Raw genomic sequence first — 72089 nt, 5'->3', positions numbered from 1 at the left:
ATGGAGCCCCCATCTCGATTTTTTTCCATTGCTGTGACATATGTCACAGGTGATGTTTATGTTCACGCACATGATCCAGTGGGAATTCTTAGTTTGGCAGCTGTAACCATACTCCTTTCTGTCCTATTCAAAAAGAAATGAATGGGCTGGGGTGTAGCTTAAGGAAAGAGCATTTCCTTAACATAGGTGAGATCTTGGGTGCTATGCTCAACACCAAGAAGCAAAACAAAAGGGAGATGAAAATGAATGAGAGAAATGTTGTAAATAGTATTATACCTCAATGCTAACTTTTTGAGCTCAGTGGAAAATGAAAGATTGAGTATGTCTGTTCTGGATAAAGGAGGGGCATGACAATGTACTATAGGAATTCGCTGTTTCTGAGTGAGTTTGTTTCTGAGTTCCCTGGTGGTATTGCTCATTAGTTTCCTTTATGCTATAGTCACCTATGCTGTATCATTTATGGCTCTGATTTACTTGTGTTATGCAACCCAGGCAAGTCTTGTACTGAAGAAGCTCAGTAGACTAGAAGTCAATTTATATTATATAGCATTTAGCTGAGTGCTGTGGGACATTTTAAAGATTATTGGATAGTTCATGAGATTGATATCCATGTCAACCTGTGTCCATACAACACCCTATATACAGAGGTACACGAATATTTTTCTCAGTTGTACTAGTAAGATAGAACACATTTTGGTCAGTAGTAAAACTACATTTGACCAGAAATTTCTGGAATTCTGGTGTTCTGGTCCCAGAGTCAGTGCTTTTGGGAAACCATCAGACATTCATATCTGCTTCCCTCACTTGGTAAAGAGTTCTATGGACAAACTGGAAGCTGTGGGAGCATCTTGTTTTCCTCATTCTGAGGTCATTTGATATAGAATTATCAGACAAAACTATGCTAATTCAAAGCAGCTACTAGAAGTTTCTCTAGAAAAAATAGAAGAACTCAGGTTCTAGAAATTTTTGTCATTACCAATATCTTCATGAAGTTAAAGAACATAAAAGTGCAGTGATTGAGGATTATGGTGAAGCAGGGATGGATGATTCTAGGTTGTTCCATTCCAGATAAGAGATTTGTCATGCTTTATGTCAGTGGCCCCCAAGCCTCATGAATTATAGACTTGACCAAATCTAGCATTGGACTTGACCAATTATGGACGTGACCAAATCTAGTAATTGGTTTATTGTCTAGTGCTCAGATTGGCAGTGTGAATGCTACACCCGCCTAGGGGTGGAATCAGGTTATGATGTAAGGGCGAGAAAAAGATATGTCTCTCTCTCTTGCCAGTTGGCACCTTGCTATTTGCAGCCAGCCATGAAGGGCTGCCTGGCCATTCCTCACTGTCTTGGAGCTAACTGAGTATGGACTAAAACCTCCAAGAACTATAAAAAATAAATCATTTCTTTCTTAACTTTGGGTGTCAGGTATTTTGTCTCAACAATGAGTAAAAAGTAACTAACATAGAATTTGGTACTGAGAGTTGGGTGCTGTGACTCTACCTGACCATGTGGTTCAAGAGCCTTTGAAAATGGCTTGCAAGTGAATTTGGAAAGGTTTGGAGATATCACCTGAATGCATAGAGCTGAAACAGCGTAGGCTGTTCTGTAGGGGAGGTTCTGGTCAGAGCTCAGGAAACCAGAAGTTGGATAAAAAGCTTGCCAGTAAAGACCAGATTCAGAAGGTTTCTGCTAGGCAGAAAGATCTCATTGGTTGTTGGACCACACATGATGTGTGTTATGGCTTGGCAGAAAGTTTATGTGCATTTTGCTCATGTCCAGAGACTTTGCCTGAGATGGAGATTAAAGGTGATGGACTGATTAATCTGGCAAAAGAAATTCCAAGGCAGTGGCATGGTTATTGTTGGAGGTCTTTAGCCAGATTTATGTTGCAAATCAAGAGCAAAGAGCCCAGCAGGACGATTTACAATGTTGTAAGTTTGGCCAGAAAGCTGTGGACTGTGAAGATAGAACTGAGACTTTGATTGCTGAGAAAAAAAAAATAAAAACAATGGCCTTGGGGCATCTCAGGAAGCATCAGGTCTCTGTCCTTTGCAACCTCAAAACTGAAAAAGTGAAAGACTGCTCAGAGAAGAAAACTGCAGAGCACCATGCTCTAGAATGACAACAGAGGCCACACGAGGTTCCAAAATGGTGGCAACATAAAAAATTTGGTTCTAACAATCAGGTTCAGAGAGCTCAGTGATCAGAGCACTCAACCCCTACAAACAAGAAAAAAAAGCCTGGCTACTACTGCAGCTGGCCATGGACCTTGGTAGCATCCACATGGCACTGGTTTTAGGTGCAAAGAAAATGCACAAATTCTGAAGTCAAGGAAGTTTCCACCCCAATTGCAAGAGGCCTAGGAGGCCAAGCAGTGTGACCCTAAGAGGGAAATATATAACAATGTAAGGGTAAAACCAAAGGTGCAGTGGAGACCCCAAAAGTTTAGAAAAGCCAGAACAGAGATCATTCAAGAAAAGCTGCAAAAACTAAGCAGAGGGGACTTAAGAGAGAAGCTGAGGGACCTTAAATCCCTAAGTGCCATGGGGGTGGAATCACCCAAGCCTTTTAGAGCTTACAACCAGATTGCTTAAAATGCTGAGCATAAAACTCTAAGACTTAATGTTCATCCTGCTGGATGTTGGATTTGCTTTGTTTCCAGTGCTTTGTATTCCCCTGCTTATAACTTTTAAAATGATAATGTTTATCTTGTGACTTTGCACTTCAAAAATGTTTACCCTTGTTTCATTTATACAGAGGGTTAGAGTTAGAGTTAAGACTTTGCCATAGATTTCAGAGGAGACTTGAGACTTAAACTTTTCAACAATACTAAACCTGTTAAAACTTAAATGTCTTTTATATGAAAGATGTGCATGAGTCTTTGGAAGCCAGGGGTAAAATGTCATGGTTTATGTCAGTAGCCCTCAAGCCTTGCAAATTATAGGCTCAACCAAATCTAGCGTTTATAATTGGTTCATTGTCTAGCACTCAGATTGATGGTGTGCCACACCCAACTAGAGGTGGAGCCAGCATACATGTAACAATGGGAAAGAAGGTGTGTCTCTCTCTTACCAGTTCACCCTTGCTGTTTGCAGCCAGCATAAGGGGCTACCTGGCCTTGCCGCACTGCCTTAGAGCCAACTAAATATAGACTAAAATCTCCAAAAACTATAAAAAATAAACTTTTCTTTCCCTAATTTTGTGTGTGAGGTATTTTGTCTTAACAATGAATAAAAAGCAACTAAGACAAGATTAGAATCCTGAAACTATTTGATTTAATTTATACTCCCTTGGCTTGTGGATACTAAGCTTTGATTAATACTTCCTTGGCTTGCAGGTACTATGTTTTGAGAAAATCTCATTTCCTTGTTTGGGTTCCTAAAAGTTTCATCCTTTTAGTATTTAAAAATGATAAATAGGCAGCCCCATTTTCTCTGTAAACTCACTTCCAGCTTAGAGAATCCTATAATGCAAGCAATATGCAAAAATAATTACAATGGAAACATGTCTGAATGAAATTCTCCCTTTAAGAGGTAACATAATGTAAGGTAGTTGTCAAAAGCATGGTATTTGGAGCTAGATTACCTAGGTTCAAATTCCTCCTCTAATGTTTACAAGCTGTGACCTTGGGAAAGTGTTAAATGTCTGTACTTAACTTTCTTCATCTGTAAGAAAAGACAGCGTTGCTTTCCTCTTCTGTAAAGGAGGGCAGAAGTTGTACATTCTGGTGTAGGATAAGGTGCCTGGAATGCTGTTACAATCACCTGGTATGAATCATTAAACTCACCTTTATGTAAGCCCTGTTCCAATCACCCAATTCCAATCAACCAGTTACAATGATTTTCTCCCTGAATAATTGGATTGGCTTCTGTTCATGCAAAGCTTGACTTTGTATCACTATTATTTAATTATATAAAGTGAGGTCTGGTTTTCCCCATGTGTCCACTTAGAGAAGGTCAAGTCTCATGGACACAGGGCCTTTTGAGTTATACAATCCATACATAATGTTCCCCGTGATGACCAAATTCTAAGTCTTAACGTCAGCTAGTTTTCTGATGGTTCAAAATTAATTTCTTTTAGGAAAAAACATTCTATGGACCTGGGTTCCCTTCCTTGAGGCAGGGTGAATCTGAAGGACACTCTGGCATGAGATCTGGTACCAGGAAGAGACTGGAATCTGGTTCAGAGCAACCACAAAACAATGTAATCAAGGGGTGAGTGAAAAGTGGAGCTAAACAAGGAAACCAGAAGTCAGCTTGGTGGAAACAGTACTAGCCCACAGGTCAGAGGGGCAGGAAACAGGGCTAGGGCCATGACCTGAAACAATCAGGAGCAGGTGGGGAAGGGAAGTGGCCAGCAGAGGGGCCGAGCAAATATTTCAGGATGCAGATGGGAGCAGAGAGGAAGCCAAAGGCCTTTCCAATAGGTAACCAACCATCAGGTAGAGAATGATTCTTTTAGCTTAAAGAGTTTCTCAAAGAACTTCCTAAGCTCTTACAAGCTTAGGCGTTTGTTTGTTTGCTTGCTTTGTTGGTTTTGGTTCTGATTTTGGTTTTTTTGTTTTTATTGTCTTTTTGAGACAGGGTCCTACTATGTAATTCAGGCTGGTGTTTTGCTCACTTTGTAGCCTAGGCAGGTCTCAAACTTGCAATGATCCTCCTGCCTCAATCTCCCGAGTGCTGGGATTACAGGAGTGTGCCAGTACTTGTACCAGTTTGTTATCCAGTGAGCAGACTTGGGACATTACACTCAAATACCTTCCCTTCTCTAGGCCTCAACAGCTCACCTGAAGATTTCACTGGGATAAGACTCCTTTAAAATGAAGTTGTGCTTTTAAGTTGTAAGAACATCAGTGGGGAGCATCAAATGGCCAAATGGTCAGTTTGCCACACAGCAGAAGGTCTCAGCTGTACAGAGACGGAAGTGGACAGGTTGGGCTCATGCCTAGTTCTTCATCAAGCCTTCTCTCTTTGCCCTCATGTGGTCAGCTTCTGCCTGTCTTCTACCACTGTGACTACTAATTGTGATAGCTACACCCATATATTGAACCCTAATATTTGTTAATATCCACATATCTAAGATGATTTAATCCTTGCAGCAATTCCAAGGGCAGCTGTTATTACTATTCCCATGTTGTAGATGAAGAAACTGGGCTTAACAAATTAAGTAACTTGCCCAAGGTCGCTTAATAAGGTCAGTCCAGCAGACTTGGGATAAAACCCAAATCTGTTTGACATCAAAGCCCAGCTTTACAGCACCCTGCTAAGGTCCTAATAAAAATGAATCACAGTTACCAATGAGTCAGCTATGCTCAATGCATGTAAATTTAGGCAAGATGTTATCTACCATCAGGATTTACACACTAACGTGCTTTATCTTCCCATGTGGAATGGAAGCCTGGGCTCCAAGTGCAAAGGCTAGGAAAGGGAGACTGAGTGGGTAAAATTGCCTTTAAGACTGAGTGTGCTCTGGTCTTCTTATTCCTTTCGCATGACCCAGTATGTGATTTAGAAAGGTCACTCAGCTTAGCCTGCCTCCTCTAGAGATATCAGAGAAGGACCTGCCCTGCCTGCCTGGGACCCTTGCCAAACCTATTTTCAGACCCTGCACATGTATTTGGCCAGTTTTCTTATCAACTTGCCCTGTGGCCTGGAACCTGATGACCACACAGCCACGTGCTTGGGCTTTTCCTCTCCTCTCCAGTCTCCTTTCATTCCCCTTCACATTTCCCCTTCTTCCTGTCTTGTTCCTTCCTCTGGCTTGTGTGACGCAGCTAAGAATAGCAAACGCTTTGATTATGTTGACTGTCCATTCGGGTCTCTTTTCCGTACATTTCGGAATTTCTGCACATCACAATCTTTCGTTCTCATTGGAATGTACATGTGTAGTCCCTTGTATTTTTTCTGTCTCTGATAATGATATTTGTGACATCAGCACATGTGACTAGAACTCATGTTGTCGTCTTTGTCTACACTATCAAATTTTCCCCTAAATTTTTCTGTTCCTCTGCCCTCCCTCTCACCTTCTCTCAAGGTCTCCACTGGTAGCATTTGCTACATTTTCTAGAACCTTCTGGGTGCTCACTTGTGAGCATAATTCTACTTTCTCTTGATACTCTGTTTTTCCTCTTAATCCCATTTCTGCAGCTTTGGCAACTGTCCCTCAAAATTGGCTCCAAATATGTCTCCTTTGATTTATTTGTCTTTCTAGAGAAAGGTCATTAGCCCTGAAATCCAATACCAGCCATAGACAGGTCTCCTCTCCAGGATAAGCTGCTGGCTGACATGTCATCTGGGAATGACCATAAAATGTTGACCGCAGCCCACACCCCATCACTCTCCTCACACTGAGAAGGGTCTGTGGGCCACATTGAAGCAGAGAGGTGGCTGGCTGTCTTCTTACCTTCTCTCCCGCTCTGAGAATGAGTAAAGGACCCAGTATGGTCCATGACCCTGGCAAGACCCAAGGATGACACAAAGATAATTATCTTTACAAAACACCCCAAGTCTCCATGAAATGCATGTCATCATTTCCATAGTTTTGGGCAGTATGAGATGTGTTGAAATTAGAGATCATAAATTTGGGAGCTGAGGGGAGATGACTTAAATTTAATAGGACAAACTGTTACAGAAAATCTGTCTTATTAAAGTTAATTAAAGGAAGTGGAAATGGTCATCTATCAACAGAATCTAGGCCTCTGAGGAACAGTTTAGAATACAAATCCACTCCTTGGTACATGTAGGTATTCTGTGTGGAGATATATAGTGCCTGTATTTAAGCACATCATCTTTGGAGTTGAATTATAAGACCCACAGAAATCATGTCCTGATTTGAGAATGTATTCATATAAAGAACATTATCATAGTAAAGAATCAAATGATATTCCATTGCATGGTTAATGTACACTATATTGTAAAGAATGAAATTTTATAAAATGTTTCCTGTGTCAAAATAGCTGGTACAGGAACACAGAGTATGTTTGTTATCTCCTGTTAAGTGTTCTAGCCTCTCTTGTACAATCAGTGCAGGATACAAGGATTCCATCTAAAAACATTTAAGGGTGAGCTGAAGGTATGGCTTGGTGGTATAGCACTTCGCTGGCGTACTCAAAGTCCTGGGCTTTATTCCCAGTACTTAAGAAGAAGGAGAAGGTAAAGCCAAAGAAAGAGGAGAAGGAGGAGAAGGGAAAGAGGAAAAAGATGAAGAGGAAAAAAACTACTATGGATTTACTAAAACAGCAGCCATTGATCCAGGACATGGCTAGGACTCCTTTGCATAGTTTCTGCTCTTTGAGGACTGAGTCTCTCAGTGACAAGCCTAAGAAATGATAAAAGCTGAAAAGAGATAGGAAAATGAAATTTTTTGAACTGTGTTGCTTTTACCCAAAAGAACCATTGACTGTACAAAAAACAGTTTGCAAATAAAATCACTGTACACCACCCTGAACTGTTTGAAAATGTTGGGGAAAGCATGTGTTTGGTTATGGGTTCACATGATCAGAACAGGAAACTTTCAGGCTTAAAGGCAGCATCTTGAACCCTGCAAGGGCACAGCACAGTGATGCTGTAGGTGTTGTGAATTTTAACCTTTTGCATCCCAGCTCTGTTCTTTCACACTAGTTGGCTGATAGAACAAGCCATAACAACTGGTTTGGAAATTGAAGTAGATGTCATAATACTTTCACACCCTTTAACACTGAGAGTAGTTTTCTGAGCATTTACCCTAAGGGATGGAAAAATAAAAGCAAATCTCCAATGATTTCTATGGCATTTTTATTTTCAAAAGCATACTCTTGGCCCTGAATGGAAACATCTATCAGTAAGGGACTGATTAAACAAATGAGATACAACTATCATATGAAATATGATACAATCATTAGATTTAGCCTCTTGTGATGGTGCACACCTGTAAACACAGGTTTCTGGGAGGCTGAGGCAGGGTTGCAAATTTGAGCCAGTTTGGACGAATTAGCAACTAGTGAGTTCCTTTCTCAAAAGTAAAAATAATAACCATTCTTTCTGGAGTAAGATGGTTGTTTTAATTTGCATTTCTCTAATGAGATAAAATAACAACAAATACTGGTGAGACTGCAGGGACTTGGGGACCCTTCTACCTTGCAGGTGGAAATGTAAACTAGTATAGCCATTACAGAAATAAGTGTTCCTCAAAAAATTAAAAAAATAGGGGTTGGGGACTTAGCTCAGTGGCACCAGTGCCTGCCTGGCAAGTGCGAGGTCATGAGTTTGATCCCCAGTTCAAAAAAAAAAAAAAATTAAAAACAGAAATTCTGTTGAAACCAGATATTCTTATTCTAAATGTCTTCCCAAAAGAGTTAAATACATCCTATTATAGTGATACGTGCATACCCCATAGCAGCACAATTAATAGATAAATCTTAGAAGTTGCCTGGATGTTCACTGACGGATGAATAAAGAGAATGTGGTATTTAATCACAGTGGAGTACCACTGTGCCATAAAGACGTATAAACTTGTGTCACTTGTCAGAAAATAGATGTACTGTGAGACAACAATGTTAAGTGAAATAAATCAGATCCACAAGCTTAAATATTGTATGGTTTGTCTTATATGAGAAACTTAAAGTATAACTAAAGAGATATAACAGGAAACAGGATATAGAACTTTTGCAAAAGAGAAGGAGACCAAGACATGGAGGGTGGGAGAAGGGATTAAAAAAGAATTAAAATGTGTTATTTGCATATACTGACTCCCCACAATGAATGTAATCATTATGTACTCAAACATACCAATAAAAATAAATAAAAAATAGAAAAAAAGATTGGAGGTGTAGCTCCATGCAGAGATCCTGGATTCAATCCCCAGTACTGAAAAAAGAAAGAAAGAAAAATAAAAATGAAAGTTTCATGGTAATACTCAAAACAAAACTTAAGCGACAGGTTGGTTTTTTATCTTGGAATCCACACTTCTGGGTGATGCTAGAGCTGAAACACGGAAAACCAAATTTCTTTGCTCACTGGCTCACTGTTAGACTGGGTTATTGGGAGCCCAGGATGGTGACCCAAGACAGGAGAGGCAAACAGGGACCCACACCCACTTTCCGCTTCCTGTTTTGTCACAACACTGTGGCCCTTCACTCTAGACAGTGCCATTGGGTTTAGAGCTGGCATCAGCATAAGCCCTGCTGAGGTCTGGGTCCAGGTCTGTAGCAATGCCTTCCCACCTAGCACCGAGCTTGTGATTGCCCCAACTTTGATCCCTCCCAAGAGAGGCGATAACTACTTCCTACAGTTATTATGCTTATTTTAGTTCAGGTTTCTGTCTTAGTTATTTTTTTTACTGCTCAGATAAAATAGCTTCCACCCAAAGTTAAAGGATGAAAGGTTTATTGTAGTTCACAGTTTCTAAAGGTTTTGGTCCATAATCAGCTGACTCCAGGGCACAGTGACATGGCACACAGGCATCTCAGAGGAGAAACAGTTCGTGGTGGACAGAAGGTATCCAAGCAAGCAAGCAAGGAACAAGACAAGACTCTTTCTATCCCTTGTATCATAGTCAGGCTACTAGGTTTAGGGCAGTCCCAAACAAATCAATAGACTGATTTAGTAATCACCCACCTTTGATCCTAGTATCCTTAATCCTAGCATTGCACCATGAATCAGTCACACACCCCAAATTCAGCCACCCCTGAAAAATCCCCACCTATAACTACATTAGGCTTTGGCAGGGGCATCTAAACACAAGTCATAACAATCTTCTTTATGTACTTTCAATCCTCTAATATCTGTTTAACCAATATTTTTATTATATACTCTGTCAAATAATGTTTTTCTGTTTAAAAAATAAGAAAAAGTATATATATACCAACTATAATCATATGTAATTATGTAAACAGATGTATAAGCAAAAGCACTAGAAGGAAATTTACCAGAATTCTAATAGGAGTTATACTAGACACGGAATTAAGCATGTGAATGATCTCTCCTCTCCTCGCCTCTCCTCTCCTCTTCCTTTCCTCCTCCTCCCCTCCTCTTCTTTAGTCTCTCTGCTGGGAATTGAATGACTGAATTCAGGACTTTACTTATGTAGGTAAGACTATATCCCCAGCTCCAGTCCCTACTTACTATGCCTTTCAATAATGTGCTTACATTACTTTCATAACAAATACACACACACACACATATGTATACACACACACACACACACACACACACATATATTCTAAGTAAAAGAGTATGTAGCTGAAGAAAGTCTGCTCTATGAAGCCAAATTCTCATAATCGATCACAATTCCACTAGGGAAACTTTTGAGAGAGGGGAGCAAAACCAGTCATATCCCAGGCTTTCAGAAGGGAAAAATAGAACAGTTCAGAAATGACATCAGGAGAAAGGTGATGAAACTCTCCAGCAAATTCTCTAGCAGCCTGTTACATAGATGGCTGGAGGATAATTTGGTTCCCAGAGGCCAGACTATGCCCAATTCACCTCATATGCTTTTTGCTGGGTTATTACATGATTTGATAATTTATTCATCCTTTTATTTATCCACCTATACCTCAAACGTGTTACATAACTACTGTGTTCCAGGTTCTGCCTTGACAATGAAGACAGAACGATGAGCTCCTAGTAGGAGAGACAGGTATATGACATTTAAATGCTGCCAACATATGTCATAAGAAACAAATCATTCTAATTTAAGCTTTGTATTTTACCCAATAATATGCAAAACAGACATCTGTACCTCATACCTAAGACTCACATAACACTGCTCCCACCCTTTCCCATGATGGAGAATCGATTCTGGGGACACAGAGGGTGAGGCCAAGCAGGCACTGACATGGGAGGGGCGGTTCAGGGGCGGGGTGAGGCACCATCTGGCAGCAAAGCTCGGCAACCAGGCGGCATATGCTTTTCACACTAGCTCGTCTCAGCAGGGGCCATCAATCATTCTAAATAAGATGTCTGCCCATTCTCTTAATTTCACATGAATCTTAAATGGTCTACATCCCTGATGTGGTCTGAATTCTTCCTTAATGTCACAGTGGTCAGATACATTTACTTTCCAGGAATAAACAAATTGAGCTATTTTCTAATGGAAACACTTCTATTCTTGATATAAACAGTGTTACTTTATTTGGCATTCTTTTTGAGTTGGTTTTCCTTATTGGTTACATTTAAATAGGACATCAGAGTAGTGGGGTATTTTGTCCATAATAAGATCAACTATTCTCAGCTCTGGAGTGAAACACATTCCAAGTGGTTTTTTGTACTCTCTGTTGTATATATACATCTTAGGTAATATTTGGAAACTCCATATGTTGATGATTGGAGGAAAAAGATTCAAACCTCTTAGAGACTAAGCCAGGTGAGGGTGTTGGAGACCAAATAAGGGAGAGGATAGCGCTGAGCTGATACTTGGTAATTAACAGTGGTTTCATTTGTTGATAAGGCCAAGTTATCTAGACTACATCAAAATGTTCTAGTTCTGGACATGAAGCCCCTAAATAAACCTCTGTAATAAAATGTGGTAAAGAGGGAGGATCAAGAGGAAAACAAAGGGCATCCAAGCAGAACTGGAGAGGTGTGGAAGGTCGACCTGAGAGTGAGCCCAAAAGCTAAACCATGCCTCTGTCTTACCATGTTTAACATTTAATACACAGCCAACAACTTAGTGTTCACGGTCCACCATATTTAACAATACACACCATAAGATATTAAAATGTGTGTAATACAAGAAAAAGTCAAAATATATACGCTAGGTGCTTGGCAGAAGTGGATTATAGATGGGAAAAATAATTCACAAAGTAAGTATAAATTAGTGTTTGTGGAAATGGTACACAAAAGTGTAAGCAGGAGTCCCTGTGCATTGGATGAAAGTGGGCTGCAAGCCTGATTTCAAACTCCCCACAGCCTCCCCTTCAAACCTCTGCTTATATTGTCAGTTTCATAAATTTACAATCAAATTGCCCAAACTTTTCCCCATGGGGCTTAATAAAGAAAGAACTAAATAATATAGTGACTTTATAATATACTGTCTCAATGGAGTTTTTAAAGTAATATAGGAAGTGCAAGGTCCTGAGTTCAATTCCCAGTACGAAAAAAATAAATAATGTAAAATGGGCAATCAGTTTTATCGTAATGTCTTCTATTAGTAGTCAAAAGAAGAGGATATCAAAGTACTGTCACCTCATTCAGTACAAGAACTTCATAAAATAATGCAGCATGCATGTATGTACAACTTGAGTAAATTTTTAGGAACAGCAGTTTTTAACTGCTTACTACTTTTAAATTGTAGACCACTTTGGAAAACTTTCCATCTGTTTTTAGAAACATACGTGCGTAAAGACTGCACTTTGTTGCAGGCTACACCAGCCACAGAAACACGCTCCTCATATCTTCTGCTACAAATCCCAGTCACCACTTCAGGGCTCACCACCTTGTAATTATCCCCTGTCACCATGTCCGAGCTGTTCCAGCCATGGGGCTGAGCCATGCCCTGCTAGGCACAAGAGACTTTGAGCGAACAATTGTTGCTCCAAGACTTTCCATACTCCTTTCTAGAACTTGCTTAGAATAGGACTGCTGTCTGACACTCTTCCCACATGCTCTCCCGTTCTTCCCTTCGTACCTTGCACTGCAGTGGGAAAACTCTCCCTGACTTCTCCTGCTCATGCCTCTTGGCCTTTAAAGCTGGTTCTCTCAGGACATTTGTTTTATATCTGATCCCATTTGGGCAGCTGCTTTTCCAAGGAGGTGAACAAACCTACACAGACAAGGATGCAGCAGTTACTATGGCATCCAGGGATCCTGCTTGCATGATGGGCTACAAAGAAGACATCACATGCATAACTGAGCTGGTTCCCAGACACTACCAGTTAGTACTCTGAAGGGATCAAACCAGAGCTGGAGAAAAAGAATGAGGGAAGCCTGCTTTAGATTGGGTGCACAGGGATGGTCTCATTATTAACCTGAGGTCTAAGTGTCAGGCACATGCCAAATAGGGGAAAATAAGTTTAGTATGTGGTTGTGGAGGGAAGTTCAGATCTTATGCCAGAGTGATGGGAAATTAAGTGTGGCTATAATGTAAGGGGCCTTACAGACTTAAGATATAGTCTTAAATAGACATATTGCAATGCATATTCTTGTGCAACTTTTCATAAATATTGTCTCTTTTAAAAAATATTTATTATCATTTATTATCATAAACATTGTCTCTTAAAAAATCTTTATTATTATTAAAACATATCACATCCTTACTGATAAAAAGCATGAACTATGTAATTAAATAGAAAGTAAACTTACCCCAAATCTCTTTACCTAGGTAGTATTACTGAAAATATTTGGACGAATATTTCTCATATTTATGCATTCCAGCCTGAAAGAGATAGATGAATATATAGGCATATCCCATACATATGCACATGTGTACATACGTATGCTTACTACACATGTTAGCCTGAAACTATCACTCCTCAATATGTTCTGTACATTCCAAATACTTCACTGATTCTAAACATTTTATTTTGGTTTGGTTTTACATCCTTGAAATTAAGCTGCATCTTACAATCTGTGGTGTGTTGCATGGCCAGGAAGCCATCAGTGCAGACAAGTTTGCAAAACATCAAACTGTATAGGAGGGGTGTTAATGGCTTGGGAGAAGTCCATGAGCAAGAGATGCATTTTCTTTTAACACTTAGGTACCAAATTATTGAGAAAGAAGTGTGAGAGACAGTTTATTGGATGAGAATCTGAAGTAGTTTATTAATAGTTTCAAAGCAGGAGTCCAAGGTTGACTGATAATATGTAACTGCAAAGCCAGCATAGGAGCCAGTGGCTTTTGTTCTATGTGTTCTTTGGAAAGTCCACATCCAGGCACTCTTGATAACACTGAGGACAATACTGGGCTAAAATATGTGGGCATTGAAGATTGAATTAATATGCATTGGGGAGTGTTAGATTCTTCGAACAAGTTTCAGGAATATATTAACCAATTTATTAAGTTTATGTTTTTTTTTCCTTTATGCACAGAGTGGTTTATAATTAAAATATGCTCAGATGTAAAAGCCATTAAATATAAAATAAAAGTTCTAGATAATAAAGACCTTATTTGATAGCGTTTCTTTTTATCACAAAAATTATGCATCTTAAAAATGATAGTACCTCAGATTTGATGAAATGCAAGCATCTCCCTCACTCATTTTAAAGTTGCTTCCTGATTTTTCACTAATGAAAGCAAATCCCATAGAAAATGTTCTTGTGCATACCCATTTTCATGTGTATGATTTTTAAAAAAATTTTATTTAAAAGGAAAAAGAGAAAAAACAAAACAAAACAAAGCGGTGTAAGGGTACAAGTAATACAGAGCTACAAAAAAAAACAAAAAACAAAAAACAGTAAGAAATCACCAGTTAATAAATTACACATTATCATCTTAGAGATAGTTGCTCAAGTCACAGTATCAAAGCATACAAAGTGGACATTCAAACAGTGAGACTGCAAACAGTTGTGTTCAATGATCCAACCAAAAACATTAATATGGTCATCTATTTAACACCCCTTAACACACTTGCAGTTATATCCTTTAGAACACTTTTTTTCCCTCTCTTTTTCACAACACAATTTACACATTTTGAGTTTTATTACTCCTTAGTTCTTATTACTTTTTTCTTTGGAAGAGAATAAAGTCAAATATGGCAAAACAAAGCTGTCAGTCAAAACCAAGGATAGACATAGCACATGATGTAAAAACAGAGTACAAGGTTATCAACAATGGTTACCATAATGCCTCTTGCTTCCTTGTGATTTTTCTCTTTAGGATAATAAAATCAATTTCTGACAAATATCAAGTTACAGAGACTGTGGAGTGGCACACGTAAACCTGTTGTACCTGGAGTGCAACATTTTAGGGCTGCAGAAACCAAGAACTTTAGTAGTGAGTTGCAGGAAGGGTGATCTCTTGTGGTCGTACCCGGAGCCAGTCACCTTTCTTGGTGATAGAAGATCACAAAGTGATGATTCCAGGGATACTACAGGAGGGCAAGATTGACCACCTTTCTAATCATCTATCCATTCACTCACCCATTCATTCACTACTTCATTCATTCATTCATTCATTCATTCATTCATTCATTTCATTCTATGATGTTAATCTGTTTAAGCCATCGTGCTAAGTGACAGTTCAGAAATACCTCTACTCTCTGGAATAGTTTTATTCCTTGTGAGCCATGAGATTAACGTGTATGTCAAGCAAAAGTATCTTTTGCTTGATTGTTTCTTTTTTAATCACCATTTGTGTTACATCAGAAGACTTTAAGCACAGGAACATCACAGTCAGGTTGACTGAGTTTGTCTGAATCAAAAAGCTTGACATTTGATCGAGTTGAACAGGTGGGGGAACGGGAGCCCGACATTTGGAACCATCTGTCTGAAGACAGGGAATCTTCCCTGAGAATTACATTTAGCCAAAGCTTTTGAATCAGCGTACTATGTGGGGAAATGTAGCTACAGCCTAGTTAGAAAATAGTGTGAAACCCAAAAGTTTGGGTGTAACCGACCTGGGCTTGTAACGTTAGAAAAATAAGTCCCTCTTCCTACAGTGGTCAGCACCATCAAGGTGTCCCTCATATTTATTCCCTGGCTAACTCAGTTTCAGTATCTTTTATGGTTGATCTTCTAATATGCAGTTCCTTTTTCCTCCTGACTCTTGTTTTAGCCTGGCTAACTCAGGCTGTTTACCCATTCTCACCTGCTATGCGGTCTATTCCAAGAAACTTCCTCCTAGTCCAAGGCAAGTGCGTTGCTATGTGTTCCTGTGGCCCAGTATACTTCTTATCACTATTTTACTTACAGTACTTTTAAAAATTGCTTAAAGCCAGGTGCGGTGGTACATGCCTTTACTACAGGCACTCTGAAAGCCTGCAGCAGCAGGATCAAAATTTCAACCTAGGTTGAGCCACTTAACTGAGATCCTGTCTCCAAACTAAAAAAAAAATTTTTTTTAAAGGGGCTAGGTACATAGTTTAGTGTGAAGATCTTGCGTGTAATATCCAGTATCACCCCCTCACCCACAGGTTGCTTGGAGGGTCACCATCATTAGTTATATAGGCTATGCTTTGCTGTGAAGGACCATTTATATGATAGTCCAGTAGTGGCAAACCTATGGCACATGTGCCACAGCGGATTCTTTGTTTCATTGAAAGCTCTAAAAGGTTTGCCATTCCTGTCATAATCTTATGTGATGATGTCCTCTGAAGTTAATCAGTGCACAGCTCATGCAGCTGTACATTTCCATCCTGATTGTTTCTTTTATCATGTGTCTCCCCCATTAGATTGTCAACTCCAGAGGATTCGGACTATGTTTCTCTTGCTTATGATTTTATTCCTAATCCATATCCCCATTGCTAGTAATTGTTAAGTACTTGCATTGTTTTATTAAAATAATAAATCTACTTTTATTAATGAATATCATTGCAAAATGTGGTCTTCCCACTTGGATTTATCAAACCTAAATTTTTCACGGCAATGTGTTTTTAATTAGACTTAAATTACTAAGACCCTCAATTGCATCTTTCCACTTTGGTTTTATATACTCCTGCATTAATATGAAGAGATTTCCCGCCTCTCTGTCCTAATAACGTTTACCAACTACTTACCAGAAGGGCAAGGCTCACTTTTGCAGAGATATGCACTAAGACCAATTTTAAGATCTCAGTGGCTTAGTGACAGGGGAGAGAAGCTGAAACCGCCTCCTTAAATTAGTGCAGGAGTGATCAGATATCAGAAGTTCCACCCAAGGACACAGTCTGACTTCTGACCTGCTGCTGCCTGCCTCCTTCGCAAAGAATTCTGGGGACTGAAGTCCTTTTCATTGGACGCAGTGCTGGTGATGCTGGAGAATGGGTAAACGACAAACAACAACAGTCCTGCTGCAGGCTTTAATACAAGGCCCCACCCAATGCTGAAGTGAGGGCAAATGATCACGTTGTGTAATCTACCTATAAACGAAGGCTATCTTTTTTAGAGAACCGCGAAGATACCTATTGCGCCGCTACCAGGGCTGAATAAAGGCAAATCATCCTCCACGTGTTTTCTCTCAGAGGTTCTATTTACACACAAACTGGACAAATTTCCCTTTTAGTGAGTACAGCCAGTTGCACAATGGCGATCCTAGAGAAGGAACTCCTCACCTCCCACAGGGCTCCAGGCAGGGCGCCAGCATCCTGTCCCCAGAGATAACCAAAGACTAACGACATATGGAAGCAGAAGAGATAGCGTGTTCCTTCACAAGGGCAATTTAAAAATTTGAAAAAATCAGGCCCTGCTTCCTCTGTAACTCAAGAGAACTACTTTCATAATTTAAAGCAACAGTAAAAAAAATCAAACTAAACAAACAGCAGCATGTCTAGAAGGCACGTGGAAGGAGTACAGGGTAGCAGAGACCGAGGGATGGACTCGCCTTGGTTTGCAAGTAGCAGCAATATGTTCTACTGTGATTTAGACTGCAGTTGAAAATACAGGGCTACAGATTTGCTGAGGGTCCCAGAGAACAGATTCAGCAGGTAAGGACGAATCGAGGCAATAGAAATAAATAACAAATTGGTGAATGTTTTCAGTCATGACTATTCACTGGTTTGGCTGCACAAAATTAACAGAATCCAAACACTTCCTGGTCAAACCATGTCTCCAAGTATCCAATCTATGGCCCATAAAAAGTGTCCATCCATCTGGAAAATAAGGGGAATTCTCTGCAGTTAGGAAACACACAATGAAACAATCTGTAATGATAAAGCCTTGGTAGCAAACATGCTAAGATTTAAATGTTATTATTGATACAATACTATAATTGAGGAATGATTTCTTCCATATGAAGTTACATTTTGCAATCTAGTGGAATTCACTCGGACAAAAAGGCTATTTATCCAATAAGAAAAGTTGGTTTTTGGGGGGGTTTTTGGATAACATTCACACCTTAACCTGGAGATGTCTCCAGAGGGATATAAACCCCACTTTGATTCTTCACTTATATTCTCCTTAACAGGAAATAAATGACTTTACTAGAGTTGTAACCTCACCAATTCTTTAAGATGAAACTTAGAAAAAGGACAGGCCTCAAGACATCCCCATGAGTGCCATAACCACTAATGTAAATGGTGGCATTGGCTTCAAGTCCCATGAAAATTACATTAGTGAAAATGGCCAAGCGGATGGAACGCAAGGAAAAAAGGCTTATTTGTAAGAAGCTTATATAATTAGACAATCCTGACTGACATTTGCCACCATAACAATGACAGACTCAGTTCCAGAATTGCAAATAACAGTACAAACATGCTGAAAAAAAAATGAATAATCCCTACCCCTTTAGACACCCAATATTCAGGAAACATTTAAAATAGTGCTCTTAAGTCAGTGGCTATTTGAAATGATCAAATCTTTGCTCTGGCAAAAACTAGGCCATCAAAGGAATTCTTCATCCACGTCAGCAGTCTTTGTTCCTAGTGAAATATGCAATCACTGTAGGTGTAGTTCTCTTCTCCTCCCACAGTTGAGATGGCAAATAAATGGTACACCTGCCACCAGACCTTCCTTCCTCTTCCTGACTGGCATCACCCATCTGCCCAGCATACTTTCTGCTGAGCCCAGATCGGCTTTCTGGAGATAACACCTCAGTGGGCTGCTGGTGGCTAATGCCCAGGGGAGATCAGTTTGCTCTTTCTGTACCAAAAGCAGCTCTTCAGAGATGCTTTCACAGCTTGGTTACATTAGCCAGGTGCACCTATAACCCTTGCACTCCAGGAAAGAACCCAGCCTGGGAAATTTAGCAAATGTGAAGGATCCTGTCTCAAAGTGAAAAAAAAATAAAACAGGGCTGGGATGCAGAAATAATTCTAAACCTAAGTATTTCTCAGCCTCTTCTTCCATCCTTCATGGAGGGGTCATTTGCTCATTTGAACTTGGGTTCAAGCCCCTGTACTGCAAAAGATTTTGGGGGGAAAAAGTGGTTATTTATGTTTCATATAGTCAATAGTATATAAGATATGTGTTACTATCAAAACTAAGTTTATTGAATGGCTATCATGAAACCAGCTGATATTTTAACATGACAAAAAAAGAATTTAAAAGAAAAAAATTTTAAAAACATGACAAAACACCATCAACATTTTAAAATCATGTGTGTCAAGGATTAACTGAGATAAAATGAACAGTCAGCTTCCTATATTAGGATACGTTGCTTGTAAATGTATTTTTGTATGATAGAGTAAACCACTTTTATTAACCTGCAAAATTTTTATCTCTAAGAAGAGACTGATTTGTCAAATTTTAACACTGGCCTCTATGCCACAGTGGTAGCTATTTCATGTCAGACATCTCTAACAAGTAAGAAGTTGGGATTTTAGCTGCTCCTTGTTCATGAGACAGACTCTTACTATGTAGACTGGGATGGACTTGAACTCACAGCAATCCTGCCTTTGTCTCTCAAGTGCTGGAATTGCAAATGGGCACCACCATGCCTGGATGGGTGTTTCTAATGTTAAGTAACTTCATTAGTTAAGTCCAGCATTAATCCTTTTTGTACCCTTATCTTCCAGTGTACTTCCATTCCCCACCAGCAGTCTTCCAGAGCAATGGGGCTCTGAGCATGAAAGGCCATCAGCCCCAATCACTGCTTCCTTCCATCAGAACAGTGGAATTGGAAAGCTTATTCGGGTGGTGGAGAAACAATCCCAAACCTGAGTATTTCTCAGCTTTTCTTCCGTCCTTCATGGAGGGGCCGTTTGCTTCATGTGATGTGAAAGGATCTGGCACGTGAAGAGTTCACCATGGCCACTTGCCCAACACATCTGCCAGGGGCTGCTTATCACCTCCTTACCACCTCTACTGGACCCAAAGACGCAATGAAAGAGATGTGGAGACAGGATGCGTTAATTTATGATGGTGTATGATGCAGAGGAAAAGCTCTATGAAGTCTATCAAAGCATCTCCCCATTTGTAGTCACCTTGGAGCTTAGTGCCCAATTGCTGAGATCACTCTTGTCTGCTGCAGGAGCATAAAACCACATAGGAGCCCAGTTCCCCGCATCTGCGGAGAGACCAGGAAGGGTAGGTAAGCCCACCCCTGACACTGCTGAGGGGTTTAAGAGGCTGGCACATTTCCTCCTCTGTGAAATGGGGCGATAATTCTTGCATCTCTGGACTCAGTGCAAAAGAACTGAATTACCTCCCGGATGTGCAAGTGCTTTGCCGGTTTATCTGGAAGAGTCTTCAAAAGAGTTGCGACAGCATCAGGAATTATTTTATTATTGTCATCCTCATCAGCTTATGTTGACATACTTCAGGATGCACATGGAATGCAAGTGAAAAGAGCTGTAGAGGGCAACTTACATTTTGGTAATTTTCAACTAGCACCCACCCATAGTTTTCAACCTGGCTCAGTGTTCCAGTCCAATTGACATTTTAAGAATGGTTTTTAAAACTTATGTAAACCCACACAGTGTTGTTCAAGCTTAACCCAGGCTGCAATGGGACCCCACTGTTTATATCTTTAAAGATCTGCCAGTGATTCTGATGCCCAGTCCAGGCTGTGACCCACAGGCAGACGGCGATCCAGCTGTCACTCCTCCACTCCCTCATGCCCTAGAGTTCTTGTGTGGCAGGGACAGGCAGGGCTGGGCCCAATGACCAATGAGTTGTAAGAATCTGGGGGCAGAAAGAGACCTGCCACTGCCTTGGTCTCCCCCTCCTTTCTGTACCTTTCCATGAGACGCAGGAGGCCCAAATCATCCAAGCTTCATTTGCACACATCCCACCTCCTCTTTCTCTAATTAATTGTGGTGATGCGTTAGGATGGGAGCCATGTGAAGGGAAAAGCTGGCTCCATCCTCAATATCTAATGTCTGATATCACCAACAATATATAGTACAGTGGCTAATGAAACTGAGAAAAATTTATTATGCTAAAAGATACAAGCATGCATTAAGTACCCAGGATTACATTTTCCTGAATTCCAATTTTATACTCAGTATTGAATTTATGCTTTTACTTTCTTTGTTCTAGGTAATGAATACCGTACTTCCAGATATTTTGATTGCTATGAACTTGTTTCTTTTCAGCCTATTGTCCTTGAGCTGTAGTTTCCCACTTCCTCTACCCTTTCCTTACCTGTTGCTGGTCACGACCAACTTTCTGGCTGGAAAATGCGTCAAAGCCATGGTTGTTCATGCCCAGCGACACTGACCCAGCTGGCCCCAGTGCTGTCTTCGATGTTCACCTGTTCTCACACTCACCCAGCCTTAGTATGCATAATCACTCTACTGAGCTCAATTCTATAGAAAGAATTTTGGAGGCTTTGTAAATTTTTCCTTCCTCTCCCCATAAAGAGCTCCTCTAAACTAAAATAAGTCTTTGTACACGTTTGCTACTAAAACACTCTCAGGTTGGTACACGCAGAGCCCGCAGAGGGACTGCTGACATCTAGAACGTTGTTGTGCTTTTCATTTCTCCTAAGTTTTCAGCACATTCGGATGGTAATACTTCCCAGCTGGTAAGGGACCCAGCTCCTGGAAGAGGAAGAGCAAGAAACACAGCCCAGCTCCCAGCTGCATGTTATTATGTTATTCCCAAGTCACAGGAAATGAACAATCATTTAGCCTTGACAGGTACATCCAGAAACTCACTGTCTTCCTTTTCAACGTGAAAAAACTCAGGGCCTGCAGAAGTTAGGAATTAGACTTAAAGTATGCTTCATTTTTTTTTTTTTTTGCCAGAATTATGAGGATATTTTGTGAAACCTTCTGAAAACATTCTGGGAAAACACTGCCAACAACCTGAGAAACCCGAGAGAAAAAAACCCCACTTACCTGAAATGCTTTCAGCTCATGAACATGCAACTCAGTGGTGCCTTGCAAGCGGGTGACGGTCAGACTAATGTGGTGGCAACTGGCGTGTAATCCAAGTGGCCCTTTCAGTGGACTTTTAGACTTAACTCCATTGCAAAGTTGTCAACAATGAATTCCCTTTCAGATCAGTGTTAGGGTGAATTAACGAACATGTCAAACATGCTAGGAAGTTTTTGATTTTGGTTTGTTATTCCCTTTATCCTGATATGTTTGTTCTTCAGCTGAAAACATTTCCATTTCCTGAACATACTTCTCAAAAGCAGAAATATAATCGATACAAGAACTTCGTGCGCTTGTCCTGTAGTTTACAGTTCACAAGGCACTTCCAGGGACCCAACTCTGTTACTCCTCCTCGCCACCCAGTCCTGCAGGCTGGCCTCCGTGTGCAGATGACAGACTGGGCGGCCACACAGACCGCAGAGTCGCCTTCATAAGTGTGAATGGCTGGAGAGACAGCTGGTTCCCCCTCCTCGGCAGGGGCTGTTTAGTCTATCTAGCTGAGGATTTTAAAACATTTACTACAGCTTAACTTACTTTGCCCCCTATTACGGCCCGTTTGTGAGTGTCACTCTTTATCTCTGGGCCTGAATCAAACTTCACCCCTTCTCCCACCTCCTGTTTCAGAAGGGAAAAAAACTCAAAGCCTAAATATAGAACACATGTGCTTCTCATCTGGGCTCTTTAGCGGCATCAAGGAAATGAGAACTGTCACGGGCTCTGTCTCCCTGGCCTTCAGCATGCCCTTCTCCCGGGGTCCAGCTGTCTCTGCCGAGGCCAGAGCCTGAGCTGCCATACTCAAAGTCACCCTTCTGCTCTGCACCCTTACTCCAGCTATCATCTTTTTGGCTTCTCTGTGTCTCAGTGGTTTCTCTGCGGGTCTGTGAACACATGCTTTCATTTCTGTGCAGGGTAGATTTGGAGGTGTGCAGCCAGAGGAAAGTAGACACCTCCTTATAAAGACTGAAATCTCCCATCGTCTCTTGGCCCAGTCTGCAGTGGGCAGCCGTGACTCAGGGTGACTCAGGGTGAGGTCACGCGTTTGCAGGCAGCGTTGGTAGGTAATGGGGAAGCTGAGCTCTTTGCAGGTGCCGTGCATTCTCATTGGAATGCATCTCCATGTTGCACTGGCATCTTTTGAAGTAGAACTTCATGGGGTGAACAGGAAGACTACAACATTTTTATTATAGTTGGCTTCCTTTGCTGAATTAGCGTTTATATTTTCCCAGTAGAAATCCCCAAATTGAAAATATAGAGGTGTCAGCTAACACCACTTTAGTTAAGGTTGTGTCAACATTTCCTATAAACCTTGTTTTTCTAGGGTTTATAACTAGACCATAAAAATTTGCTCAGCTCTGAGACTTGGCATAGAAAGTAAACTTGGGAGTGAATTTTGCAGAATTTGAAAAGGGAAAAATAAGTTCAGCTGTTTTTAACATGTGCTTGTGCTAAAATGGAAATGATTTTAAGATGCCTTTTCTTCTTGTGTGATTCAAACAGCTTCAGTTTTGATAAAAATAATCAGCTCCTCAAGAGATTATTTCATTAATTTGGGCTAATTGCACTTGTTAATTTTTAGAGAAAATGTTAATGATTGAGGTATTTAAGTCACCGACTGCCTCTGCAGGTACCAGTTTTCTCAAAGCAGTTAGCAGTGCATAATAATATGATTTGGCAAATCATCTGCACACATTTGAGGGCAGTGAGCCACCGGTGCTTCAAAGGAATCCTTCTGATACAAGGCTAATGGACCATTTCAAAATATATATGTACTCAGAATAGCGTCTCGTTCATCTTTACTCAGTCCTAGGTCCCATTTCTCAGATGACACCCCAAAGCATCTCAAGTAATGTTTTTACAGGGAGCCCTCAAATCTCCCTCTGGTTTTCTTTTCCCAGGGACGGGGCCAGCTCTTCACAGCTCCATCAGCTCCCGTGCCCTTGGCCATGCTGGTGGTGTGCTGGAACATGGAGCAATCAGCCAGTATGTGGCCATATGCTGGCTTCATTTGTCAGTCTCGGGCCACGGCTCCGGGACCATGGTAGCCACCAGTGAGAGGAACATCATAAACGAAAAGAATTTCCTCCAACATTCAAGTCATTTTTTTTTGTGCTTCAAGGCAGAAGAAGGGAGTTCTGTCAACATCGGGTGAGTTAGTCCCTCTGAAGGGGCAGTGCCGCACTGCTCACCTATAGGGCTCCTGAAAGGATGTACAGGAAGGCTCTTACACCCCATAGAAACAGCTATATCAACACTGTTTAAAGTGCAGGGTGCCATCCAAGGAGGAAGGGAAGGTGGCACCTCCCTCAGTGCACGGCACCCAGAGATCCCACTCAGTGCTATTCGACACGCACCATGTACCCCCTTGGGCTGATTCATGGGGAAGGCCCTGGGCCTCCCAGCAAAAGCCACAGCCATATGACTCATCCTCTGCCCTTTGTCTGCTGACTGGAGTTTCCTGTTCCCCCTACTCCTTCTCTGCCTCTCGCTGTCCTGTGACCTCCCTTCTGCAGGGACAATGTGCCACAGGCTTGGATGCTCTTTTCCACAACACAGACCCAGCCTGGGCCCATACACCATCTGTGATGTCACCACATCTGCCACTGTGGCACCCTCCATCCTGTCACATGACACCAGCTCCTCTTGCCAGTTATAGGTTGTTTTTAGGTTTTCTATGAGATTGTTCCCCATGGAGCCCAAGCAATTCTTTCCTGAAGGAAGAACCTGCTACACGTATTGGGAGTAAATGATCTATATTTGTGATGGGGACTTTCCAGGCAGGAACACATGCAATGTCATTAGCACGGCTGGTCCTGACCAGAGCTGGCTTCACAGGTGTCTGATCTGTGCAGTCATATGGGGCCCTGGCACAAAGCCTCTGCCAAAGGTGTTCAGCCCTATTCTTCACTTTAAATTCATAAACAAGGAGTGCCATGTTTTCATTTTGCACTAGGGCCTACCAATGTTGTGACCCTGATCATTTCCTGCCTATCCCTGAAGACCTGAAGCTTTGTCCCAGCATAAAGGGGGCACTGTAACCCTCAGAGCAGCCACAGTGTAGAACTGAGACCATCACTTCTGTGCCTAGCAAATACTTTGAGTCATCCATCTACTCAACCAACACGAACTGAACACTGACCTTGTGCCAGGAGCTCAGTGAGCAAAACAAAGACGGCCCTGCTCCTGGGAAGACAACTGAATATACTTTCGTGGGTTGGGAAATGAGCAATGATGTGGCAAAAACAGAAGCAGGGAAGGGAGATCAGAAGGGTTGGTCTGCACCTTGCACTAAGAAAACTAAATCTAACCCAAGATCTGAAGGGGTTTTTGGAGGTGCGATCTGTGAATTTCTAGGGGCTCCGTCTTCCTAATGGAGGGGTCAGCAGGTGTCAGATTCCCCAGGGAATGAGGCTGGTTTGTGGAGGAGGAGCCAGGGGCCCGTGAAGGAGGAGGATGGCTGAGCTGGGGCCAGAGGGGAGCGCCATGCTAGGGAGAGGCGAATGCTGCAGGGCCTGAGAAGGACTCAGGCTTGGGTCAAGTGAGACAGCATCATCAGGGCAGTTTAGAGCCAAGGTACGATACAATCACAGTGTGGAGAAGAAGGGTAAAATCCAAAAGGCCCAAAGAAAGCTCAATAACCCAGAGGAGTGGTGCTGTTTCCCATGGCCACCAATGTTACCTAGCGTTTCTCCTCTGAGGGGGCTCCTGGCCTCAGCCTTGGCTCATCTTCCTCTTTTGTCACAGCTTCCTCATGTAGGGGGCTCAGCAATACACACAGCCAAATCCACCCAAGAAGGAACACATCAGCAAGGCAAGGCAGGACACCACTTTTGCTAGAGATATGTTTGAAAGAGAACAAGAGGCTGGATTTTCACCTATGGGTTATTTGAATCTCCTGTAGGGCTCAAGGTCTACTCTCCATACCTCCTTATGCCTGCCAGCCCACATACTTCTCCAAGTCCATCTTCCCAGCAGCCACATTTTACACATGAGCCTGTATCCTCCCAGTCCTCATAGACATGAAATCAAGTCAGTAGAACATCTCTGAAGGCAGTAAAAAAAATGTGTCCTTCTGAGGTCAGAAGGCTCACTGGGCAAGCAAGTCAAATGAGTGGTTCCTACAGGGCAGGAAGAGGATCGTGCAGCACTGCCCTGGCCCCTGGGGCCTACCAGGCATGCAGGTCTCTTGGTGAGCAGCAAGATGGTGGGGTCAAGGGCTTCCTGTTTCCCCTTGTTCATCTCCAGTATAATCTGTTTTTCTTTCTAATAGGTGGTTGCATTTGTGAAGTAAAGACATAAGGTTTCATTCCAGTTCCAAAATAAGTCCAGAATCAAGTATGAACATTGTGAAAGTACACGGTAAATATGAAACCACTTTCCTAAATTAAGGTAGCATTATCCGTCTGTGAAAACAATCTCCAGCACTCTCCTTCAGTATTTGGAAACAATGCATTGAATACCTTCCAAACAATGAAATCCCGCCAAGCTGTTCAAATTATTGTGTTGTAATAATCTGCCCATACTCTCACAGTGTTGCTCTGGGGGTGTCTAGACCAGTGTTACCTTCACCTTTCACTGTCTAGATGAAGGGCATCTGGGTGGTATAGCAGAGCAGGGGTGCACCCCAACTCAGAAAGCCTGTGACCTCAGGCTCCATGGTTTCAGCCAGATTACTTAACCCCTCAGAGGCACAGTTTTCTTATCGGGAAAATATCCTACCTGTTTTGCTGATGTTGACAGAATTGTATGGAGAAAGAAGTCTTGTTGAGTGTACAGGACAGTGCTTTGTCAACCAGCTGCTTTCAAATTTGATCTATTACAAATAGAACCATAGCCTTCAACTCAAGTCATTATTATCTCCTACAAATTGCAAGATCTAAGTGCATATTAGATAGTATAGACATTTGAGGAACTTCCCTACTTCTCCTTATGGTTTTGTTTGTTTAGAACAACAAGAAAACTAGGTAGCTAAACCATTTCATTTTTTATATTCTCTTTATAAGCTTAGAAGAAATACATTGTGTCACAGGGCACTGAAGTCATTTGCAATCATGAATCAAAGATTCTTTAGATTAGAGGAGGAAAAAAGCATAGTTATAAGCTAAGCAAACAATGTAACAAAAATGACTACTTGGTGAGGTTTTGTGAGGTTCTGTTGGATAATAAGGGTTGGCTCCACCAATTAGTGTGTTTAAAAACATTTTTATAGAAAGTGTTGATACCCCCTAATCATAAGGTGCTTTCAAGGTGGTATCTTAGTTACTTCTCTTACTGCTGAAACAAATGACACAACACTCAAAATTAAAGGAGGAAAAGTTTAGCTTTCAGTTTGTAGAGGTTTCAATCCATAGTTGGGTGGTTCCAAGGCAGGGTGACCTGGCAGAGGGCACTGAGGAGGAGAAACAGTTCATGGCAGGCAGAAGGCAGGAAAGCAAGGAAGCAAGCAGCAAGCAACAATCCTTTTTCTGTCTCTCTCTCTCTTTTTTTTTTTTTTTTTTTTTTTTTGGTACTGGGGATTGAACTCACAACCTTGTGCTTGCCAGGCTGGCACTTATGCCACTGAGCTAAACTCCCGGTCTCCTTTTTCTGTCTCTTAAATCCCACGCAGGCCACTCACCCTTAGGGCAGACAACCCTCACACTCAGGGTAGGGCACCCTTAATCCCAGAATTGCACCATGAAGCAATGCTAGTATCACATCTTTGATCCCAACATCACATACTTCAGATCCAGCAAACTCCAAAAACTGCCACTTACGACTGTATGAGGCTTTTGGGAGACATCTAGACACAAGCCATAACAAGTAGGTATATGAGGGACTAACAAGATCCTATCTGTAGGATCTTGGGGTAGTTCTTCCCAATTGGGAAGCGCTCATCATTAACCCCTGCCCCCATCATGGTATCTTTGAAATGCTGGCGGGAGGAGGTGCTCAAGCAATTTTGCTTGCTGAGGGAACATACCAGAGAAATTTTGGTACTGTAAGGTGGCCAAGACTTATGAATGGTTTAGAAGTTATACCAAGAAATATCAAGAAATAAGAAGTGTGTTGAAACGAACATGTGAGTTTTGAAGTCCTGGTCCAGGCCCAGCTCTGGTGTAGCTGTCCTCTAACTGCTGTGAACACCATGCTCTCACTGTGCAAATGATTCTGCAGTTGATCAAATGGAGCCATAGCCAAGATGCTGTGTGTAAGAGCTTCAGGCACATGCTAGCCAACACATCTCAACTACTCACCTGTGCCAAGCGTTGTATAAGTCACTTGTATGTGGGTTATTTTATTGAATTTTCCGGTAACGTTTTGAGCTAAGTGTCTTATCTAAGTCATCTTATCTGCACTGACCAGAATAGCTTACATCCAGGGCAGCCTAAATTGTCCCCACTTGATGCTCTGCATCTGTAGCCCTCTAAAGTCCTGGGTATGGTTTTTGGCTTTGTTTTATGCAAGGCTGGGGGACTGGACCCGGGGCCTGTGCATACGTGGCAAGTGCTCTACTCTAGCACTGAGCCACATCTTCAGGATCCTGTCTTGTTTAATAAAAATATGTTCTTTTAGTTACCAATGTCCAAGTGTTCTTGAAAATGTCTGTATCTTCCCCCAGCAGACACATAGCCATAAAAGGAATTTTATGCATATGGAATTTAGGATGTATTCCTCTCTTAGATGTATAATCTTTGCATACTTGTTTTGGAAACAAAAGGATTCCCATAGCCAAAAGTAAGCTTATGAAAAGATAAGGATTTTGTAGGTGTTCAACACTGATCCTCAAAACAGCTAGATGAGGTGGCCCATTACTATCCAGGCTCAGCAAGGTTAAGTGCTGTGTCCAAAGCAGCATAGCTGATGAACAGTGGAGCTGAGACCAAGCACAGGCAGCCCTTTGTCATCATTATTCCCTGCTTCCTTAGAAGTCACTCGAGGGAGGGTGGGTTAATGCTCCCCCCCCCAGCTTCTGTGTTCCTGACTACACTGCCACCGAAAGGCCTCAGAACCAGGTAGGTGGTTTGTGTACATGTCGCATTGCAAGACCCCAGATCTCTCAGGTCTGCTTTGTGGGGAATAGAGAGAAGATTGAAGTAGGTTATTTTCTTTGTTGTAACTTTTAACACTGGAGCAAAAAGCAAATTGAAAACATTTTATTCTCAGAATACTTTGCAGGAGGTAGCTTCTTCAGCAGGGTTTTAATTGGGGGCTTTAATTTTAGAATATAATCCAGAACATCTTGGCACTAGGCTTGGGGACACACAACTGCAATCCCAGCACTGGTGGGCTGATGGAGGAGAATCCCAAATTCAAGCCCAGCCTTGGCAACTTGGTGACTTAATTAGACCAAGGGGTCAAAATGGAAAAATACAGAAGGGGTTGGGGATGTAACTCAGTAGGAAGCTCCTGTGCTCAACCTCTGGTCCCCAAACAAGCAAGCAAACGGAATATTTTAGTGGTAAATTTGGCCCCGAGATGCTATTTAATACAAAGGTCTGTTCAGATTTCCAGAGTCAAGATTTTAGTTTCTGGGAGAAAGGTGGAAACTCGGCTTTCCTTACTACATTGACTTTGTGACGGCAACCTTTCAACACTCCCGAAGGGTACCTTCTAGTAGTGTAATAAAATCATTTCTGTGATGATGTACTGCATACTTATGGAAATCAAGGCTATTTTATTAAGAGACATTATGCTTTATGTAGAGAGTTAGATGGTACAAGTAATTTACAGTAGCAAAGGTCCTGATTTTGTCCTAGAACCAATTGACTTTGCTGATTCATCTTTGGAATGGTTGGATGTTGGACAAGCCAGGGAGGTAGGGGGCACTTGTACATTATCTGGGGGTTGGATCCCTCTGGAGTCAATGACAGTCCTCCCTGCAGAGAATCTGCCATATCACAACCGAGTTAATGGCATTATTTTCTTTGGCCGTTAGCTGGTGCTGCCCAACTGTCTGTAAAATGTCAGCAACCACAGCTCTCTTGGGTTCTCTGAATAATGGGCTTGTAAAAATTCATCTCCTGCCTCCAAATCAAGCTGTTCTGGGGACCCCTGTGGCAAATGTGTTTTCCCTAATACTCTCCTATGTGTCAAGAGTTTCTCAGAAAGAGAAGGGATTCTGAGGAACAGTCACTAGGGAGCCGGGGAGGGGGTCTTCTGGAAAGTTCCTGATTTGCTGTGAAAAAGTGACCTTCATGGTCTGGCTAAGACATAACTAGGGAGTGTGGCCAGGCAGAGGCCACCAGACAGGTACCAAGCCTTGGCGAGGCAGAATGGACAGAGCCCTGAGACATGTAGAAGATTCCTTAATATGTGAACGGCCGATGGATATTTTTCTGGACCCCTGCTCATGGACCAGCAGCCCCTGGCTTTTGAGCTTTTGGCTGTTTCTTATCTGCTCTGTGAGCTGTTCTCTTCCACCATGCACCTCTGCCAAGCTGTCCTGCCTTAGAGCCAGCCAGCTATGGGCCGAGACCTCTATAAACCAAGAGCCAGAATAAACCTCCTTTTAGTTGCTGGTGTCAGTGACAAGTGACTGAGGAGTGTGTACACAGTCTCGGCCTCTGAGCCTGCTGGTAATGCCTGCTGATGTCGGTCACCACTTACAAACTCTCGGATGCTTAACCTGTCCCATGAATTACACTTGTGTTTCTGTCTGGATAGACTTTGATGGTCAGCTGACTATCCTCTGGAGTCCACGTGAAGAAAGAGACTTTGGGGGCTGGACTTTCTTCATTCCCTCTTATGCCACCTGACTCAAAAAGGGACATTTTTCTGCCTAGAGCCTTGTAATTTCTGGGAGTTGTAAACCCCTTCAGGTACCTGAAGCTAATTATGTATCCTGTTCTGAGAGAAGAAAATGCACACACCAAAATTCTGCATGAACTTCAGAAAGCCACCAATCCTGAGTCCTACATTAAAAAGCTTCACCTGGGTGCTATTAGTTGGTACACTGGAAGCCTCAGTTTGCTTACTCCATTCAACTGCACTCTAGTAAATAATATTTTCTAAAATAATAATTGAGACTCTTCGACATAATAGCAATCTTCAATTTTTACTTCTTTGCTGCCATTTTGAAACACAATACTGGTGCCAAGACAAATGCAAATAACTCCTGACAATGTCCCATAAAATTTCTTCTTTTTCAAAGTATTTTGTCTGAAGCAATTGAATAATACTGGAGCAGAATTTCCTCAAATACTGTCTTCTGGCTCAAACTTATGTTGTCTACAGGGCAGAAAAAGTTTTGTGAAATGAGATGAAGCCATTGTATTGTGTTCGAAACAGAAATCAACCTGGATTCTAAACTCAATTTCTGTTCGGAAGAATCTGGCTTTGCTATTAGCTGTCTGGTGACTTTTGGAAATTCCCCATCATCTCAGTCTTTGTTTTTGTTATCATTAACATGAGGAAGTTGGACCAGATCACAGGCCAGCAAACTATAGTCAAATCTAGCATGTAGCAGGCTTTTGTAAGTAAACTTTTATTGCTCCAGAGTCACACTTACTCATTTCTATATTATCTGTGGCTGCGTTTGTGTTCCAGCAACAGAGCTGACTAATCGTGATGGAGACCATGTGGCTCTGCAGAGGCTGAAATATTTGCTATTGGCTTTTGTAGAAAAGTTTGTCAAGTTGCTACAACCAAGATGCTCTCTCCATCCCTCTCCACCTCTTGATGAACTGTAATTCTCAAAATTACAGGGATGTGATCTTGCCTGATGGAAGATCTTACATGGAACAGAGGTAAATGGTGGATGAACCAAGACACAGCGTGTCTTTTCCTACAAATGACTCAAATTCATTTTTTTACTCCATTATGTGTAAATACTACATTTTCTTTATCTAGTCATCTGTTAGTGGGAACGTAGGCTACTTTCAAGATTTACCTCCTATGAATTGTGCTGCTGTAAATGTGGGTATGCATGTATCACTATGGTATGGTATATTTAACTCTTTTGGGAATATCACGGGGAACTAGCTGGATTGAATTAAATTTCTATTTTTACTTTTTGAGGAATCACCACTGATTTCCATAGTGGTTGTACTAGTTTACATTGTCACCAACAATGTAGAATTGTTCTTTTTTCCCCACAGCTTCACCAACATTTGTTGGTTTTGTTTTGTTTTGTTTTTTGTATTGAGATCATGATCAGAACCATTCTTTCTGGAGTCGGGTGGAATCTCAGTACTGTAGTGATCTGCATTTCTCTTATGGCCAATGATGATGAACAAATCTGATTTTGAAATTAGCTAGGGCATAAAACAACTCACAAAGAAATGCCGCCCTTCTAGCATGGACAGCAGATGTGGTGTTCACCTGAATGCGAACTTTCTGGGCTGAACATTCTAGAGACTGATATATTTTCATGATCCGTGTTGTCCAAACCACACTTTCTAAACATCCTGAGCTGAGAAGTCACTGTACCACAAGGCCATGACTGCAGTGGCAGGCTTCCCAGGGGCTGGGGTTTCCCAGAGAGCCCGGTGTCCAGCAATCTCATTAGCCTGGAATGTATCTTCTTCATGCTTTTTTCCTATTCCTCCTCACTTAGTTCTCCACAATGTGGTTATTTGAACTAAGTGTAATGAAGCTTTTTTCCTCCTGAAACCTGTGTATTTCAAAGAGCTAAGCCATTATACAAAGTGATGAGAAAATAAGATGGGGAATAGTCCTACAGATACTCAAAATCCAAGTCCAGGAGAGTGGAAGAGTCTTTCTCATGTTGGTATAATTTTACTTTACTCTTTCAATCTATTCCAACCGTCAGACTAATATGTCTCCCTTCTCTTCCGAAAGTATCTCTACATATTGTCCCTTCTGTGTAATAACAAATTACAGGGCCTTTTCTTAGCTGAACCCTAGAAATGCTTTCTATACTACTTTGGAAAAATCTCTTCCTTCTACTATATTGTTTTGAATGATAGCAAATGAGACACAATGTCTCGAATGGTAGGGCAGAAATAATGATGAGGGACACAGTGTTAGGGTGCCTCCTTTTTTCTTTATAGTCGAAGGAAATCTCTACACAGCTAGGGGAGTTCCTCAGAGCTGGCATCTTAGTTTCTTTCTTGTTGCTGGGACAAGACACCCACCACCTAGGAGTTAAAGGAGCAAAGGTTTATTTTAGTTCAAAGTTTGTAAAGGTTTCAGTTTATAGTTAGCTGGCTGCAAAGTGTGGCAGAGAAGTCTTTCGTGTGGCAATAAAGAGACAGCACGCCTTCCTCCTCCTTTTTCATTCCATCCAGGCTATAAACCTACTGTGTCGTGCTACCCAGCCCCAGGGTGGGCTTTCCTTCTTCAGTAAATGCAGAACCACACTCAGAACTATGCTAAACTAATCTGTGAACTAATCCAGTGTCACACAGCTACAATCCAGGATCCCATGTATGACCCAGTCACCCCTATGAGTGCATGAGGCTTTGGGGGAGGTGTCTTTGTTACTTTTTTCATTGCTGAGACACATACCTGACACTCAAAGTTAAAGGGGTAAAGGTTTATTTAACTCACAGTTTGTAGAAGTGTCAGACCATAGTTGACTGGCTCCAAGGCAGAGTGGTACATGGCAGAGGGGCATCACAGAAGAGGAAAACAGGTCATTGCAGGCAAAGACAGCGAAAGTAAAAAGGACCTTAACAGCATCTTTCTGCCTCTTTTATGTTATCCAGACTACTTAGGATGTGTAACACTCACACCCTTAATTCTAGTACCCTTGAGCCTGGATTGCACCGGTGTCACACACTCTAGATCCAGCCACTTCTGGAAAAAGCCTTATCTATGAGCACATGAGGCTTTGGGGGACATCTAGACACAAGCCATAATGGGTTGGGGGAGAATATCTAAATATAAGCCATAGCGGTTGGTTTAGAGCTGGGAATATGAACACAGATCTCCCAAGGATCCCACATTGGAGGACAGCACCACAGAGTCACCTGGCTCTAGGATCTTGGAGAGTACCAGCAACTTCCTTCTGCCTTGGATATAAGGTAAACTGGGCGAAAGCTCCATGCTGGCAATCTGGGCAAGTCCTCAGTGAGCCTCAAGGTCACTGTTCCTGCTTAGAAACTTATTTTCTGCTCCCTCCTAAATAACACAAGAGGTCTTCTCATGCTTTTTTCTGATGGATTTTCTCGTGCTTTTTTCTGGAGGATTCCAACCATCTCTTCATGTATGTCATAGCACTTCTCCACCTTCCTCCTGGCTCCAATTTCTTTCTCTAGGAAGCATGATTTATGTTTTATTTTAACAAAATAACTTCTAAAACTGATACCTGCTTAGTTACTTTTCTTGTTGCCAAGAGAAAATATCTGACACTCAAGGTTAAAGGAGCAAAGGTTTATTTAGCTCACAGTTTTTAGAGGTTGCAGTCCACAGTTGGCTGGTTCTGAGTCAGGGAGGTATCACTAAGGAGCAACCCACCTTGGTGCCACAAGATATCAGAAGCAACAAGAGGAGAAAGAGGGATGAACCTTTCCCTCTCTTATATTGTATGCAGGCTACCGACCCCAGGACTGGTACAGCACTCACACCCCCAATCCCAGCACTAGACAATGAACAGACACAAGCTCTAGACTCAGCCACCTCCAAAAAGCCCAACCATCATTACTGTATGAGAGTTGGGGAGACATCCAGGCAGAGACCATAACATCGCTCTTTTTCATGGTCATGGCTTTGTCTTCTTCACTCACCGCACCTCACCTCATCTTTCATTCCAGCTTAAAAAATTCTCTTGCTATTTGAAGGCCAAAATCAAAACAAATATGGAAGGAATTGCCTAAAAGGAGAGTCTCTCTCTCTCTCTCTCTCTCTCTCTCTCTCTCTCTCTCTCTGTGTTGAGGAGGCAAGTGTATATATATAAATGTATAAAATGTTCCAGCAGTGGGCATCACAATCCCCAGCTTTTATGTCCTTGAAATTTCATAATCCACTATGAAATTCTTAGTTTCAGTGTTTATCTGTGTACAAATCTTGATTCTATGTTTTGCTTTACTGTCAATGTTTTCTTATTTAACTTCCTACTTCAATCTCCATAGAACTCACTGTTAGCTTCATTTAATAACTTTTAAAGTAAGTGCTGGAAATTCCCCAAATATAAATTTATAAATGTCCTTGCACAACAAAGACCACCCCTTTTTGCTGGTGGGTGGCATCATCAGAATTGCCAAGGGAATGTTCATTTTTCCATGAATTTTTGCATGTAGAAGAGTTTCTCAGATCCAGCTTTTTGAACAGAGTTGAATGAAGCCACTGCACTTAGTGGTCTAGGTCCCAGATCTGCTCACAAAACCCCAGTAATCCATAGTGCAGACCAACAAGAGTGAAAAAATACAGTCAATGAAAATGCTTTTTCTAATGCATACTATTTCATGCTCATTAGGATTACATTTGCACAGCCTCATTCATTATAATGATTCTATGGGAAAATGTTTTCTTTAGCTTCCAGAAAAAGTGATTTATAAACAAACTCTTGGAAGAAAAATCCTGTCTAAATTTAGAACTTCCTAGATTAGTTCTAGTTTTCAGCATATACTTTTCCATTTGTTTGTGCAAGTCATCTGGGGCCAGCTATCCTGAGACAGTTTAGGTAAAACCTTGAGGCCAGCACCTGTCTGGTAGAAGCCACCCAGATGTGCCATGCTAGTAAAGGAAATTCTGCAACCAAGGAAAGGAGTTTGGGTTTCAATTTGGACTGAAGTTTCTGCGTTGTCACTAACATGTTGTCATTACTCTGCCTGTGTAGAAGTAACCGATAGATAACATAACTAAATTATCCCTTTATATGTTCTTTGATCATTCAGTTTATGGTGAATGTGAGTCTTGCACAAACTCAATATTTCAAACCACAGCATCCAAACTGTTGTATTAGGGTCAGGGATAGAGCTCAGTGGCACAGTGCTTGCCTGGCAAGTGCAAGGTCATGTGTTCCATCCCTGGTACAAAAAAAAAAAAACAAAAACAAAAACAAAAACAAAAATTTGTGTATCAGGGAATAATCCTGTACAAGATGGAATCAGCAGATGCTGTATTCACACCAAAGTCTTTGCTCTTGCAAGATTTCTACAGAAACCAGGTTCACCATGTGAGGGAACAGTTGTCGGGTCTTTTTTGTGGTCTGCTTACTTGAAGAACAGAGGAGTTTCTTGGGCCTAACTAACATAACTGAAAAGGCTTTTTGGTGAACGTGGCTCTTGGGACACAAGCCTGGCTTCTGGGCCAGAGGCTTTGGTCTGCTCCTTGCACTCTGTGCCAAATTTCTCAAGAGACAAGAGGTGCCTTCCATGGGCACTGTAGCTCTTTGTTCCTGAGGTTCGTAAGTGGCATTTTATTTAAGTAATAACGACTGGTCATGAGGGCAATTCCTGATCCTTAATGACCAACTGGAGGAATTGTGGGCCTGAGGCAATGCATGTAATATGCTATGAAACTGTGAAATTTGAAAATGTAAAGGAAAAAATAATTACCTTCTTATGCATGTTCCCATGGATACTGAGTTTGTTTATAGCTCTAGTCTTTTCCTAAAGGTTTAAGTCCAGTTTAGCAACCAATGGGAAATAAGCCCTTAAGTCTCAATATCCACTCACTTTATAAAGTTTGGCATTACTTAGTGTTTTTCTGTAAGATGCCTGTCTCCCTGAAATAGGATATGCATCATGTGATATGAATTGCCATAATAAGTATTCATATTTTATTGAACAGTTGGCAATTAGTATTTCAAATCAGGTAAACTTGTAGATAATTACATTCTGTTCCCCTAGATTGGCAGCAACTTTTGTACTATTCTTTATCCCCAAAAAGAAGGATCCACTTTTCAGCCTCCAAATTGCATGCACATACTTTATGCATTAGTGCCAGAAACACTCCTTCACCTATTATTACAGAGCATAATTCAGAGATTAGTTTTTAAGCATGGAGAAGAATACACTCAGAGTGGCACCTAAAACTCCATGATTTACATGGTGACTATTTGCTATCTACTCTTCCAAGTCTTGGAGCACTATCTCTTTTCCAACTCTTATAGAAAAGGAAGACTTAATTAAATCAGTTTCACAACATTGTGGAAGTGCAGTCCACATTCACACAACTGACTTCTCTATTACCTATTATAGGGGTAAAAAAAAAACCCTAGAAACTTAATTACATCCTCAATTTCAAACTTTCTTCCACAAATATTTTTACAGTTATTAGCAAGTACTTTTCTTTTTCTTTCACCATTCATTTATCTATTAAGTTTTCAAAATGTGCATTGAGTTCTACAATAAGATAGATCATAGAAATATGCAAATGTAGAAGCCAAGCTCCTTTATTCTTGAAAAGCTCTCTCTGTTAAGAGTCAGAGACATATTTTGAACTGTGATGCTTTGCAAGGTGGTCTAGGCTAGAGGTGTGATGAGCACAAATCAAGGTGACCCCTCCATTGTAGTTATGGGTAGTGCAGAGAACAATTAGAATCAGGATGCAGTTTATAATATTATTTTTTTATAACGGTCCCTGGGAGTTAACACAAGAAAATGCAGGAAATCTATCCACAACACCAAAGACAGAATATTTAGTCAAGGGCCTAAATCCCATAGCAATGTCCCACATGAGTCCAGATAAAAACTCAGAGCTCATGACAGTGCTTCCCATGAGTCCAACTGGAGGTCCAGAGCCCACAAGAAGGACTCACACCAGTCTCTTTTATGGATTCAAGCTGGGAAGGCACAAAGGTCAGCGGTGGAAGCCAAAAAGTCCATGCCAGTGAGGTGAAGGAGCTGTGCTGGGGGGATGAGGTTTCTACGCTGGAGCCGAGAAGTCACACTCACAACAAACACCAGAGCTGTCCTGAAAGGCACCACAGAAATCCTCAGCGACACGGAGGCCCTGAGTTCCTCTGCTGACAAGCACAGTCAGATACATGCCAGGAAGCAGCGTGACAAGTTCATCCTGGAGACTAAGCAGCACATGGTTTCCCCTCCAGAGCCAGGAAGCAATGCTCCATGTGAGGACCAGAGCTTCTCCAGGAGAACCAACAGCTCAAACAGTAACATGTAGGAGAACCCACAATGTCTCAACGCAACAATGCATAAACGCTTCAACACCTTAACAACCTCCTTCTCCTTCTCTACCTATTTATGCTGGCTACTTTCCTCAGATGCAGCATCTTTGCTCAGTGCCATGCTGATGTAATCCAGCTGACATTAAGTTGACCATGAGTTCTTAATCTGTAACACCCTCCCTTAGGGATTCGGGAGCGCATTTTAAGAGGAGGTGACATTTATTTCAGATGTGTGCATGATGCACAATTACAAAGACATTATTGCTTGTGATACTGGGGAGTTGAGCCCATTGTCTCATGCATGCTAAGGAAGTGCCAAGCTATACACCAGTTCTTTTACATTTTATTTTGAGACAAAATCTCCGTAAGTTGCCAAGACTGGACTCAAACTTGCAATCCTCCTGCCTCAGCCTCAGAAGTTGAGGTTATACAGGTGTGCCATTGCACCTGGATTATTATTGTTTGGTTTCCTTACTTCTTCTATTAGAATATACAGACAAATTCATTCCTGAAGAAATTACAACTCACTTTAGTGTCAAATAGAAAAATCTGACAAGTGATTATAAAGGCCACTTGAAAACAGCTACTCTCTAATCTCCCCACCCAAACACTGATATCTTTAAGTAGTGAAATTATGTGAAAAAAGTGTGCCTTGACATAGTTGTGACATGTTGCACTGTCATAACAATACAGGGGACACTATGAGTCCTTTGGAAAAGCGAGTGGATACTTTCTCCTGGGTTGATTTCCATTTAACAAGCAATGCTATGCTTGAGCACTCCATTTCCTGTCTTCATAAGAGAATGTAAAGAGAATCCTGACATCTTTCTGTTATTTTTATTGATAGCCATCCAAATCATGCTCCATGCCAGTGTTATTTACCTAGGCCCTCAGAATCACATGGCGCAGACTAAAAGTGAGTGTAAATATAACATATTTATTTATTTATACTTTGAAACTCAAAGTATAAATAAAGAGCAAAATAAAAGGCAAACAATAGGAAAAAAGAGAGGAAAGTTAGTGTAGTCCACATGGACAGTGAATCTAACAGTGTACTTTGATTTAGTGTAACTGGCTTATGTGTTTTATATGTTTTGGGCTGTTAATCTTGCTGTTAGCCTGTATTTATAAGTAACCTGACAAAAACTTATGCATGAATCTTATGCTAGGAAAAAAGCTTTAAAAAGAATGGTAGACGCCAAGGGAAAAAGGAACTGAGGTGTGTTATTCATATGTACCAATATCTCAGAATGAAGGTAATCAGTATGTATGATAAACATGTACTAATAAAAAGTTAAAATTTTAATTTAAAAAGGCATATCCTTCTAGAAATGGCTGATGTTAAATTACTGCTTTAAGTTTATTTGGCATATTATAGTTAGGTCACTGGCTAGATACTTGTTTCTTTTCATTTTCAAATTTCCTACTTGGTTGTGTTTTTAAGATTTAATTTGTTTCAGAATTATGTAGAACACTGTTATTTCTAATTTTAGGTCAAATCTGTAACACAGTGTTCGTTGTATTCAACAATGTCTAGCTTCCACCCTCCACAGGTGAACGGATAAAGAAAATGTGAGGTTTATACACTGTGGAGTACCTTTTTGCCATAGCGTAAACTGGAGTCATTTGTGGGGAAGTAGATACATCTTGATACCATCATGTTACATGAAACAAATCTGACCCGAGAGCTTAAATATCACATGATTTCTCTTACATAAGAAACCCAACCTATAAATAAAGAAAAAATAAAAGATAAGTTAATAGGAAATAGGGAGCTAGAACTTTTGCAAATGAGTATCAAAGAGAAGGCGAGAAAGTGGAGGGAGGGATAAGGGGATAAAGAAACACAATGTGTCGTGTATGTGTCTCTAGTGTCCCACCAGGGATGTGATCATCATGCACTGCAAACACATACTAACAAAAAATAAAAATTGGAAAGAAATAAAAGGTCTCGAGTGCAGTCTCAGTGTGGCCACTGCTGGGAGTAGCCGTTCATCTCAGGAGTGGGCTCCTGATGGAGGAAGAGGTCAGCCTTTATCTTTCTTTCTGTGGGGCACGTCTTTTCCCGGCAGGGTGGCCTCTGCCATGTGATGACCCAGCGAGAGGCCTCTGCCAGATACCAGCACCATGAGTGTAAGAACAATCTCTGCTCTTTATACTCAGTGTCACAGATTCTATCAAAGCAGCAGAAAGCAGACTAAGACAGTTGCCAGCACCAAAAATGTTTACTTTCAAATTTTTAAACAGTAGCTTTTTCTTGGGAAGGTACAGATATTTTTGAGGGGAAGAGGAAAGGCACAGCAAGGATTTTAACATCAATGTGTATATCAGTGTGGAAAACGCTAGGCTGGGCTCCACAGTCCCATGGACCACCTCCCGTGGTGCCATGAAATTGTGACGTGAGCCAGCCTAACCTGAGAAAGCCCGAAAGACCTGTGTTCTGACTCAGCTCCAGTGGAACCTGGCTCCCTACACAACTGCCTGCCTCTCCAGTCACATCTGTCCACGTCCCAGCCTCGGCAGCTGCCCATCATGGAGACAACAGCACAGTACCTCACAAGCTGGGCAGAGGAGGATGCAGATCTCTCAGATCTTTACACCAAGGACTGTGAAACGTGACAGATCATCCAAACTGTGAAAAGCAGAGCTGGAGGATGGAAGGAAAAAAGAGGAGAAGCGACTAGCCTTACTTGAGGTATGGCCGACCTGTGACAGGGTGCATTGACATCTTAGAATGAGCTGGTCCACGTGCTATTCCTGTGAAAGAACTGAGGAGTTAGAGGTAAAGAGGAAAAACTAGCCCACTTGCTTCAGAAGGATCCTATGAAAGAGGGTGGGTGGTTCTTAGTTCTTTGCCCATGTCAAAAGACAAGATGTACCTGCCTAGTTAATATTGCACTGTTTGCCTGCAGAATTTGTGCAAATTTGTTAAATAAACCAACTAAGCTACTCCTCAAGTCAGTAATTTTTGGTACTAAAGTTTAAGATTCTGGAAATGAATACTTGAATCCACAAATTCTCATAAAGTTTCTGACCATGTGTCAAAACTCTGAGGAATTTTTGCATCTGCTTCGCTCTACGAAAGTATATTTTCTCTCAAAATGGCTAAATTGCAAACCAAGAACTGAAATTAGGGTTGAAAATCTGGCTTCCAAAGTGAGATGTGCCCAGGTCGAATGCATACAGGAATTCTCACAGAGTTCACCTTACCTGCATATTTGTGTATTTGATCAGAATCAACTGACATCCAGCGAGACACTCCTAAATATTCAGCTTGGTATTAATAGACCTCATTAGCCTGCCAATGTAAATTTTCTCATCTGGTAATGACCTAAGTTTTACAGGCTATCCTGGGTCCCACAGAAGGAGTACTCTTTGGATCAATGTCTGTTGAAGCAAAAAGAAAAACATGACACAGAGAAGGAAGTCAAGTTATAATGAAAACATCAGCCAACCTACGTGGAGCATTTTAGAGGTGCTCCAAATTATAGTGTGAAGGACAGTACTTCCCACTTTTGTATCAATCTGTGTTCAGCAAACACTATTGCCAACAGGAGAAGTGACCTTCACATTACACAGGCTGTATTTTTTAGAGGAGGCAAACCCCAAAGCTGAGACCTGAGGACCATCTCCTAGCAGCATTCCCAGCATTCTTATCTTGGAAATAACTTTGTTTCTAAATAGGAATCATCCTGAGTAGAAATGTGGACACTACATAAAACCATCTGCTAGAGTCCACTCCCTGAAGTATTTGCATGCTTCCCTGGTAGGTTCTCAGACCAAGATATCAGCGCAAAGCCAGTAAGCCTCTGCTCCTGGTGGGAATTTAGAAGAGGGAGGTTAGGGTGACAAATTATGTACCCTGGTACTATGGTTTGTTTCAAAGTTAAAACTCTTACTCATCTTCTCCTCCCTCGATTACCTGTTAATGATTTTTTTCTCATTCTCAAGAGGTTTCACTTCTGATCTCAGCAGCCTCCTTGTGGTAAGACCAATTGGTCATCCGTGAGGGTGAGCCCTGGCTTTTATTCCTTCTCAGGCTATAGTATATTTTGTTTCACAGTTGTACAGTTGGAGAAGAAAGCATCAAGAAGTATCTAAGGACATTGTCTAGGTCAGTGGTGTGAACCTATAGCATGCATGCTGAAGCGGGCTGTTTATCATGGAAAGCTCTGAAAGGTTTGCCCTCACCGATGTAGGTTCTATTTGTATCCTTTCCTATCCTATAGCTTTTCCTCTTCCTAATGATCAAATCAATGATCCTTCTGAGATAGTGATTCTTCCTTTTTGCTGATTGGCTCCTTGGTTCAAGAAGCACCAATGTATCAGCCACGCATATAGCTCAATGGGTAATGTCTCTGTGTCCCCTAAAAGAAGCATTTCTGTCTTAGGAACCAGGGCATCAAAACCTACAGAGCTCAGTGCACTGACTATTCTTTAAGTAGGTCACTGGGAGTGATGATTGGCAGAACTGATCCTGATTCTACTCCTTAGTATTCTACCCACTGTGAACACACCAGCATACAAAGGCCTTTGATTTAAGAGAACCCTGCCTCCTGGGTAATGTGCTCCACCCTCACAAAGAATCACTTTAAACCAGATAATCAGTTAAGCTTTCCACAAGTTTGTTGTTCTTTCTGGCTGCCAACCACTCAGTACTAGAGCATGCAGTAGCAACAGTGCAGTCTATGGTCATGTGCCCATTCTAGCAACTTCTTAGAAAAAACTGAGCTCCTTGCTCTGACTGATAGTATATAGACCCCACTGAAGAGTAATTAACACCATAAAGGTCCTCAGACAAGGGTGTTAGCCAAAGGGCCACGGGCAGAAAAATGTAAACCCATACCTGAGTCTGTATTCATTCAGGTTAAAATGAACTGGTAGGTATCTCCTATAACAAGTTCATGAGACTTTCTGGTTGGTATCCTAGAGGGATGCTACTACACTCAGGACCCAGTAGCACTCTCTGACACTGGAGTGTCAGACATTTGACAGTTGCAGTGGCTAGGTAAGTGGAAGACTAGGCTAGCGGGCCAATGCGCAGTCCAAATTCCTACTATCATGGCTATTCTATTCAAAGGCTGTTGTGCCTGCACTCAAGTGTCTGATAGCAGATGCTGGCTGCCATTAATTGGTGAGTCATTTTCAACACTTGCATGCTTAGTACCCCATTATGGTGGTTGTCAAGATGCAGTAGGAAAATGCTCATGTTTTGTGTACTTACAGGCCTATGCACATATCTCTAGTTCAGACTTACTTGTTGACATCTCCAATCTTCTTCGAAATCCCTACCCATTTACTCAAGCCATTTGCCACTCCTCATGAGTGCTCCGGACCACTTACTTTTTTTAATGCAAAGTGGATGACAAATGTTATGGTTTAGATCTAAATGCCCCCCCAAGACTCATGTGTTCAGAGCTGGAGATTTGGGGAAGTCATTGGATTATGAGGGGTTCTACTCATCAGTGGATTGATTCACTAAAGAGTTCAGAGCTGACTGTGTTCTTAGGAGCTAGGATCTGGAGAGGAGAGGAGAGGAGAGAAGGGTCACTGAGGGTGTGACATAGGAAGATAAATCTCCACCCTTAGCTCTTCCCTTCAGTATCCACTTCCTGGCTATCCTCCGCTCCTGCCTCCCACCATCCCTCTTGTGCCTTGGAGCCAGGTGATACGGCTTGAAATCTCTACAAACTGTGAGCCAAAAAATACCCCTTCCTTAAGTTAAGAGTGTTGGGTATTTTGTGTTAATGATGTGAAAGTGACTAAGACAACCTTGGGAGTCTGAAGCTTTCTCTCTCCAATCTCTCCCTCTCCTCTCTATCTCTCAGGATCACCTGTGAGTGGGACTCCAGTGTGGTCACTAGGCTTTTTCAGAGATTGTACCCGTATCCAGAGCTGACCCATCCAGGAAGCAAATCTAAACTCCTTCTTGGTTAATCAGCTAAACATGAACGATCTTCCACACAGCTATAGGTATGAACTGAAGGAAAGATACTGGTAGAAAAATAGTTAATGATAGAGAGATTTGTGCTGCTTGATTATGACCCCAGTCTGATTTGGGTATACTTCCAGATTTCCAGTCTAGACTTAAAGTGGAACATCCATTGCCTATCCCAGCTCAGAATGAGTTTCTTTAGTGACAGGGTCACTTGGTATCTATGATTAGGTATTCTGTCAGTACTAGGTCCCCATAGCATGTCAGGACTGTTATTCAAAATTGTAGAATTCTCTGCTGCAGACAGTACAATGTTGTGCCAAAATTTTATGGGTTTGATTTTTATACTGGGACTTGTCAAAAATTTCAATTGGCATCACTTTTTGGTCACTGGAATAAAATTCCTGATACTTGCTGTCATAGATTACTTTTCTCATTGCTGACATAAAATGTCTGACACCCAGAGTTAAAAGGAGAAAGGTTTATTTAGTTCATGGTTTGTAGATGTTTCAGTGCATAATCAGTTGCTCAAAGGTAGGGTGGCTTGGTGGAGAAATAGTCATGGCAGCAAAAAGCAGAAAAGCATCAAGTGGGGGTGGGGGTGAAAGCTTCTTTCTGCACCTTTTATTTTATCCAGACTTCCAGGATTAGGGCAGTGCCAATCCAATCAGTGGACTGATCCAGCGATCACCCATCCTTAATCCCAGAACCTGTTGTACTGGGAATCAAATCCAGGGCCTCACACATGCTAGGATAGTACTGTAACCGTGAACTACATTCCCCAGTCCAATCCCAGCATCTTCAATCCCAGCATTGCGCACTCTAGATTCAGCTGCTTCTGAAAAACCCTATGTCACAATGAGGTTTTGGAAGACATTAAGACACAAATCATAACTCTTGCAATCTAATGAGTTTATTATGACTCATGGTTTCAGAGGGTTCAGTCCATGGTTGACTGCAGAAACAGCAGGAAGCCCTGTGGAGGAAAGCTGCTCAAAATGTGGCTGCCAGGAGGCTGAGAATGAGAAATGGCCAGAACACAGACATCAGTGACCTCTCTTTTAACTATGGCCCCAACTTCCAACAGCACATTCAATTAGGAACTCATCCATAAATGAGTCCACCAGTGAATACTGCATCCTACAGTCCAATCACTTCCTGAAAGCCACACCTATAAACACAGCAGGCTTTTGGGGGACATTTTAAATCTAAGTGTATTTTCTCACCACTAGTACCTCTGATACCAGAAGGTCTGCAGGCTCATAAGACCCAAGTAGCAAAACTGTTTCTTTTGCATACTGGACCCAATGCAAAATCCTTTCTTGGTGTGTGCCAAAGTTATGAACTTTTCAGAAGTATCCAGGTTGAAGCATTTTTCCCAGACATGTAATATGCTTTTTCCAGAATCCAAATATATCTATAAATTTTTGAGCTTCCATTTTTATAGTGAGAGGTACAAGATGCCAAAACTTATCTAATGTTCTAGGATGCCCTTGATTGGTCCACCCAGTGGAGTAAAAACTGTACTGATGTGGCCAGTTCCTCAGAGGGGGCATGGCCAGTAGTACGAAGATTTCCCTTAACTGAGCTAAAAAGGACTGACAGCTGAAGGCAGTCTTTCAGCAACCTTTCTAGCAGCTAGAGAATTAAATTATTTCCTGGTGGGAGACTGACATTGGCTCTTGTTTCTACCTGATTAATGTAAATCTCTCTTCCTTGAAAATCTCCCTGCTAATTATTTCTAGACCTCTCAGGAGATGGCATAGCTGAGCTCCTGGTCATTCCTCTCAGTTATGCTCTGCAACCCCCTATTGATGTCCCCTGGATATTAGACTTCTTGAGGGATGAACAGTGCTGCAGAATATGCTGCTCAGTATCTAGGAGTCACAACAAAATCCCTAAAGAAGCTCTTCCCCCAAATCTGTGGGCCACCACCCTTGTAAATTGTGTCTCACTTTTCTGAGGGCACAAAAGGACCCCATTGGGGGACCATGACCAAGGGCCAAGGTAGATTACTGGTTGCTCCCCAGCCCACTCTCTGTGCACTTGATGCACCCTTTCCTTTCCCTGCTTGCAAGACCTTCTGTGGTTCAGCCCTCATTGGTCTGTCCGCCAGTTCCACTGTAAAGCACCAAGTGGGATTTTTTAGCTATTGTTTTGGGCCAATGTTCTGTGGCCCCAGTGTTCTGCGTTGTCATTATTGTGAATACTGTGTCCATGATTAGCCTTCAAAACTTTATGCACATCTACTCTCTATAATGTGGTCCGTACTAACACAAACCAGAATCAATATTTAAATATTTTACTTTATTTATTTATTTTTTTTTTTTTTGTCTTTTTATCAGTACCGGGGATCGAACTCACGACTGCCTGCTTGCAAGGCAGGCGCTTATGCTGCTGAGCTAAATCCCCAGCCCCTACTTTATTTTTTTTAAACTTATATATTTTTGTGGTACTGGAGATAAAGCACCAAGGTATTTCACATGCTAGGTAATTATTATTCCACTGAACCACACCCCAAGTCCAATCTTCTTATATTTAGGCAAAAAAGAGGGAGAGAGACCAGAAAAATGAAATCACCAGCCCACAATCAAACTGTAGATTTAAGGCAGGCTATATTTTTGTTATAATTTTTAACTTGCTCAGCTCTTGCTTGCTTCTTTAATACCGAGAAAATAGTCATAAACTCACAGGTACATATAAACCCAAGGAACTTTAAGACATTAAATGCATTCAATAAATGGTCTCCAGATGATGATATTAAAGCTTGCACATGATGCTTTTTTGAAAAATTATAATTGACTAATCATTTCTAATAGTTTTTCTGCATGGTAAAAATATTATATGCAACTTTGGGCCATTTGGGTTATACGATTTTTTAAAAGGCCTACTCATTTATGTGCTATTAAAATTTTTGTAAAGCTCACATTGACTATTGCTTGTTTATACACCTCAAATCCATAAACAGGGAAAGATAAATGAACAAGTGAAAACCTAGCAGGAAGTTAAAAATATAGGTTGGAAAAATAAAGCAGAGCCAGATTAAAGTTAGTGGATGGAAACAGAGCCAAAGTTCCTGACCAGTTGCCAGATCCAAACTGCAAACTTCAGTCTGGGTCCTGCTGTGACTATGATTTGCTGTATTTACTAAGATCCTTCAGATCCAAAGCAAAGACCCAGATAACTCCCACACTATATAGTCTGAATGTTGAGAGACCCTGAAGTCAGTGGCACTCTGGGAGGCTGTAGAAGCTTTGAGGTGGAACTTAGTGGGTGATCCTTAGGTCACCAGAAGGCGCCCTTGAGAGGTACTGGGGGATCCCACTCTTTCACACTTCCTTCTTTTGGTCCTGGCCAAAGGTGGGTAGATTTGTTTACCATGTACTCACACCATGGTGCACTGCTCTGCCACTGGTCTAAAAGCAAAGCATCTGCCTGACCATAGAGTAAAATCTCCAAAAGCATGAGCCAAAACAACCCTTTTCTCCCTATAAACTATTTTGTTACAGTGACAGGAGGTGACAGAAAACTGACACACCTATAAAGCGCTTCATACACTAAACTGGATGGAGAGTCAAAACAGTGAAAAGAAGGCAAACTTCCTGTATTCAGAAAATTGAGATGAGAGGATATGGAGATATGTAGATACTATCACTCCATTTGGTTAAAAAAGAAAATAGACCAAATGACTGCTTCTCAGCTCGTCACCTCATGCCCAACCCAGATGGCAGATCTTGAGGAAAAGGCCTGAGTGGAAATATTTATTTGGAAGTGGGACCCAGCAAGCAGGGCCCAGAGACCAGAAGCATGAATCACAGAGGACAGAAAACAAGCACATAAAGACATGATGAGCTTGGCCACAGACCCTGGCGAGAGGGTCTCAGATCTGCTGGGCTGCTGGGGCATTGTACGAGGCATGCTGCAGATCCCTAGTGCTCACACAGTGTGGGTCTCTGGATTTCAAAGAACTGGTCCACTGGCTATCAAACCAGTCCTAGGAGAATTGTCTGGAGGCAGTGTTTTGAATCTTAATGTACAGCTGCTCCAAATCTCTTGTAGGATAAAGCAGAATGAAATCATAACATGAACTTAGAGGAAGAACTCAAGATATGCTGCTAAAAACTGAAACTCTTCAAGCTGGAAAAATAACAGTGATGGTGTAGAATATTTTGCTGGAGCTCAAAGACAGCCAGCAGAGAACTGGTTTGCAAGCTATGATCTTCTGCAGTCCCTCCCCACTAATGCCAGCCTTAATTAGATCATTTAACCTATTAGAGATTGGAAATTTAATTTTAATCAGTCAGCTATTAGAATTTAAGTGAAATTTGTACTTAGAAGATTTCTAAATGGGTATGAGAGCTTTAAAAACAAAAACTTTACTGTTAAGTTAGGTATCATTGTCTCTTTTCACAAATAGAATACCTGAGGTCCAGAGATGCCAAGGAATGCCTCCCAAACCATAAAGCAAAGAAATGGTACAAATAGATCCAAACGCAGGCAACACTACACAGTCTTAGTCACATTCCTCATCATGGGGCTAAATACTGAAATCCATAATTTAAAGGAGAACAGGTTTATTTTGGCTGTGGCTACCGTCCATGGTGGTTGTAGGATGTGGTAGAGGGCCCCGAGCAGAGGAAACCTGCAAAGATCAAAGAGAGAAGCCAGGGAGGGTTCTCTTCTGGGTCACACCCAAGGAATCTGGACTCTACTTTCAGCTGCTTCAGCATCTTCTAGAAGCCCACCTCTGAATACCTAAGAGCTGGGGAAGAGTCAATCTAAACCATAACACCACCTCTCCTTGGTTTGATTTACTAGTGTTGATCACAGTCTGAATATATTAGATGGAAAATTCCAGAAATAAATACTTCATGTATTTTAAGTAATATTTATTACAGTATGTTCTAATTGTTCTATTTTATTATGAGTTATTATTGTTACTCTAATTGTGACAAATGTATAAAGTGAACTCATCATAGGAAAACTGGGTGGGGTCTGGAACTGATCCACTGAAGGTCCTGCAATGGATTCCCTGCAGACAGAGGGGACTACAGTGCCTTTGTATTCTACATCTTCAGTGTTAACAAAACAAGCTTGTCACACAGTGCAACAGAGTCCAAGGGGAAGGAGCCTACCTGTAATAGGCTGCTTCCCCCCTCTGAGGGCCTGGAAAGCACTGGGAGAAGTGAACAAAGTGACGGTTCAGTTTAATCCCCTCCCTAGATCAAAGTGTTACTACATGCTGCTCAGACGCAAGCAGTTGGACCACTGTGAACTGAGCTCATCGCAAGCTTTGCAACATCTGCAGCTAACAACCCCATTTGTCAAAGAGGGTCACCCTCCTTGAGGAGCACCAGGCTCCTGCTCACTTGGTAGAAGAGTTTCTAAATCACCTCGCTGCATAATATCACAAACAATGAATTCCAAGCTGCATCCACCTCCACCCAAGTAGTCCTCTTTGGGTGTCCAGAGTAGAGCAGGTACAGCCCCAGCCTCACTTAGCAAACAGAAAATGCACAGATGCGATACTCACTCACTGGTTTAACCAACATTAGGGAACATACCAGGCAAGGCTCTATGCCAGAGGTGGTAACAAAGCTCAGGAAGAGGATGGCTGGTTTCTGTCTCAAGAGGCCTGCAGTCCAAAGGGATGATGAACTCGGCCGAAGTGCATGAAGTCTTACACAAAAAGAAGTAGGAAAGACTACAGGACGGCTTAAAAGGAAGACTGGGTCCCGTAGAGGCACCAGGAAAGGGCCCTTCACCTGAGGCCTGAAAACACAGGAAAAATGTACAAAAGTAAGTCTTAGGTGGGCTGCAGAGGGCCCTATGTGTCTCCTGGCCGGCCCTCCCTGTCTCCTGCCACACTGACAACCTGGTCCACAGAGAGCATGGACTGCCACTCAGAGTCCCTGCATCCTGTTGACTTGAACCCAGCACCTCTCCCTCATTGGCTCCCGCTGGCTGGGAGCCTCCCTTTCGTGTGTCCCTAGTCCACTGTCTGACACCCAGCATGTAGGGGCACTCAATGATGTGTCTGGGACCGGAAGAGAAAGAGGAAGGGAACAGTGAAGGAAAAGAGAGAATAAAAGGCATTGGTACTTGGCCTTGGGCACAGGGTCATTCTCCTCAAGGTCGTAAACACACTTGAGCATGCACGCACATATACACACACGTGCACACACACAGAGAACAAACACATAACAATTGTTTAAATTTTAAGTTTATTACAGTAAAGAACACACAGCCATTAATCTCCCCCCAAACAGTCGCCCTCCCTTTGAGCTCCCCCATCATTCTCGCCAGTCTGCGTGGCATTCTGAAGGTCTTCTTAGGAGTGTTGTAGAATGCACGCTGAGTGCTGCTGCCCAGTCCCATCCGCAGGAGAAGCAGGCTGGTGAAGACCAACCCCGTGTCCTCAGCCACTTCACTACCAGATCTGGCACCTCCAAGGCTCTGCCTCTTCCAGGAAGTTAAAATGACCCAGCATGGCAGACACTGGATAGATGCAGGCACCCAGGCAGCCAGGACCGCACAACTGCAAGGTGCTCTTGAAGGAGGACTTCCAGACTTGCTTCAGAAAGTGACAAGAAGCAGGGAGAACTGTGTTCACAGCGAGGGAGGAAATCTTGAAGGGGTCAGTGGCAATGCCTCTCTTACTGTGACACATTTTAAAATGAAACATTCACTGTATTTTTCAATCAGGTCACATATGCAGGATGGGTTTTGCTGCCCTAACTGCCAGGCAGGATTTTGCCCATAGAGTGCTTGCTAAGAACTCACCGGGAAAACGCAGCAAGCCAGAGAGGGCGCGCTCTGCCGCTCCCCACCGCTGCTCCGACTGGGGAGCTGGAGCCTGGGGCAGCAGTGGCCTCTGCTCGGCCCCCTCTCCTGCCTTCCCTCCCTGGGAGCCCGAGGACAGCGCTGAGCGAGGGACTCTGATGAAATTGGAACCACTGTTCCAAATTAAGGGGAGCAGATGTCCCTGTTTTGCTCGGGAGGCCTGGGTGGCCTGCTGTTCAGACAGAAATGGCAAGGCGCTGACCTTCCGGGGCTGCTGTCAATCTCGCGTGCAGATGGCCAGCCCGGAGCCCCGCGCTGCTCTGCATGGGAAATGCGCGGCCCAGCCGGCCGGCAGCTTGAGAGAGCGGGCTGCGCGGGGGTGCAGGGGGAGGCCCGGGAGAGGAGCGCAGAAGAGAAAGGCCTGCTCCGGGCACAATGGAGCCCCCGCGGCGGCCCCTCGGAAGACGGCGCGGTCCTCCGAGACCGCTCGGGCTGCACCAGGCCGGCCGCCGCGCTCCAGCTGCCTCTTCAGAACAAGGCCGAGCAAACGTGCCCACTTGATCCTAAATCCTCTTAGGCGCGCTCCCTGTGAACAAGGAGAGGGGTGGCCTTACAATCCCGAACAATCGGAGGCCTGGAAAGGCCTGGGAACTGCGCTCAGGGAAGCCGCCCTGCCACCACGCATGCAAATGTCCTAGCCTGGGGGTTCAGTGGCCGGTGACCAGCAGCCCTCTCTACCACCGGCCCGCAGCCAGGCCTGGAAATCAGCCCACCGCATGCAGGAAACACTCCTGTCTGGCCCTTGAGTGCCACTGGGAGTTCTGCAACCTCTCTGGGTGTCCCCCACTCTCCTCCCGCAGGAGACTTCCCATGAAACATTCAGAAAAGCCCACTGAGCTGCGTGGTCCTAGTTGTTACTCACCCAGGTATTTACGCTGATTTTTTTTTTTTTTCTTATTTCCTTTCTCTCTTGGCCTCCGTGGTCAGTGGTGTAAAAGTCCTGGGAACTCCCACCTAAATACCAGCTTCCTGTTTACAGCAGCTTTAATGTTTAATTGTTAAAAGCAGTCAACTAACAGCTGTAGGGGTCTGCAGCTGAAAAGAAGAAAAAAAAGCCCCCCAAAATGAGCAGGCCAGAGGTCGAGGTTTATTTTTAATTACTTATGTCAAAATCACAGTGGATAGAGGAGGTAAAATTAAAATGTAATTGAATGCCGGGTTTCCCTTGGCTCCTATGTCTACATGAACATGTAAAATACGATACAATAAAGTCTGAATGTTTTCATTTCCAGCAGCTAAATTTAGCCTCCACCCCGTCTTTAATGTGGCACGGCATTCTTTTGTTATAGGAGGTTAAAGTTCACACATTAGCACAACCTGTGCTCTCCCCAGCGTGTGCTGGGCACCACTTCATGGCTATTCTTCATTAAGTCCTGCTGCAAAACCTGGAATTTATGTAACCACCTGATTGCAGCCTCCCTGACCTGCAAAAAAAAAGCCCTTAAGGTCAACTCCTCCAGCCCTTTTCTGGTTCAGAATTTCCTGTCTGACTCCCAGGGAGTGGACAGCTATTCTCTGCCAGAATCCCCCTAGAATAGGGTCCCTCCCTACCTCCAAAGATAGCATTGCGCCTTGACTGTCTTATTTTTTAATAAAGGTTTTCTATATATAAAACTGGAATCTGTCTCCACTTACAGAGTCATGCAGAATAAATCTAATTTCTCTTCCATATGACATTACCCTTCAAATATTTGGAGACAACTCTCATGTCCCTGCAGTGTCTTCTCTGGGTTAGACATCTGCAGATCCTTCAGCAGTTTCTCCTGGGGGCCTGAGTCTCCCACACCACCCCTGCCTTATCTAGAGTTGCACCAGTTAACGAAAGTCCCTTTGAAGTCAAAGGTGTGACTCAGTTCATGCTAAAACCCAGCTTTCCGGACAGCCCAGGAGATTTAAAGCCAAACAGGAGAATCCGTCAGATCCAGCTCAAGTTATCCAGACAGAGGTGCATTTTGGTTTTCTGTGGTAGTGCTTTTCCACTCTGAGCTAGTCCAGCTATCAAGTGTTAAAAGGAGGAAAAGCCCTACTGTGTGCCAGCCTTTCATGCTTGCAAAAACTCTCTAAGTACCTATTCTCCGAGTAAGTATTATTGTTCCCCCTGTACAAGCGCAAATGTCAGCTAACTCACATGAGGCCGGGTAGCTAAGCAAGCGACAGAGCAGGTCTATAACCTGTTTTTGCAGTATAGGAAGCCGCTGCCAGATGGCCCTTTGGCTAAAGTGAGGTCCTGAATTTGTTTTTCAGCACATTCTGTACCATACAGCGTTAATTCAAGGCTAGTGTATATATCATGTTTATATAGCGACAAGGACTTTTGAAATACGAGTTAAGAACTTTAGGGAGGATAAAAAAGTTCTTTTTGGAAGCAAATGAAACAGAAATTCCCAGTTAAAGCCAAAAGTCATCCTGAACATGCTTTTATTCCAGTGGCATTACTTAACAGCGAAGTGTTATATTACCCTTGAATTTCCTGCCTGGATTCAGGGTAGGCCAGGCCCTTGATGCTATTTAAATTTTTCCATGTATCCAGCTCTATCAGCCGCAGCGCCATTGCCCTTCGCTGTGCCCGCTCTCCTGTGTGTCAGTTAGTCGAGGAAGGAGGAATCTGTTTCCCATGCACACACTGTAATTTTTTCCCAGTGTTGTTGAGCCTGCCAGAACAAAACTAAAACCACAAAAAGAAGATTTAGATCAGCCTCTTGATCACCCTGCTGCTATTTTACAGTTTGGGGAGGGTTGAACATCAAACACTTGCAACTGTCATCTGCACATTCCTTTGCAAAATAAAGAAGCATTGGCATGGACCCCCGCTAAATTATTTTCTGCTCTGAGATGTTGGAAACTCTTCCTCTCCAGGAAAACACTGCACAAGAGGCGCAGGGATTCACGGAGCTGGTTTTGAGAAAGGCTCTACTCTCTGCAGTGAATGTTTCTCTGCTGGCGTCTGACCAGGTGGACTTTCTACCTTGCCTTAGAGGTTTAGTTGTTTCTAATTTGTTCCCTGTGATGAACAGTGCCTGAGAGGCATGGGAGGTACTTATTTATTTATTTATTTATTTATTTTTTATTGGTACCGGGGATTGAACTCACGACTGCCTGCTTGCAAGGCAGGTGCTTATGCCGCTGAGCTAAATCCCCAGCCCCATGGGAGGTACTTTTCTTGTTTTTTTTTGCACCCATTCTACAGTATCTCTGGAAATCATGATCATATGGATCTATTAATTGTCTGCTTTATTGCTCATACATCTGTTTATGGTCCACTCTTTTTCTTGCATATAAGACTAGTAACCTCATCTGTCTTGTTTGCTACCTAGCACGTAGTAGGTCCTCAGGTCAGACTTTTTAAAGTAAAGGAATACATCTTTTGTATGTGTACTTTGCTCCTACATTTGTATCTTCACAAAGACAGAAAGTAGGGTGGGTGCTGGAGTTGGGAGGAAGGAGCACTGAGGGGCTGGTGTTTTGTGGGGACACAAGCTCTGCTGGGGAAGGTAAAGTGAGCTCCCCAGATAGATGGCGGTTATGGTTGGACAGCAATGTGAATCTGCTTGATGCCACTAAACTGCACCCTTCAAAACATTAACATATGTTATCACTCCAGGAACATATAAAATTGAAGTTGCTCTATCTTTAAAAAATTCATATCTGAGATATGCTCATTGGTAAATACCTAGACCTGGATATGTAAACAAATTATTTTTTAAAAAATATGAAACTAAAATAAAAATTATTCTATGTACACCTACAAAATGGTTCACATGGTTGATTTTAGCACAATAAAAATAAATTCTTTGATTGGGAACCCTTAGGGTAATGACAGATGTACACATATTAAATCTGGTGTATATCCCTACACTTCTCTCCGGATGGTCATGTCAGTACACATCCCGCCCATCCCTGTGGGAGGATGGTCATTTCCAACGCAACCAAACGCTTGGCTTTCTTCTTCTCTTTACTCTGTATTTGATGGGCACAGGCAGCCATGAACACTTACCTTAATTACTGTTTTATTTGGATTATTACATTTATTATTGAAGGTGACTATCTTTTCATGTATTTATTACTTATATATGAGGAGCTTTTATTATTTCCCATTTGTATTTGGGGTATTTGTTTCTTTGGGCTGATTTCTATGAGGTCTGCGTAAATTCCTGGTCCCTCCCAAACTCCTGGTCCCTCCCATCCTTTGCAAGTGACTTTAGAGGTGGGCAGAAGAGGGAGGAAGGAAGAACGGCAAGGAGGAGCATACTGCCGGCTGGACTAAGGGACAATGAGAGCTGGGTGGCCTGCTCTTACTGGGTATGAAAGCTGTTTCTAGATCAACAAACAGTGTCTGCTCAATTATTTAATGAGCATCTATTGAATGTGACTACCACATACTGGGAATCAGAAGTGGGAAGGACAGACATGATTTAGTCCATAAAATAAAAGAATAAAATGACATATTGTGGCAAGTGGGATCTAGGTGTTCTGGGACAGGAAATGATGGATATAAAGGGGCCATACTGGAAGGCCAGTTTACATTTGATGTCAGGGATGACCTCTCTAAATCCCTTAATTTAGTTTCCAACATGAACTTTTTCCTTCCATCTCGGAAATATGTGGAAAGATTTCTACTAGCAGTTCCCACTTTGTGAGTTTTCTTAGGACAAAAGAAAAAAGTCACAAGGCAGTGAGTTAAAGAATCTTGAAAATAGAGCATCATTGTTCCCAGTCACAGTTTCTCCTCTGTTTGCCCTTTGACACCTTTTACTTGATTGCTTTTAGCCCTGGATTAATTTTATTTGGCCTGAGGCCCATGCTAATTTGCATGGCTATTCTGTACACAGGTTGAAGCCATGAAGCCAGCAGGCCAGCCTGCACTCACAAGCCAATTCACATCCATCAAGTGGCCCAGGACTCAATATCCTTACTGTGGGAGAATGGAAGGTAATGAAAAATCCTACCATGACCTGAAATCATGACTCACAATGGTTGCCCTGCGGTCAGGCCTATGGTTAAACCATTCCATCATCCTTATGTTCTACTTGTCAAACACTTGCAGATTCCATTTGGGGCTGTAGACCTGTAATTATGGTCCTCATTGTTTCTAAAACCATAATTAACCCTCAGATTACATAATTAATTGTGCTAGGTGGAGCAGCTTCTTTTGTTTTACATTTTCAACTGTGAGGTTAATACAAATCCTTGTTTTGTTTGGTAATGCCAGGTATTGCTGAGCCACACCAGTTGATAAGATAATCAAGTAGTGTTGTCATATTTAACCGTTATTCTAATGAGTAGCTAGAAAGCTTGGTTGTGTCTAGACAGAAAATCCAGCATGGGGAAGTCCTAATGTGTTAGGCTTGAACATGCGTTTTGTTGATTCTTTTGGTAGACACAATTTTACTTTCTTAAAATTTATTTTTATTAGTACATGTTTGCAGTGCTTCATGATTACATCACCATGGAGTGTCGGTACACTCACATGAAACATTTTAATCTTTTCACTTCTTTTTTTCCTCTCCTCCCTCAATCTCTTGGTCTCCTCCTCATCTACAAAAGATCTATCTCCCTATTTTCTATTCTGTCTTTTTTTTTTTCTCTTTAACTATTTATAGTTTGAGTTTCTCATGTAAAAGAAATCGTGCAGTATTTAAGTTTCTGTGTCTGATTTATTTCACTTAAGATTATTGTCTCAAGTTGCGGACCCATTTTCCTACAAATGACTCAGATTTATACTTGTTTATGGAAGAGCAGGACTCCACTGTGTATGAATACTACGTGTTCTTTATTCGTGCATCTGATGATGGACATTTAGGCCATTTCCAAGATTTAGCAATCATGATTTGTGTTGCTGTAAAAATGAGTATGCATGGATCACTGTAATATGATGGATAGACAGATATTTGCTTTAGGTAGGCTTATCGTGCATTAGGAGCTGTGCTAAGTTTGAGGCAAACTGCTGTTTGCTTAGTATGCTTACTATCTATCCTCAAAAATTGCAGGACCCTTATGATGCCCTCTTTGGACAGGGTACAGAGGGTAGTTATATCCAAATCACCTGGGTAATATTGTAAAGACATACATGCCTGCCCGCCTCATGCCAAACTCACCTGAGGTTCTGGCTCTAGGGTTCAGGGTGAGGTCTGGCATGGACATTTTGAAATCACTCCAGGAATTCTGATTACACCCTTGGATGATGGACTGCTGGCGTGGGGAGCTTCCTAGAACTCTGTAGAACTCAGCTCCTTTCTGTAGGGCATCAGAACTCTCAGCCCCTCTTCAGCTGAGCCTGAGCCAGCAGTAAAAGCTAGACTTATGACCAAGATGGCCTGCCCATTTCTGAGAGGCTGTTCCCAGTCACAGGGTTAAGTCTGCTCTTGCTGCCGATTCTCATGGCATCGTTGGACAGGTAGGTCTCTGCCATCCTTTATCCTGGGCTGCTCTTCTATGTACTGACTTACCTGGTCACTTGTCCTTCAAACTTGGCTCATTGCTTTGGCTTGGCCTTGCTGTGCTGGTGTCTGCTGTGATTCTGTAGTTCCTCCTCATTCCTGTCTGATTCCCCTTTGTGAAGTGGAGACCCAAGGTACCAGGTCACAAATCCCAAATGATTGGACACCTGGGCTGAGCTCACTACTTTCTGTGGGCTGGGAGTCAACAAAGTGGTCAGAAAAGTGGCTCTTGGGGAAGGGTTGAATACAAAGAAAGGAGACCACTCAAAGAGGATAGGCAGAGAGGGAAAACTCAGCACAGTGTCCCAGAGAAAGAGAAAGAAACTTCTCTATTGTCAGAGGAGGGTAGCGCCCTCTGGCCAAGTGCCCAAGGGAACAGGAAAGGCACAAAAGGGCTGTGAAAGTCCTGGCCATTGCCTGCCACTGTTCCTCTGCTTGGTCTCCACTTGAGCTGCTCCTGGCTGCCTTCATCCTCCAGCTCTGGTCCAGATCTGACCTGCTCAGTCCCATCCAGGAGTGCGTGTGACCAGGCTCCGACAAATTGTGCAGACACTCATGGGAGCATCGCCAAAATACCATTTTTGAGTGACTGGCAATGATTTGCCTCATGCAAAGCCCATGGCCAGCGTCTGATTTCTGGTTCTCCTTTAAAATTCCCATTGTCAAGTCTGATTATTCCAGATGTGATATTCTGCCAGAGTATGTTTGACATTGGTGACAAGTCAGAGCAGATATTTTCTGTATTTTACTATTATGTTTTATTTTCACACTGGCAACACTTGATCCCCTGACTCACATCTCTTAAAACACATAGTAGATTCACAACTCTTACCGAATGAACAAGCTTTATAACTGAAAGTACAACCAAATATAACCAGGAAAATAAATTAACATGCTTATGCTTTTTTTCAGGTTGTGCCCATTTATGACATCTTTTGTTGCATCTCATTGTGTTGCACACCTGTTAGTTCATTCCTTCACTTTTACTGAGCACCTGATACCCAGCATTAACCTGCCATGCTTCCCAGGCTGGTCTCAGCCAGACTTCCTCTCTCATCCCCGCTACATGCCCACTTTGACACAAAGATGACTAAGACATGGTCCCTTTCCCCACCTTTCCCAGCTGGAGAACATAACAGCCACACCTCAATTGTTTTGAGCTGGAAAAGCTCTGGTGGCATTTGAGCTGGGCTTGAAGGACACAGAGCAGGTAAGTGGGGACAGTCTTGCCCAAGCAGCAGGTGAAGAGGCCTGGGTCACCAGAGCAGGTTGAGGAGCAGGGTATGGCTCCTAGGGTGGGGTGGCAGCTCTGCCCAGGCCTGTACTGTGACAGCTGCTGCCACTTGTGGTTAGGAGCATGACCTTCCTACTGAGCTGTCACTTCCATATGCCTGGATTCTCAGGTCACATGTCCTTACCCACCTCCTTCATTCTTTGAGGGTGGAGAGGAGCTGCTAAAGACTTTCTTTCTCTCTTTTAAAGCAAACCAGAGCTAACCACTGCCTGAATTCCACTCAGGTGTGTAGCAGCCCCACCAGCACCTCATTCTCCTCCCTGGCCTGGCCCAGCCTCCCTAGAGATCTCTGAGCCCTGGGAGAGGTCTGCACAGCAGTCTAAAAATAGATAAGAAAAGGAACACACATACTTGGGATAAATGCTCTTACCAGGCCCCAGGCAAGGCAGCTGTATCAAGTTCAGGCTTTCTCCTGGCCAAGCCACAGGGTCGTGAGAGACTTCCCATCTTGGCTTCTTGAGCTGGGAAAGGAGCAGAGGAAGCGGAGGGGCAGGATGTGGTAGACCAATTGTGTGCTGCAGGGAGGGCCAGCCACTCTGGGCAAAAACCCTCCTACAGACTTAGTGAGCAGAGCTATCCAGTTACACATGCACATGTGTGTATATACAGTCACACACGCACACACACACACACACACACACACACAGCACTCAGACAACCCTTGCTTCAGTCTGCTTCGGTGGAACCTGGGATTTGGGATAGTTCTTTTTCATGGTGGCCAGCCACTCTGGATGCATGGTCTCCAGGGTTTGCTGAATATGCACAGCCATCTCCAAGACCACAAAAACACAATATTTACTCAACATAAATTCTGGCTTCATGAGTTAGCAAACAAATCCCAGAAAGCAGCAACTTATCTGTGATAACTGTCAAATAAGCTAGGCAAGCCCGGGTGTGCAGTTATCATACGGCTCCCTTTCTACCCTTCTGTGCCGGAATCTCCTCTCCTACCCCTGTATCAGTTCAGCCGGGTCTCCAAGCTTTGTTTCAGGGCAGAAGGTGTTGGAATCATAACTTTAGATCCTGATTCAGTTGGTTTCAGAATAGAAAAGATACTTGCTCTTTGTTTCCAACCTCTTTCCAGAAAAAAATTTTTACTCTCAGGAAGGTGTGACAACACAGTCACCTCTGGATCCTAGGGAAGTTTGGGGGGACTCCCATGAGCAGGGTAGATGAGCTGTTTTCCTAGTGTTTTAAATGGGAGAAGCTCTGAGTACATCTCTGGTGAGTCACACTGAGGGGAATGACTTGTGTTTTAGAGTCTGACGAGGATCCTTAACAAAATACCTCATGCAGCCATTATCAATATTGGAGGACCCTCAACTTTCAAAATATTGAAACATTTACCCTTTAAGAACCTCATGCACCTTAGTATGAAATCTTTTCTCACTCAAGAAGTGTCTATCTTTAAAATAAGTTCTTCTTTATGGCCGTAAGATAGGATTGATGGCAAAGGAAGTGAGATGGAATTATATTTCCTGTATAACTCTTGGCTTCCAGGCCAGTGAAGTAGAATTCTTACCTGGGCAGCGCTTCTGAGCCAGATGTAGGAAGCCCAGAGGTATCCCTGTATGTGGCCCATACTAGCCTGAAGTCACACTGCCTGTGTCCCCTTACTAGTTCTGTCACTACAAGCAGCACAGGCTTGGGGAAATTGCTTAATTTCTATTCGACTCAGTTTCTTCTCTAAGATAAGGGTGCTGAGCCACCTGCTGCACGGGTCCACGTTGCTTTAATAAACTAACACTCAGGCGCTCAGCAGTCGCCATCGTAGAGTAGGTGCTCAATAAATGTTAACTCCTCCCTCTGTGGCTCTCATCATTTCAATAGATCTGATAGCTCTGATGGCACTGTCCACTTCCCAAACACCTTGATTCATTTGGAAAGATTGACTTGGCCTTGCAATAAACTGTGACTTTTGTTGGTAAATATTCTTGGAGGAAAAAGTACAAAGCGGGGTGTAGAAACATGTTGCCAGGAGAGTGTGTGGTCTTCTACCCTGACAGTCATTGCACCCTAGTAGAAAAACACTTTGTTCCCAGAAGGTGGTTAACTTCCCATTTGGATGAAGTTATTACTTGGACCTTCTCCTTTTTATTCAAGAGACTTTTTGCAGTTACTTGATTTAGTTCAAAAGACCCAAAGTGCTGTGGAATAAATTTGCTTCTGGTGATGGATGGGCACTTTGACAACCCAGAGCTTTGCTTCTAACACAGTTTTAGTACCACTCAGTACCACCAACCAATGAAATACCGCAGGACACCCTTTCACCAGGTGCATGTTCCTCTCCGGTTGCAGGGAGATTAGGTGGTCTATTTAAAACTGTCCAGAAAATGGGTGGCAGACAGACTGAGATGCCATTAGGCCACACTTGTACACAGAGGTAACAGGAAGGCACTGGCTGTCTTCTGCCCACATGTCTTTGATTAGAAACAGAGGATGTCAGGACTTTTGACTCCACTGAGAAACACAGTGAAACTTTATTAGCTCAATTAAAAATCCCTGTCACCAAAGTCTGTGCAACTGAATTCCTGGAGGGCAGAGCCTCCGGTAAATATCTGTGACATGGCTGTCTGGTCCCAGTGGTGGTTGAGTCTCTGGGGATCCCTGGCACAGCTGTGGGAAGACAAAGGGTCAGGCTGTGCTTTCCGCAGGCTCGAAGGACAGTCCATCCTCCTGAGGAGGAAATTCTACCACACAGTTTTCTCCAAACCAGATGCAAAAACCAAAACCTTGAATCCAAATGTCCTCTGTCGAGCGAGAACATTCTGAGACCTCAGAAATGATCACTCACCAAACATGGTTTTCCTGACTTGTAATTTGGTCAGTTATCACTGGTTATAGAAAGGTTCTGGGTGGTCCTGTCCTCAGGGAACTCTGTAGGTTTCATGGTTTTGGTTTCCGGAGTTTTCCGCTTACCTAGGAGTTCCAGGGAAACGAAGTTGCTGAGGGAGTCAGCTGCAGAAGGTAGCTCCACACCCAGGGAGGAAAACCCTAATTAGGGTTCCTCCCTCCCCTTCCTAAAAGCAACAGCGGGCCTGGGTGGAGGTGGATGCTTTTAAATTGTGATCCCTCACACACCTGCCTAAGAAAGATGCTCACCTTAAAATTTCAAAACATTTTATAATGATCTATACATTTTTTATAAGTTCCATTAGATCCTCTGCTGCCTCTCTCTGGTGTCAGAGCTGCTAAGGATCACTGTGCTCCTTCCCTGAGGGCCTGGGTCTTTGTTACTTGGGTGGTGTGAGCCTCTGGTTCCTGAACCTTAATGCATTCCTCTAATTTAAAGTATGCAAACTAGGAATTCTGCCTTCACAACCATCCCATGCAATTTGGTTGAAGAGCTGAGCACATTTCACAGCAAGAGGATGGGGACCAACCAAATTGGATGGAAACTGCTCAAATGAGCAATTTGCATTTACTGTCCTCTGGAGAGGGGAGGAAATACATACAGAGACATCTGCTCTGAAAGGTAAGGTCTCATCCCCCACTCCTCCAGCTTTCTCATTCTCCATTCTGTGTCGCTTAGCAATCACAGGAAGGATTTAACGTGTGACATGGGACGCCTACCGCCTGGAATATGGTCCAAGGTACCAGAGTGGGAACCGAGTGTGGAAGGGAAAACCAGGTCAACTGGTATGAAGAACAAGACAGAAGAAATTCCTGGTAACAATGGGACAGGCCAACGGGTGTCAGCAATCCCTCCTCAGCAGTTCGGGCTGTCCACCAAAAGAGGAGGCCATGATCCTGCCTTCTGTAATAATAATAAACCCAGAAAGCATAGCCTGGGGCTCTTTACAACCTGGCCAAGCATTTCCCTTTGCAAAGTGGGGAATGTGTTTACTGAAATGAATCAAGGAGAGAACAGTTTGAGATGTCAAGTGGAGATCCACCTCTCTGAGTCCATAGATTCCGTCCTCGTTCTCTGATCTGAGGGAAGCTGTGTGGGTATCAAATACCAGGGTCACCCTCACAGCAGCATAGAGATTGTGGGACCCTCAGGCAATACCAGAAGTCTTCTTTGGGTAAAGCAGCTTTGCCATCAAGTGCCTCGCTCCCAAGTTGGTTTTTTCTTTGCTTTCAAGATTTTTTTTTTTTTCTGATTTCATTACGCTCTCAAGCTTAACATCAAGATTGATTGGGAGACAGTAAAGATAGTGTCTGGGATGTGCAGCGCTGAGCAGAGGAAACCACGATGCTCACCTGGAGAAATGACTCTCATGAGTACACACCATTTTTATGGGATGCTTTGGCCTCCCAGTTCAGCTGGTATAAGTGCTTTAAAGTTGTTTGGCTGTGATCTTGACTCATTTCTTCTAACTAGGCCACAGTTTAAGTGCAGTTTGACTCTACTGGCTGAAGCTCTTAGAAGCAAATGCTGGACTCAGACCTGTCACTCACCGCTGTTCCCTGCCCTTAAGGATGGAAGAGTCCCGGGTCAAGACCTTATCTTTGTTGGTCTTGGCAGTTCTCACATCCTGCATGTATGGGCCCCAAGACAACCCCCCCCCCCCACTGTGGCCAGCTGGATGGAGGTCACCAGGGAAAACCTCTCATCACAACAAGTCACTTCCTTTCTCAGGCCACAGCCCCCAGGCTGGGTCACCCAGGGGTAGGGAAACAGGCCAATTTAGGATGAAGGAGATTGTGCAGTTTATTTAGGTGTGTGTGTGTTTGTGTGTGTGTGTGTGTGTGATCCATACTGAGACTGATACTATGTCTTTGTTAGGGGTGACTTTGGAATTATCTCTATTTTCCTTCTATTTCTGAAGGTCGCATGCTGTGATTCAAACCACACGATTCACCAAAATTAACACTGATGAACTAGCTTTTTACATAGAATTTTGTTTTCTAAGAATCAGCGTATTTCTATTTTCTTACTCCAGATATTGCCAATTATGTGTGCCCAGGGTATGGATATAGCAGGGCCAAACTTGGGTGCCATCTGCATGCAGAGACATTCCTCATATGTCCTCCTCCGCAAGTTTGTTCCCTGAAATCCTTAAACAGAAAACTATGTCTTTAGTTTCACCATCTGATATGGGGCCTCTCTGCCTGTAGGGACAAGACGCTCAGCGAACGAAGTCAACGAAGGGTACAAGTTCTTGCTGGAGGCTGAACTCGCCCAGCGGCACAAAACCCTGGTTCCCTCTGCACTGTGTCCAGCAAGCACTCCAGAGCTGGGCGCGGTGGTGAGGCCCAGTCCTCACCCACCTGACGTGGAAGCAGTGACTCAGTCCTGTGTTTCCAGCTTTTGCTTGTGATGCACATTGCAGGGTAGAAGTGATAGATATCAAGGCAGGGCAATCACCCTCAGGTTCTTCTAAGGCCAAACTAACTTTTAAGAGACTCCAAGAGCGAATTTTCAGCAAAGTGCTGCTAGAAGACCTCGCTTGCTTTATCACTTGTCTTCCTGCCTGACCCAACCAGCAAGCTCATCCCCAAGCAGGCGCCTTCCTTGACGGCAAGGTGAGAAGCGGCAACGGCTCATGCCTCCCTTTCCTCCTGGTGGCTCTGAACCGTTCTTCCAAATGTAACGGCAACTCGAAATGGCTGGGGATCTCCTTGCTCAGGCCCTCTGGGGGCCTGGTTGAAGAAATTGACAGACGCTGGCTGATCTTTCATCTAGACCAAGCTGGAAGAGTTGTCACAACGCTCTGGAATCGCCCCCTTTATATCAGCTACTGTGCATATTAACGTCAGTAGGATTTGCTTTCACTATCAGCATTTTTTTCAGCACAATTAAATTCACTGCATTTCTTCAAAATTTTGAAAATCGTATTCATATTTATGACCTGATTTTGAGAGCTTTTAATTCTTTTATGCTTCTTTTTTAAAAAAGCATATGAAAAGAAAATGGAAGACTACTCAGCTGACTGGAATCATATTCGAAACAACTCTGAATGTATTTCCCAATGTTTCCTGACTGATTGCCTAGGAAATAAGTAACTCCAAATGATACCATTATATTTATATTTGTGCATGAGGAATATTGCCTTTATGGCTGTGGTTCTGAAACAAATTCCCAAGGAAGTGCATAAAATATCAAAATAGCATTTTCAATATCTGCCAAACCTGAACACTTGCATCTCAGCAAGAAAATATGTAACAAGTGAGCAAACTGCCGCTTTGTCAAATATAAATGTGGCAAACCCTAAGGTGGCTCCTCTTCAGCTCAATTGTCTCAGCATGCCAAGCAGCAGGGACAGTGTTTACTGTGGAACACAGGCAAGAAACCCAATCTTTATATTATATTTCCAGGAGGGCATTCTATTAAGTTCCACAGAGAAATGATGAGATATTCGCGGTCAGATGGCACATTTTCCTTCTGAATCACCTATTCCATTTAAATGTGATCAGTTTTTCAGCGTGCATCCCTAATGTTCTACCGAGTCGCGGCCTCCTGGCTGCCTCCTCACCAGCTGGTCTCCCCTGACCGAGGGGACGTTAATGAATTCTGAAACATGACTCCAGGCTCCGGATTTCCACGCAGCCTGGCCTCCTCCAGACTCACCCCGACTCCACGTACATGCTTTTCAAGAGACACAATTTTGTCTTGTCTGGAGAGCAATGCAATTAGAAAGCAATTTGGCCCGCACACGCAGCTTGCATGGTCACTTGGCCCTGAGGCCTCCGCCTGCCCTGGCGGCTGGTCTTCTTCCGCCTTGGCTGCCCTCTGAGATGTCCGCAGCTCACAGGTCCTCATCCCCACTTTCTCACAGCCCAGATCTGGCCAGAGTCCGAGGGTGTCGGGTGCTGTCTTGTTTGGAAGGCTTGGGTCTACGCTGGAGCCCAGTGTCAGCCCTGAGTCCCACATGACCTCGGGGCGTGTGCTGTGATGCCTCTGTACAAAACAGAACAAGCAGCCTGACATCGACTAACCACATGCCTAAAAACCAATATAAAGATTGGTTTTATGCCTGCATTCCACAGCAAACACTCGCCCTGCTGGTTTCCTTGTTTCATTTACTGAGCGCCTGAAGTTCAGAGAGCTTCAGAGGCCTCTTCTCCTTCCTCATTATATTGTTCACACGTTTTCCCTCCCTGAATCTCTGTCCCCAGGCTCTCTTTGGAAGCCATCTTTAATTCATTCCCTCTTAGGTGCAGTAAGGTGCCATCTTCCATGAATTTGGACTTCTCTTTCTGCACACGGTATCCTAATTTGGGCCTCTTATCCAAACCACTGTAACTGCTTCCCATCTGTTTTTTCTACACTCAATTTCACTTTCTCTGATTCTTACATTCCCAGATGGTCAGATTGCTTTTCCAAATGCATATCACTGGTAGTTTTATAATGTCATCTTTCTGTTCAGAGATCTCCAGTAGTGTTTCAAAGACCAGAGTTTCCTTAGGTGGTGTTCTGGCCCTTTGCCAATTCTTATAAATAAAGTTTTATTGGAATATAGTCATCCCCATTCATTTATAGCTGCACTGTTGTTATGGTGGCAGAGTAGTCATTTAGACAGAGACCACATGGTTTGCAAAGCCTAAAATATTTATTATTTGATTTATTATGGGAAGTATTTGCCAATCCCTGCTCTAAAATATGGCTTATAATTTCCCTTTTAGTTTAATTTCCTGAGTCTGGGTTTTCAAGCATTAGTGTCTTAACTTACCTGAGCCCGCTCCGTCCAAAAACACCTCAAGACCACTCTCTTCCTGGAGGCTTCCTGATTTCCATGTCAGTGTGATCTTCCTCCTATCAGCCCACTACACTTTGCTGTGGCATTTCATGCATTCTGACGTCTATGACAATGTTAATGTGCATCCTGTTCCTCCCCTCTTGCTCCAGCCAGGTCTTAAACTCCTTGAGAGCAGAAGCTATGCCTCACCCCCATTAACACCTTCTCAGATGCCTGAACATAGTCATTCAATTGATATTTGGAGACTTACTGGACTCAGAAACGAGAATCTTTTCTTCCGGATGCTTCCAGAATAAACAGTCAACATCCTCTTCTACTAAAAACATGATGAGGAAATGAGCACAAACTATGCTCCTCTAAGAAAACAGTTAAAGATTTGCTTTATTTCTTGTTTTGTTTGGATAAGTGATTGAGGAAGTCCCCAGCTTCTGTATGAGTCTTTCCAGGAAAGAGACAGAGCTGGAACCACAAGAATGAACACGGAATGGGACTTGGCCTCTCCGCTCTCTTAAAGATTTTCTAGGGTGAGGCACTTTCCCAGACTGGCCAAGGCATGAGTCGCCGGTGCTTGTGAATCTTTGCACAAGGGCTTCAATTGTCCTCTGATGAAAAGAACAGAGAATCTCTTGAACAATGGGACTGGTGACCAGAATATTAGAACCAGAAATTATTTGAATGAGAGAAATTTGAATCTTTTGAAAGAGATCTGTGATAGACAGGTTCTGTTGTTTGGATAAGTGACCCCAAAGGCCCACATATTGAAGTTCTGGTCTCTAGCCTGTGGTCCTCTTGGGAAGTGGTAGAATATTTAATAGAGGAGACTTGATTAAAGAGAAGTAGTCCATTAAGGGGAATGCTATTAAGGGGATCTTGTTACCTGGATTCTTTCTTTCTTTTTCTCTTTTTGCTTCCTGGCTTCTATTTGGTGAGAAATTTCCTCTGCCACTTGTCTCCCACAACATGGCCTGTTCACCAGAGACAAAAGCAGCAGAATAATAGCTATGTACTGAAAACTGTGAAGCCATGATCCAAAATAAACCTTTATGATTTTTAAATTTGTTGTCTCGGGTATTTTGTTGTAGTAATAGAAAGCTGACTAATACAAGAGTAATTACCTTTCTGTGGCTACTGTAACAAATTACCCTTAGCCAGATGATTTAACAAACATTGTTTCTCTCACAGTTTTATGGAAGCAGTTTCCTGGGCTAATACTAAGAGGCTAGCAGGGTTATGCTCAGTCTAGAGGCTCCAAGGTATATTCCATTTCCTTTCCTTTCTCAGGTTCTAGTGGCTGGCCACAACCCTTAGCTCAGTGAAGCCTGACTCCAATCACTGTTTCCATCTTCTTCTTGCTGTCCATGTCAAATCTGTTTTCTTCTTTTTAAATTTTTTGTTTCCTCTTTTTAAATATTTTTCATCAGTTTATGTTTTGATACATGATAAACACATTCACTGTAAGGAATTGTTACCTATATACACAACATCTCAGACCAATCTAGTATAATCACTCATCCAATTGTAAGATTCTTAACTCAATTTCGTCAATAACATTCATTTTAGACATAAAAAGTAACTACAATAGACTTAATATTTGTGTCCTAAAATTTGTATATAAATAATAGGATTTGTTGCATATAACCTGATGTTTTTATATTCATACATATTGTGATTTCTGTAGTCAAGATAATTTAGATGTCTATCACCTTATGGTTACAAATATTTTTGTGTGTGGTGAGAACACAAGACCTACTTTCAGCACATTTCAAGTATAAGCTATGGTACATTAAATCTCTAGAGCTTACTTATTTAACATAAAATTAAAAGTCACAGTCTTTATCTTTGCAATCCTCCCATTGCCATCTCCAGTTGCTTTGCAACAACTATTCTACTCTCCACTTGTACAAATTTGACTCTTTTAGATTCCAAGTACAGGTGAGATTATAGAGTATTTGTCTTTCTGTGTCTAATTTATTGAACTTAGCAGAATATCTTTGAGGTCATTTGTGCCCTTAAAAATGGAAGAATTTCCTTCTTCAAGGCCAAACAATATTGCACTGCATGTGGACATTCATTTTCTTTATGTTTCTCATCTGTTGACAGGTGGGTTCCATAGTCTCACTATTGCAGATGACTTTAGTGAATATGAAAGGTATCTCTTGAAGGTATTGATTTTACCTCCCCTAGATTTTTAATATAATTTAAAATCAGAAAGTATAGAAACTTCAACCTTTCACAAGACAGGGTTAGCTCTCCAGCGTCTTTATGGTTCCAGATGAATTCTTTTTTGTTTCTTTGAAAAATGCCTCCATCATTGTGACAGGAATTGGACACAATCTCTGGATTGCATCAAATTTCATGAGCATTTTAATAATATTCTTCTAAATCATAAATCTTGATATTTTCCCAATTATTTGTGTTTTCTTCTATTTCTTTTATCAATATCTTATAGTTCTAAATGTAACAGATCTTCACACTCTTGGTAATTTTTTCTTAAAAATTTTGAATTATAAATGGGCCTGCTTTCTTAATGTCCTTTTCAGGCAGTTCAATGATGCTTAAAGAAATGCTACTGATTTTTGTATGTTGATTTTGTATCCTGTAACTTTACTGAATGAATTTACTAATTATAAGTATTATGGAGTATACAGTTTTCTACCTACAAGGGCATGCCACCTACAAACAGAGATAATTTTTATTTATGTTAGCTGGGTATATTTAATTTATTTTTCTTGTTTAATCACTCTGGGTAGGACATCTAACACTATACTGAATAGCACTGGGAGTGGGCATCCTAGCCTTGTCTCAGATCTTATAGGGAAAGATTTCAGTAATGCCTCACCTCATCAGTATGACTTTAGCTATGCACTTTTCATAAGTGTTTTTATTTTACTATCCTGTGATAAATTCATTCTATATCCATTTTCTTGAGAATTTTTATCAGAACAGGTGTTGAACTTTGTTAAATACTTTTTTCTAGATTTATCAAGATTATCATTTTTATTTCATTCTGTTAAAGTGTGATGTCACATTTATTAATTTGCATATGTCCATTTATTCATAAATATCTCAATGTGATCATTCTTTTTGCTGAGTAGTACCCCATTGTATAAAAATACCACAGCTTTTTTATCCATTCCTCAGCTGGTGAACACTTAGGTTGTTTCCAAGATCTGGCTATTACAAACTGTGTTGCTATAAACATGGGTGCACATATATCACTGTGGTATAATGCTTTCAGTTCTTCTGGGAATATGCCTAGAAGTGGAATAGCTGGGTCAAATGGGACTTCCAATCCCAGCTTTCTGAGGAGTCTCCAGACTGATCTCCACAGTGGTTGCACCAGTCTACACTCCCACCAACAGTGCAGGAGAGTTCCTTTCTCCCCACAGTCTCTCCAGCATTTGTTGTTGGTAGTTTTCTTGATCTTGCCCATTCTTTCTGGAGTGAGATGGAATTTCAGTGTTGTTTTAATTTGCGTTTCTCTAATGACCAATGATGCTGAACATTTTTTCATGTATTTATTTGCCATTTGTATTTCTTCATCTGAGAACTGTGTATTCATCTCAGATGCCCATTTTTGGATTGGGTCTTTGAATTTTGGGAGTCTGACTTATTTTAATTCTATGTTTTAGACAGAAGTCCTTTGTCTGCGGAACATCTTCTGATCTATCCCATGGATCTTCAGATCTGCTTTTATTCCAGTACCATGTTGATTTTATTACAATAGCTTTGTAGTATAACTTCAAGTCAGAGATTGTGATGCCTCCTGCCTTGCCTTTGCTGCTTAGAATTGCCTTTGGTATTCTAGGTCTCTTCTGATTCCAGATGAATTTTAGGAGTGATTTCTCTAGATCTATGAGGTATGTTGATGGTATTTTCATTGAGATTGCATTGAATCTGTATAACAGTTTCAGGAGAATGGCCATTTTTACAATATTTATTCTTCCCATCCATGAACAAAGGATGTCTTTCCGTTTTCTGTGATCCTCTTTGATTTCTTTTTCAGGGTATTATAATTTTCTCTGTAGAGATCTTTTACTTCTTTTGTGAGATTAATTCCTAAGTATTTCATCTTTTTGGATGCTAGTATGAAGGATGTGACTTCTCTTATTTCTCTCTCTTGTTGTTAGTGTATAGGAATGCTACTGATTTTTGAGTATTGACATTGTATCCAGCTATACTGCTGAATTTATTTATTATACCTAGGAGTCTTTCAGTGGATTTTTGGGGGTCTTCTATGTAGAGTATCATGTCATCTGCACATAATGATAATTTAACTTCCTCTTTTGCTATCCTTATTCCTTTTATTTCTCTCTCTTGTCTAATTGCTCTGGCTAGTATTTTCAGTACTATATTAAATAGGAGCAGTGATAAGGGACAACCTTGTAAAAATATGGAACCCTTCATGAATTTGCGTGTCTTCCTTGTGCAGAGACCATGCAAAATCTTCTCTGTATCATTCCAATTTTAGTAAATGTGCGCCGAATCGAGCACTTAATTTGCATATATTGTCCCAATAATGTTTCCCAAAAATAAATTCCTCTTGGTCATGATGTATAACTTTTTTGAGAGCAGGTGAATTATTTTGGAAATATTTGGCTTGCTAGCATTACAGACTTACGTAAACATTTATTAAATATATTGACCAATACTTTCTTGTTGTATTGTTTGTTTGTACATGTTTGCAGAACATACATTTTGCAATTATCTTGTGGAGCTGGTATGTGTGCATAACAAAGTTTGTGAAATTTCCAATCTCATAAGGTTTTGGAGTTTAAGATTTGATCTTTCTTTGAAAGTTTCGCAGAACTCATCAGTGAAGACATCATTAGGACCTGGATTTTTCTTTGCTGGGAAGTTTTTGATTACTGTTTCAACTTCCTTCTTTCTTATTGACTGCTCAGGCTTTCTATTTCTTCTTGATTCCATTTTGGCAGGTTGTATTTTTCAGAGAATTCACCCATTTCTTCTAAGTTATCTAATTTTGCTTGGCTCCTAAGTATTCAAAAAAATCCTTGCTAAATGGAATTAAATTTCACTTAAACCTACTTCCATACATATTTTAAGTATGACCTAACACTTTCTCCCTACATACCACAATGAACTGTAGCCTAAACTGGTTAGTAGGTACACTTTTTAAACAAAGCTTAGCCAGTCAAAATTACTTCCACCCAATCAGATGCCAGAAATTGCCAAAACATGCAAGCAAATGCTGACCACAGCCAATCAGGGTATTTCTTTAAGTCACATTTTTTTCTGTCTCTATACAGACATGTGGTGTGGTGGAGCGTTCCAAACCATTTTCAGTCTGGACTAATATTTGATTGAAAAATTGGTCCTTTCTTCAAACTCTGTTAAGTTTAATTTGTGTAAATTTTCCTTTTAGCTCTACCATAGTGCTTTTTGTTTCTAAAGCATCAAGTATAATATCTACTCTTTAGTTTCTGATTTAGTCTAGGTAAGAATGTCAATTTTATTTGTTTCAGAAAATCTCTTAGTTTTATTGATTTTTAAATTATTTTAAATTATTTAGTTAACTTATTTTGGTTGTAGCTTACTTTTTCTCTCCTGCTAATTTTGGTCTTCATTTTTTTTTCTAATTCTCTGAGATATAAATTCAGGTTGTTCATTTGCAGTATTTCTTTTTATTTAATGAAAACAAACATTTGCTTCTTTACACTGACCTTTTACTACTTTTCTTGCTGCAACCTGAAGTTCTGGTATGCTGTATCTTTATTTGTGCTTTTTGAGACATTTTTAAAATTCACTTTTGTTTTCCTTTGTAAACTAATGGTTATTGAGAGTATGCATTAAGCTTCCGTGTATTTGTGAATTTTCCCATTTTGATACTTTTACTCGTTTCTAATTTAAAAGATACTAAAAGATGCTTGAAATAGCTCTGACTTTTTTAAATGTTCTAAGACTTTTAAACTAATTAATTTTACTTATTTATTTATTTTGGTATTTGGACGCAGGATCTCACTATGTACTTCAGGTTGGACTTGAACTCTCTGTGTACCCCAGGTTGGCCTCAAACTCCCAGCAATC

At 42.1% G+C, this 72089-nt stretch overlaps 2 long non-coding RNA genes and 1 other non-coding gene across 3 annotated transcripts; all 3 read right to left on the bottom strand.

Moving 5' to 3' along the window:
• Positions 1–18203: 18203 nt before the first annotated feature.
• Positions 18204–22810, bottom strand: LOC106027417 (uncharacterized). Its single transcript, XR_001201010.2, has 2 exons — positions 21833–22810; positions 18204–20305 (listed from the first exon to the last, which is right to left on the bottom strand). It is a non-coding gene; the product is annotated as an uncharacterized LOC106027417 (long non-coding RNA).
• Positions 22811–53065: 30255 nt separating this feature from the next.
• Positions 53066–59130, bottom strand: LOC106027435 (uncharacterized). The gene is made up of 3 exons (XR_001201025.3): positions 58766–59130; positions 57111–57296; positions 53066–53329 (listed from the first exon to the last, which is right to left on the bottom strand). It is a non-coding gene; the product is annotated as an uncharacterized LOC106027435 (long non-coding RNA).
• Positions 59131–70428: 11298 nt separating this feature from the next.
• Positions 70429–70535, bottom strand: LOC111756442 (U6 spliceosomal RNA). The gene has a single exon (XR_002790935.1). It is a non-coding gene; the product is annotated as a U6 spliceosomal RNA (small nuclear RNA).
• Positions 70536–72089: the final 1554 nt, after the last annotated feature.

This window comes from Cavia porcellus, unplaced genomic scaffold (assembly GCF_034190915.1).
Source record: "Cavia porcellus strain 051 isolate PalLab524CR breed Dunkin Hartley unplaced genomic scaffold, mCavPor4.1 scaffold_7, whole genome shotgun sequence".
Taxonomy (NCBI): Eukaryota; Metazoa; Chordata; class Mammalia; order Rodentia; family Caviidae; genus Cavia; species Cavia porcellus.
Note: the sequence above shows the minus strand (reverse complement) of the source record. Positions and strands in the feature narration are given on the sequence as shown.